Genomic DNA, 72,089 nt, shown 5'->3' with positions numbered 1-72,089 from the left:
GTAACCTAGTTCTAGGGTAGGTCTTGAATTCAAACCTTAGGGGTAATGATGGCAAGGTAGAGACGTGCACGTTGGTGAAAGAATGGATGGATAAGGTTGAGTAATGTTGGAGATTAGGCTTCTAAAAGGTCGTTAGCGTCGAACACATTTCTTCGGCCTCACGAAGAAGATGAACAAAACAACATCGCTTTGTTTAAATAAACGCACCATTTGCTTTCCGTCCATCGTTAGGCGTTCCGCCTACTGTTTGGGCGACTGGGCAAATAGGGTTAGCATCCCGTTATCTAATCCGGTATGAACCCAAGCGCGCGCATGCTTGGCTATAACCGGGTACGTGACGTCTTTCTAAGCGCATGATGAAAATTCAGTGCTGATTCGATGTATTTAATCCAGCTGCAATGAAGTCCTTTATTTTGGCCACACTAGATCATCGTTTTTATTTATAATATAAAGGTTATTTGAAATCCAAATTTTAACTCTTTCTTGCGTTTTTCTTCACCAAATTAATGCAAAAAATATTTTTTGACAACATGTTTATTAATTTTAATTTTGGGCATTTTGGGTATTTTGGGATATTTATTTAATTATTTTAAGCCATAAATTATACATAATTTATGTTAAAAATTATAATTAAATTATTTTAACTCATTTTTTGGTTTAATTTGGGTAAAATAAATAAAATATTTTAACCTTAAATAATTTTTAGTTTTTATTTAATTTTTCTAATTAGGACTTAATCATCACAATAATTAGCCCCAATTTGATGTTTTGGGTAATTTTGAATTAAAAAAAATCAAAATATTATTTTAATATTATTGTAAATTAATAATTTTATTATAAATTAGAGTATGTCAAATTTGCATGTTTACAAAGTATTGGATGAGGTATTAAAATTTTTCACTTTTAGATTACAGTTACTTTTCCACTATTCAGTATAACCTATGATTTTAAAACAACCTTCTTGTATATGATCTTCTGTTCTTCAATGTTTGCAATATAAAGAAGAACCTCAATTTGAAGCTTTGTATGTCTTGTTATTAGCTCCTCTACTTTTTGTATTTCTTACTGCATTTTCTTATTTCTACTATTTAGAATTATCTTTCATTCTATAGCAAAATTTTCACTCTAATCATTAAACAAAGATTGGACTTCTCTCTGTCTTTCTATACCCTGCAACATCGCATATGCCCTATTTATGTTAGGTTTAGAATCAATGAGTAATATTTGTTGTCTAGAATTATCATAATATTCATTTAATCCCATTAAAAACTAAGTAAGTTTATTGACTGTAACAAGTTGTATCGGTTTAATGATTTGATCGTTTTAAAAGAGAAAACCGTTCGGTGTTATCTGTCGAATCATTTATTTACCCTCTAAATTTATAAACACATATGTTTTATGAAATTATGCGATAAAAAACGTTTTGAGAAGCATAAGCTTCTCCCTGAATCCATGCGTGGTGTTGTTATGAAGCTAAATTTTAACACAAATATTTTTGAGAAGCATCGACTTCTCCCTCAATGCATGTCTAGTTTTATAAGAAAACATATGCAAAAAGAATCATTTTGAAGAATAGAAGGCTTCTCCCTAAATGCATGTTGTGTTTTTAGAAAAGTTTAATTAATGTCTGCAAGACCCAAAATATTTCTAAAGTAAGAAAACTTATTATCTTGGAGAATAGAATGGTTCTCCCTAAATGCATGCCATGTTTTTAGAAAATTTTAGTTAATGTCTGCAAGACCCAAAATGTTTTTAAAGTAAGAAAACTTAGTCTTTTAGAGTGACTTGGTAAAGATATCAGCCACTTGTTGATCTGTTGGGACATATTCCAACTAGATGTGCTTCTTCGTCACATGATCTCGGATGAAGTGGTGCCTAACTTCTATGTGCTTCGTTCTTGAGTGCAACAATGGATTGTATATTATTGTTATGGAGGCTGGTGTTGTCCAAAAGATTGGGGACTTCTGAGCCTGAATACCGAAATCTTTAAGTTGTTGTTAGATCCATAAAAGCTGAGCACATCAAGTTCCATCAGCAAGATACTCTACTTCAATCGTTGAAGTTTCTATGGAGGTCTGCTTCTTGCTATACCAGGAGACAAGTCGATCACCAAAAAATTGACATGTCATGCCGGTGCTTTTCCTGTCTACCTTACATCCTGCATAGTCTGTATCAGAGTAGCTTAACAAATTGAAATTGGAATCCTTCGGATACCATAGTCCCACATTTTGAGTGCCCATAAGATATTTCAAAATTCTTTTAGCAACTAAATAGTGAGATTGTAGGATTAACTTGGAATCTCCCACAAACACCAACAACGAAGAGAATGTCTGGTCTGTTTGTTGTTAAGTAGAGAGGAAAGCCGATAATTCCATGATAGGAAGTGATGTCAACACTTTGACCGTCTTCATCCTTATCAAGCTTGATTGATGAGCTCATTAGAGTTGAGGCAGCAGAACAACTCTCCATGCCGAACTTCTTTAGCAACTCCTTTGTGTACTTGGCTTGGTTGATGAAAGTTCCTCATTCAATTTGACAGACTTGAAGGCCTAAGAAGAAACTTAGCTCCCCATCATACTCATTTCAAACTTACCAGTCATCATGTTAGAAAATTTGTCACAAAGCTTGGGGTTAGTTGACCCAAATATAATATCATCAATATATATTTGAACAAGTAGAATATGAGAGTCTTTTTCAAATTTGAACAATGTTTTATCAACAGGTCCTATAGTGAAATCATGATCAAATAGGAACTTAGTAAGTGTATCATACCATGCTCCAAGAGCTTGTTTAAGGCCATAAAATGCTTTATCCAATCTAAAAACATGACTTATCAAGGCGGGGTTTTTAAAACTGGGAGGCTACTCGACATACACCTCCTTATTTATTATTCCGTTAAGAAAGGAACTCTTAACATCCCTTTGAAATACCTTGAAAATTTTGAAAGATGTAAATGCTAAAAATATTCGGACTGCCTCAAGTCTGGCAACAGGAGAAAATGACTCCTCGAAGTCAATGCCTTCCTCCTATCTATATCTTTGGGCCACTAGTCTAGAATTGTTCCTCGTGACCAAACCATCTTCACTTAATTTATTTCGAAAGACCCATCTTGTTCCAATGAAAGATTGATTGGCTGGTCTTGGAACTAGAAGCCACACTTTGTTCTTTCGAATTGGTTTAGTTCTTCTTTCATTGTAAGAATCCAATTTAGATCCTGTAGTGCTTCATCCACTTTCTTAGGTTCAATTTGAGATATGAAAGCCGAGTTTGTGAATTCATCTAATGATTGAAGTCTAGTCCTAAGAGGGGCAGATGGGTCACCTATAATTGTTGTTCCATTTAAAGTTTGGTCCCGAAACATTTTCTGACCGACCGGTTATTTGATCAAGATTTGATAAACCATTAGGATCTAACTGATTGGTTTCCTCAAAGTAGTCTAGGCTTTCAGTAGCCTATTGAGTTGCGGTCTGATCTTGTTGAGTTTCAACATTCTCAGCCGTCTAGTTGGAAACAATATTTCGAATGACTATGACTTCATCTTCGCTATCAGATTGGAGATTGACGTCCTCCATTCTGTTAGACAAATCAATGGATGTTGAAGTGTTACTTTCGACAGATTCATCAAACACAACATGGGATGATTCTTCAACAGTTAAAATCTTATTATTGTACACTCTATATGTTTTACTGACTTCAGAATATCCTAACATAATACCAACATCATATTTGACATCAAAAGTAGTCAAATAATTTTTGCCATTATTATGAATATAACACTTACAACCAAAAATCCTAAAATACCGGATATTAGGGACTTTTCCATGGTAAATCTCATAACGTGTTTTGTTAAATATTTTATTAATTATCGACCAATTTTGAGTATGACATGTTGTATTCATGGCCTCTGCCCAAAGCTTTTGAGCCACTCCATACTCAACTATCATAGATCTGGCCGCTTCTTTAAGGGTTCTGTTTCTCCTTTCAGCTAAGTCATATTTCTGAGGGGTTCTGGCACTAGACAACTCGTGTCTAATTCCAGATTCCTCAAGATAACATGAAAGAGTTCTATTAGTAAACTCAGTACCTCTATCACTTCTAATTCTATTAACACTTAATGATTTTTCATTTTGCATTCTTTTAAGCATTTTAATCAAGTTAGAAGCTAAGAAAATAATCCATGTAAACCTAGAATAGTCATCAATAATTACTAAAGTATATTCCATGCCTCCTAAATTAGTTACTTTAACCGGGCCAAAAAGGTCCATATGCAAAAGTTCTAAATACCTTTCAGATTGGATATTTCCTTTACTTTTAAACGTTAACTTGATCTGTTTACCCATTTGGCAAGCAGAGCAGACTTTATCTTTAGAAAACTTTAAATTAGGCATGCTTAGAACTAGCTCTTTTGTGCATATATAATTAATTGTTTTGAAATTTAAGGGATTTAGTCTCTTATGCCAAAGCCAATTTTGATCGTTCTTAACTATCATGCAAATGGACTTAGGTGATTTGTTTTTCTAGTTAACCTTATAAACATTACTTATCATATGCCCTGTCAACATGGTACTTCCCTGTTGATCCTTAACTAAGCATGCTTGCTTATGAAATTCAACAGTATATCATATATCACACATTTGGCTTATACTGAGCATATTATAACATAAATTTTCAACAAGTAGCACATTGTTTATGGTTAAATTTCCATGGAAAATTTTACCTTTGCCCACAGTCTTACCCTTGGAGTTATCACCGAATATGATATTTGATCCAGATTCCTTTATAAGGTTGGTGAGAAGCTTCCCATTTCCAATCATATGCTTGGAGCATCCACTATCCAAGTACCATTCTGAATCTTCCAGATATCTGACTTGTTTACCCTGCAAAATAAAATTATATACACCTTTTGATACCCACATTTAATTGGGTCCACGGTTAATCAGTCCTTTGGGGATCCATACTTGTATTATTTTGATGAACCTCCCAGTGTTAGTCTTAATAAGTCTGCTTACTTTAGGCTTGACATCTCTCTGTCTACCTTCAGATGAGTCATAATGTCTTGAGAGTGAGTTTTGATAATACATCTTTGACCGTTTATCGTGTTCATGTCTAGCCGATCGTCTGACTTTCCTTCTTTCAAGACTAAGCCACCGTGACTTGTCGGCTGACTCCACATATTTTATTTCCCTTTAAGTTACTAACTCGTCTGCATCATGACTTGCTTGAATGTTAGTTGAGGTACCCTTGACAAAATTTATAAGATGAAATTTGCCTTTCTTGGGTTTCAACTCTTTGCATGACTTTTATGGGTTACTGTTTTCATATCCTAATCCTAACTTACAGTTGGCAGGCCACTTATGACTCGTCATTTGGTTGACCGCATCCCCAGACTTAGTCCATGCAGTAATCACATAGTTTGTTCTTTCGTTTTCCTTTGTTAGCAGTTGAACTGTCTCCTTAAGTTTCTCGTTCTTACAGGATAGTTCATCTGTTTTCTAGATTGTGTTATCTAGATGAGTTGAGGCAAGGACGGACAGTTTCTTGTACTCAATGATCATGTGATCTGGATGAGTGCAATAACTAGGTTGTCTCGAATGAACTCTTCAGAAGCAAAGTCAAATACCTCTTTATCGTTGGCCATCAAACACCTAACTTCTTCATCATCACTATCTGAATCACTTTAAGCCCATTTTCTTTTGCTCTCTTCTACCACCATTGCTTTCTGATCTTTATTGTGCTTGGATAGTTGATGATCCTCCTTGGGTTTCTGATTGGCTGACTTCTTGTCGTCTCTCCTTGACTTTCGACATTCCGACATGTAATGACCTAGAGTATCACAATTAAAACAACGAATGTTAGCTTTGTAGTCATAGGATTGGTTGTTGTTTTTGTTGTAGGATGAGTTGGATTTCTTCATGAATTTGTCAAACTTCTTGACAAGTAAGGCCATTGCATCTTCGCTGAACTGCTCAACTGACTTGATAGGCTCATGAACTGTTGGTTCCACAGATGATAATAATGCCCTAGTTACGTTCGAGGATGATGACTCATCTTCATTTCTTGAGTTCATCTCGAATTAATAGACTTTTAGATCAGCTAACAATTCAAAGAGCTCCATCTTGTTGAGATCTTTAGACTCCCTCATTGTTATCGTTTTGATATCTCATTCCCTAGGTAGAGAACGCATGACTTTGATTGAAACCTCTCTATTGTTGTAGGCCTTTTCCAGAGCAGAAAGAGTAGTAATGATCTGGCTGAATCTCCCATCAAATTCAGTTATTGTTTCTTCGAGACGCATCTTAATGTTCAAACTATTGTGTGGCGACCATGAGCTTGTTTTCTTTGGTTTGCTCATTTCCCTCACAAAGTTGAGTCAGCCTCTCCCAGATTTCTTTGGCAAATTTGCATGATATGATGTAGTTTAACATGTTGTCATCCAAGGTCTTGTATAGAATATCTTTGGCCATGTTGTCGAGGTTGTTCTTTCTCTTATCATCACTGGTCCATTCAGATCTATCATTTTCAATCTTTATCGGACTTTCGGTGATAACAAACCACATGTCATCGTCTATGGCAGCGAGATGAGCTTGGACTCTTTCCTTCCATGCAACATAGTTTTCCTTTGAGAACATAGGAACCTTATTGGTGATAGCCATAGACATGATTCAGATTCTTGTAGATGCTTGAGAATAGAAACTAGCTGCTCTAATACCACTTGTTAGGATCAGGATCGACGATTTTATTGACAAACCGATTTCAATAAAATACCGAGAATTCTTCTTATATAACCGAAGTTATTTAATACCGGGAAATAAAAACCGGACACTTGCCTTTTCAAAATACCAATTTACAAAGAACTGGACGCGTGCTTTACAAAATACCGATTTGCAAAAATACTGGACGCGTGCTTTGTAAAATACCGATGTTAGATAAAACCGGTTACGCTTCACATAATACCGACTTCGTTAAAATACCGATGTTGGATAAAACCGGTTACGCTCTGATAAAATGCCGACTTTGTTAAAATACTGATTTTGGATAAAATCGATTACGCTCTAATTAAATGTCGACTTCGTTAAAATACCGATTTTGGATAAAATCGGTTATGCTCTAATAAAATGCTGACTTCGTTAAAATACCGATTTTTATAAAAACCGATTACGCTCACAGATTGCCGATCCTGTAATAATGCCGATTTCATGTAAAACCGAACTTTGATAAAAACACCGACTTAATAAAAGGCCGAGCAGCTTTTTCTTCCGATTTTTTTTAATCTACACAGAATTTAACACAATTAAATTCTTATTTAATAGATAATTAATACTACTAATTAATTATCTATTTTTACTTAACAAAACCCATTTTGAAATAAACATGCTTTTCTTAAAACAATAATATATATAGTTATAATAAAACTAAACTATAGTAGGAGTAGATTTCTTATCTTTAATCCAGCCAACCCTTAGATCTACCAACTCAATCAAACCTTAAGCTCTTTTTTTCCTGAATTTCTCTCATTTGCTCAAAACCTTCATTTTTCTTCTTCCACTCTCTCTACTTTCTCTATCCTTCACTTTCTATTTGCTAAAATAAAGAAAGAGAAATTTTTACCTATTTATATATATAAACTTAGGTACCTTGTGAGGTGTCACTCATGCACTTAGCCAAAAATATTTATATTATTATATTATTATTTTTAATTACAACTATTACACATATATTAACGCATTTCTTGATTCTATTGACTCTAACTATAGTCATGGAGCTAACTTTTCTAAAGCTGGTTTCACCATCCGTTCTCATATCAACACAACTTATAAGTATCAGGTTACAGTCCAGTTTTGTTAGATGTTTAGTATAATGAATTTTGATGGCTTCCATCGTCGTTCCCAAATTGCTCGCAGAAAAGGTAGAGACTAGAGTCTGTCTTTTTTGTTGTATGTTTAACCTGTTTGGAGTTTGGATTATCAATTCTTACTCATCTTGTTTAATACAATTATGTTGTTTTTGTTGTTTTTGAAGGAGGAATTTTCCCAAAATTTCAACTAAATAATGAGGTTTTCTCAAAGGCTTTGTACACTTTTGACATTAGACAGAATGATTTGTCAGTTGGATATTTCCTCAATGGATGGAGTTTTGATCAAGTTAAAGCCGAGATTCCCAATATGATAAGCCAATTCAAGGATATTATCAAGGTAAAGAATTCACCATACCAATTCAGATTATGTTTTTAAAATTCTCACAAGCATCATGTTAAATTTTTTATAATAATCATGTCAACTCAATTCATAAAGTGTTCTTGAGAAGAACAATAAATCTTCTCTCATGCTTATTTAACCAAGAACAAAGATGAAGAAGGAATACTCATCTTAGGTTCAAACCTTTCTAATGTTTATTTAGTTAAATGGTATAATACTTTGTAATAAGTCTTAGGTTCAAACCTTCCTAATGTATAATTTTTTTAGGGGCCCTTGATGGCTGCATTGGTTGCATTATCCTGGGGCCGCATATACAACATACATGTTCTTGAGCCATTATTCTCGAACAAGGACCAGCAATACGATTTAATTAAATTAAACTATTTTTTTTTCAAATTGGGAGTTTTAATCGGAGTTGAATTAATAAAAAACCTAGTTGAAGAGAAAGTTTTAAACACTTTTATATAATCAAAATACACAACCAATTTCAGAATTCAAAGCATTACAAACATGCAAAATCTTAGAAAATGCCCAGGCACAAATTTATTAATTGCTTACAAAAAAATTATGAATGATATGAAAATGAGTCATTATAGTGTTTATGGATCTCTTAAATAGTAGCTCTACCAAATTTCAAAGCAAATAGCTTAATTCTAGGTACCAATAAGACTTGATGTTTTCTTTAAAAAATCAAAACAAGAGTTCTAGTGAATCTGGGCGCATGTGCTTGCTATGGTAGCTAAACTAGGGCATTTATATGCTAACTTAAAATTTCAGTTGAAAATTCTAAGTATAGCACTCGAATTGCCGATTTTAGCTATAAATGACCACTAGTGCTTCCGCGTTAATTGGATATTTTATGTCTCTTTTTGTTAAAATTGCTGACATTTTTCAAAACTTAACTCAGGTTAAAAATTGAGGGTGATATGATCGTTCTAAGAAATCAAAAGAGCTCTCGAGGCTACCACGCTCAGTTGATGAACACCAAGAACATGACTTTGAAGATTGCTTATATTTTTGGGCCTGCCTAGGTTGGGAAGGAGATTGTATGGGATGCTGGACAGCTGACTTTATAAGCCTGGGACGATGGACTGCTTCCATGTGTCCTGGGCTCGGTTGACCCTCCCACCAGACCGTTGATCTGGCCTAATGAGTTCTATCGGTCGTCTGCTAGTGGTCCCGCTGGAGTCCTTAACGGTCAACAATTTTTAACTTCAATTATAAGTCTATCCAGTTATTTTATAACCATACCTCAACTAGTCAGATTGTAGTTGGCTAAAATGGTTCTTACTACGGCTACTAAGAAGAAAAGAGTTTGGACAATTCGAGTCCCCATCTGAAGGTGTTAAGTGTAACATTTTTTATATTTACCCCTCCCCCATAATCTTTTGTTTTCTTTTAACCCTTTCTAGGATAATAATAATAATAATATCTCCTCTTAGCATAGCGGCAATAATATATGATGACTCTTATGATCTTTCACATTAAGACTTCTTATTTCCATTAACCAAATTACTTATCTTTATTAGAAAGATTAAACAAAAAGTTTAGGGAGTTACTACAACCGTGAACATAATGATATGTTAAACATTCTCCTCCTACTTATTATGTAAGCTGACTTAGTATTCTATACATGTCATTGAAACTTAAAAATGAATTAAAAAAGAAAATGTCAATGGCTTCTTAATCTTTTCAGGATACAAAGAAGGTGCAAAGAAAGTGCTTGAATCTGGTGAAAATATGCATTTTCCTGATCTTTGTTTTGATCAAGATAATATGCCTTCTGCAGTGGTATGCTGGTGTTTGTTTTCCAAGTTAATTCATTCACTCTTCTTATGATGTTAAGAATCTTTCTTTATTCTATGCTATTTATTAATTCTTCTTATGATGTTAAGAATCTTTGCTTATTGTATGCTCTTTATGTAGTTTTTTTGGATGGACAACCAATCGGCCAATGAAACCACTCAATTGGATATGAATAGCAGTTTTGTTCCACTCTATGACCATGGGTGGATACTGTTAGAATTATCTTAATTAGATCATAATTTAATGTGTGAGAAATTAAAATCTGAATGGCGGAAGCGTACCTTAATTTAATGAATCATGAATCTTCTCTTTCTTAGACTTTGCATGGATTGAATGATTCTTTAATCTTCTCTTTCCTTAGACTTTCTTTATGTGGAATGAATCTTCCATTTGATGAGTACGACAATATGTTTTCTCTCTCTGTTGATGGGGACGCAAAAGAGAATTCTCCGTACTTCAAATAGGGACCATTACCGTTACATATAACCAACATTAAGTTAGTTATTATAATTAGGTCATTTTTAAATTAGCCTTGCACGTCTAACTACGTATCTGTTAGACTTGCACGTCTAACTACGTATCTATTAGACTAGCACGTCTAACTACGTATCTGTTAGACTAGCACGTCTAACTATGTATCTGTTAGACTAGCACGTCTAACTACGTATCTGTTAGACTAGCACGTCTAACTACGTATCTGTTAGACTTGTGCGTCTAACTACGTATCTGTTAGACTAGCGCGTCTAACTACGTATCTTTAGACTAGCGCGTCTAACTACGTATCTTTTAGACTAGCGCGTCTAACTACGTATCTGTTAGACTAGCGCGTCTAACTACGTATCTGTTAGACTAGCGCGTCTAACTACGTATCTGTTAGACTAGCGCGTCTAACTACGTATCTGTTAGACTAGCGCGTCTAACTACGTATCTGTTAGACTAGCGCGTCTAACTACGTATCTGTTAGACTTGCGCGTCTAACTACGTATCTGTTAGACTTGCGCGTCTAACTACGTATTTGTTAGACTTGCGCGTCTAACTACGTATCTGTTAGACTTGCGCGTCTAACTACGTATCTGTTAGACTTGCGCGTCTAACTACCTATCTGTTAGACTTGCGCGTCTAACTACCTATCTGTTAGACTTGCGCGTCTAACTACGTATTTGTTAGACTATCACGTTTAACTACGTATATGTTTGACTTGCGCGTCTAACTACGTATCTGTTAGACTTGCGCGTCTAACTACGTATCTGTTAGACTTGCGCGTCTAACTACGTATCTGTTAGACTTGCGCGTCTAACTACGTATTTGTTAGACTTGCGCGTCTAACTATGTATCTGTTAGACTTACGCGTCTAACTACGTATCTGTTAGACTTGCACTTCTAATTACATATCTGTTAAACTAGCATGTCTAACTAGCAACATGTCTAATTAGCTTGCTTAGACCACGTCTAAGTTAGCCAATTCTGAAGCACCTGCACAGAAACAATTAGACGACTTAGCTTCGTTTATTTAATCATAATTAAGTTTTAATCATATATCATCAAAATAAAGTTAGCATAGAATAGACTTATTCTCTTAATTATTTCAATCTAAATAATTTGACCCAACAGACTTAGCTTCGTTTATTTAATCATAATTAAGTTTTAATCACATATCATCAAAATAAAGTTGGCATAGAATAGACTTATTCTCTTAATTATTTCAATCAAAATAATTTGACCCAACAAAACAAATATCCATAAATCTAGGCTAAATCTTTATATATTTATATCAAGTTTATTTGAAATTATCACAAATTAATATATATATATATATTGCATGCATATACCAATTGTTAGAATTATCCTAATTAGATCATAATTTAATGTGTGAGAAATTAAATCTGAATGACGAAAGCGTACCTTAATTTTATGAATCTATTACGGTCCAAAAATAAAGTCTGCGGTCCAAATATAATTTCAACACCCTACATCGGTCCAATTCAACAATAGGGATTGAAGTTCTGTTTTTAGTTTAATGTTCTTTTTTTATTCTATTTTCTGTTATTTCTCAAACTGAATTCTGTTATGTTGTTACAACAATAATTTTGAATATTCTTGGGCAAATCAGCAAGTATATATTGTTGATCTCTCTTTCCCAAGGACCCATGAATGAATGAATATATGAAATCTCTTGTCATAGTTCTTCACCCCTATTTTATTTTATGTTTTGAACCTTTGTGTTGAACTATTTGGTATAGACTAGCAATATTCTTTTCTCATCATTGACTCTTCTTTTCCTCTCATCTCAAATTCTTCATTACAAAACCCTTCCGCTGCACTTTCATTATATATTTCTCACCCGATCCTAGAGATCAAGAACTCGATTCTTGAAATCAAGAATCTAAAACACTAAGTTACAAATTAAGTCGTAACAGAATCATGAATCTTCTCTTTATTAGACTTTGCATGGATGGTATGATTCTTTAATCTTCTCTTTCCTTAGACTTTCTTTATGTGAAATGGTTCTTCCATTTGCTGAGTACAACAATAGGTTTTCTCTCTTTGTTGATGGGGACGCAAAGGAGAATTGTTAGTACTTCAAATGAGGACCATTACCGTTACATATAACCAACATTAAGTTAGTTATTATAGTTAGGTAATTTCTAGTTTAGTCCCTTCATAAAATGTTAGGGTCTCCAAATTAATGCATCGGTCCTATAATAATTCCAGCACCCTCCATCGGTCATAGTGTGCACTTGGGCTAGATTTCTGTTTGTTGTTTTAATATTTTGTTTTGCTTTCCCTTTCTATTTTACAAACCGAATTCTGTTATTTTCTAAGTAGTTGTAACCGAATATTCTGGGGCAAGACATCACCTATATAATGCTGATCTCTCTTCCCTAAGGACCCATGAATGGAATAATGAATATATGAAATTACTTGTGAAAGTTCTTCACTTCTTCACCCCCCATTTGTCTATTATGTTTTGATTATTTATTTTGGACTGATTGGTATAGACCAACAGTATTTCTCTTCTCACCCTTGGTTCTTCTATCCCTCATACCAAATTCTCTATTACAAAACCTTTCGCTGCCCTTTGATTATATAGTTCCACCCGGTCCTAGAGATCAAGAACTTGATTCTTGAAATCAAGAACCCATAAACACACCTTACGAAACAATTCGTAACATTCTTTGTATCAGAGCAAGACGATCCTTCAATGAAAGAATCCCGATAGCAAACAAAGATGGATGCTCTTAAGACCCTACTCGAAGGCCTGACCCAACAATATGCCTCCATGCAAGCTTCCCTACAACAACACATGACCGAACTAGCTGCTGTGCACAATTCCTTTCAGCAAAATATGAACAGAAGGTTCAATGCCGCTGAAAAAAGTTTGACAGCCATTGAAAGTGATGCGTTTAATAATGGCCAAGATGCCTGCACCTGACCCTATGTTAATGCTTTTTGCTAGGGTCCTCCTCCGAACATGCCCTTCCAATATGGTCAACACTACCTTCCTCCAACCTGGCTCACAAATGTTAATATTCCTGAATTTTACGGGACTAATTTGAAGGGCTGGCTCATATTTGCCGAGCAAGTCTTTAGGGTGGGCAAAACGAATGATGCCACGAAATTGGACATTGTCCACACTCACTTTTCAAAAGAGGCAAGAACGTGGCATGACTCATATTTGTAGAACCGCAACCATATGGAAGTCTTGATGTGGGATTTATCCAAGAGAGATCTCTTGCTGCGATTCGGTCTTCCTATACACAACACCCCAATGAGACAACGCATGAACTTGAAACAGGTCAGTGCTGCCCAAGAAGCAACTTACGGGTCCCTAATGAGCAGCAGACCCTTGTACAGCGATGAACTGTCGCTGCTGCCCAAACCATGCAATGTTAACACGGCCTGGCCAAGCACAAACCGAACAACCGATCCCAAGGAAGACCTGTGTTATACTTGTAATGAAAAATAGGAGCCCAATCATAGGTGCAAATCCAAAATATTCATGGCCTTGGCTAATTAGCAAGAAGTCCAAGAAGTCCATGAACCCGTCCAAGAATCAGGTTTTTATGACCCACCTTTGCTGCTTGAGACAGGGGACGAACATTTCATTTCTTTGCACACATTCACGGTCCAGTAGGGTACCCCTCGGTCGTAGGTCAACATAATACAAGGCAACCAGCTAGAAAAGACCTTGGAAAATTATAATGTTGCTGCCACGGTACAAATAAAGAGTAAGAACGAATGCCAAATTGTTTCACTTATTTTGGAAGACACTCTTGAAAATTTCCAGCACATAATCAAATGGTTCAATCAGCTATTCCAACAACCCAACAATCGACCACCAGCCAGGAAGGTAATTAGAAGACATTGATATATTGTTGCACATGTGTTGCTGGTTCGGAAAAAGGACTAGGCTTGATTGTTTGAAGACACTCTAGAATATAATCGGAAGAAAATGGCCCTTTTGTTGCACTTGGCATGCTGGGCCGAAGGAAGGATTGGTTCTGGATTTTTGATAACAGCCTTGTGTTTGATCGGAGCTGGAAGAAATTATTTTTGCACTAGGTCCTGGAGACATTGCAGCAATAAAGGTCAGCTTTTAGCAACAAAAAAACTCGACTTTGGGTGCACACAAATTTCTCACATGGGCGAAGTGGAGATTGATGACCCGGCAAAGCTAACGAGCACAAGGTCCCAACTAGTTCCACTATTGAAAAGGTGTTACCGAATGCTTTTAAAGAAATGCGGTCCTACACTCCGACACCTGCTGGACCTGCTGAAAATTCGACCGGACAGTAAGAGAAAAGAGTTCTCTTTGAAGATAGGGGCATGCGCATTAGAGGTTAACCAAGCCACGGTCTTTTCGTCGAGGGCGACAAATTTTGAAGGGGGAGATATTAAGGTCTCCAAATTAATGCATCGGTCCTAGAATAATTCCAGCACCCTCTATCGGTCCTAGTGTGCACTTGGGCTAGATTTATGTTTGTTGTTTTAATATTTTGTTTTTCTTCCCCTTTCTATACAAACCGAATTCTGTTATTTTCTAAGTAGTTGTAACCGAATATTCTAGGGCAAGACATCACCTATATAAGGCTGATCCCTCTTCCCCAAGAACCCATGAATGGAATAATGAATATATGAAATTACTTGTAAAAGTTCTTCACTTCTTCACCCCCCATTTGTCTATTATGTTTTGATTATTTATTTTAGACTGTTTGGTATAGACCAACAATATTTCTCTTCTCACTCTTGGTTCTTCTATCCTCTCATTCCAAATTCTCTATTACAAAACCTTCCGCTTCCCCTTGATTATATATTTCCACACGGTCCTAGAGATCAAGAACTTGATTTTTGAAATCAAGAACCCATAAAAACACCTTACGAAACAATTTGTAGCATAAATTTAGAAATGTCACTAAGGTATCCTCACTTTATATTCATGACAAATACACCCTATGCATAAACATAATTTTACATTAGATCATATTATTTTGGTTTATATTAAATATGAAATTTGTACAATTATTTATTATATTAGTGACCTTATAAATTTCAACTAATACTCTTTTGGTTTGACTTCACGTGATGGTTGATGGTTATAGTGATATGGATAGGTTAATTTTTTGATGGAGCATTCTTTTCCTTTCACAATGAATAAAATTGGGTTATTATCTATTTTACTTCAAAATGTCAATTGTTGTGTGTATTGAGAAACTTTTTTGTAGTTTCACTAATTTATTGTCAAGTATTTTCCTGCCCATTATTCAATGTGCGACTTTTCTATTCACACAATTTTGTCATTGTTAGGCATTATAAAATATCGAACTTTTCGTGTTTCAATTGTGCTTGAAACCACCATTCCTTGAAGGATTGACCAAAGCCTTGTGACAGTGTTACAAACATTGCTGGTGAAAAGCACAATGGACGGACGAAGTAAAAGTGTAAGTTCACATAGCCTAACCCGTTACTGTCAGGATTCTCTTAGAGAGAAATATGACGGTTTAAAGCCAGGAATTCTTAATGTTGAAACACATAAACTTTTGGAGTGGTTTAGATTCTAAAATATCTAAGAATTTTAATTATTTTTTTATTTTGATAAGTTTTAAAAATATTGAATTTCAAATTCCTATTTCTCTAGGTTTTATTTCTCTTCAAATGTTATAGTTAAACATTCTATTATATTATATATATATATATATATATATATATATATATATATATATATATATATATATATATATATATATATATATATATATATATATATATATATATATATATATATTTAGAAATTATCCATATATTATGAAATGCATATGTTTAATTACTGTAGTTTGTTTTATCACATAATGAATCTATTCCTTTGACTTCTTGGTTACGATTAAACCATCTTAACACTTTTTTTCCATACATGTCTTCGATGTAAGCCAGATATTTACTTTCTTCTCCTGCCATAAAAACAAAAACAAAAGAGTTTACTTGCATTTAAGGGTTAGCTAACAAGTGGAACGGTTCTCAAAACTCGATTTCTATTTTATATTTATTTTTTTAATTTATAAAACTATCAAAACTTTCACATTCATAGGCCTGGCCCTCTTCAATTTAGAGCGTGGGAATCGAACCTGAAACTTTGTTTTTTTAAGTAAACTACATTAGTGGGTAATGGGTTCTCAAAACTCGAATTAAGAATGAGATATTCGAGAATTGTGCAAAGCCTTTTCGATAACATAACCCTAGAGATGGTTATGTTTATGAATAATAAACATTCAATTACCCAATTACACTTCAACTTCATTATAAGCGTTTAAGAAGGAAAGGGGCAAAATGAGAAAACAAAATAGAGAACATGGGTTTTACCAAACAAGATGAGATAACCCTAAATCATCTCATCATAAACCTTATTCAACCTGAGAATTAAGCATCCTATTACTACTCTCGTCCAAATAAACTAATGTGACTTGTTTATTTCAAGTCTTAACTTAAATAAGAAACAACCAAAAAATACACATTAGACTTACTCGTATGGTAATTCCATTTCGGAAAAAAGTTGGGTAATGCTTGAATTGTTTTCCACATGTCCACACAACTCCCGATCAAACAATATCCAAAGCATGCCCTTTCAAGTTCCTTCCTAGACGACCCTAAGAAAAACTAACATGAATTAGTAAATCTTTTTTGAAAAAGTGTGACAAAAGTAAATCATACTACCTAAATTTAATTTTTGTCGGTCCTTGTCAGCCCTAATATTTGTCTCCAAATCTACTTAAATAGGGTTGTGGTTGTTCCTAAAATGCATTTTTTTTTTTTTCTGTCAAGCAGCAGAAGTGCAACGCATATAGTCTAGGCGTTGCAAGTAAATCTCTATTTCCTAGCATAAACAAGAAGGGAACGGTGATGATAGAAAAGTTCAAGACCAGACGGATATGGAGGTCTATCAAGCTGCTGTTTGTTGCTGCTGCTACTCCATCCAAGGCTGGACCTTTCTATAGGAAAAGGAAACTGTGAAATACGGGTCACAATTGATAACAGGTGCAAAGAAGTTCGATTAGACAATAAGTTACAAATATAGGAAATAGAGGTTTACTTGCAACAACTCGACTATATGCGTGAGCAGTCAGTTCTTGTGCTGGAAGCATTGAAATCCAAGACAAACTAAGTAAATAGGTAAACATGTTGAAGACATATTGTTGATGGTTTCGATTTGGTTATGAATTTCTAGATTATTTTGTTGTCAACTAAGTGTTTTGCAGTCATGTTCCAGCAAAAATTGGATGATATAGGGATTAAGTGTAGGTTGTTTTAAACTCTATCTTTCTTATGTTTATTATCCCTTAGAATTTGAATGTTAATGAATGAATAAGTGTGGCTCTTAGGTGATTGGTTTGTATTGACAGGTTAGTTAGTATAGAATTAGGTTATAGTTTAGTATACAATTGATAGCAGGTGACTATGAAGATTTCTGTTTTTCTTGAATCCTTGCAGTGGGGAAATGCTGAGTATCCCAAGAGCCATTGGAAAACTTGAGGGCTTCTTCTGTAAATTAGAGCTTCAAGAAGCTGTGTGCATATTATTTAACTTTGTATAATGTGGTGGTTGGTCTGTTTTCAATCTGATTGCTTGCAATGATGATTCCTAATTATATAGTCATGCATTTGCTTGCTGAGTCTATTTCAGGTTATTATGTTAGATACAGTCGGTGCAGAATTGCTACCCATCAACTTCCCTGGATTGGATTGGCAAAGGTTGAGGAGGAACATTGTGTTCTGGAGTGATGTAGGGGTTAATCAGCATTGGTTGTGTTTTTACAGACAATGAAGAAGGGAGAGGAGACACCATCTTTGTTGGTCAGTACTTATTTACAGGCAGTTAATCTACTTCTGTTTGGCTAGAGGTAGTTTCTCTATCCCTTGATCATATCCATGTCTAGAAATATTAGTTTTTTTTTTGTGTGTACTGTATATTGTTTTCTATAAAAGAGTTGATTTCTTTATCATGAAACTAGAGCTGAGGTTTTATCTGAGTTGATGAGCTGGTAGGATGATAATTCCGTGGTTATTTATTCGTCTGATTAAGTGAAAGGGGAGGATGTGGTCTGTGTGATAAAGAACACTGCAACTTTAACTGGGTCACTGTTCACCTTACATGCCTCACAAGTTCACATCGATCTGCCTACACTCTCTGATAGGGATAAAGAGGTGAAAATGATTTGGATAGACAAAATGACTCCATTTTATAGATGTATTTGTTGATCACCTACAAATTGAATGGTGTGGGTAAGCTACAACTTCTTCTTGCTCATTGATTTCCTTCTATTCTAGTGTTTTCCTCTAACCCCTTTTGTTTCTCATTAAACTTCAATGTCGACGCAGTTTGTAGTTTCTCATTAAACTTCAACATTGACGCAGTTTGTAGATTTATGAACTTGAGATAGGAATCTTGTTATCAAACCTAATAATCGTGGATAGTTATTAAACTTTTTGTACATATATATATTTTTCTAATGGAATAGTTACTAGCATATAGCATGGACTTGTTTGGTTATGAGTTAGAATCACTTTTGATTGACTAACAGCTAGTTTTTATTGACATAAAAGAGGCTTGTAATTGATCATACACTCGACATGTAGAGGATGTTCTTGAAGTAATGAACTAATTTCAACTTTTCTTTCTTCATGCTATTGGTATAAGAATTGGTCAATAAATTTCTTTAATCTTCTTACAGGCTCGTGATTTCCTAGCAAAGCTAGGTGATCTTTCTCAAACTCAAATATTTGCAAAAATTGAGAATGTTGAGGTCAGTGTCCTTGCAGCATATCTCTATGCCTTAAGTTTATTGTTACATAGTTTAAATTGCAACTCTCAGAAAGATTGGTATGTATAAAACCATTTTTCTCCCTTTAGGGCTTAACCCATTTTGATGAGATCCTACAAGAGGTGGATGGAATTATTCTTTCTCCTGGCAATCTTGGAGTTGAGCTCCCACCTGAAATGGGAAAAGGTTTAAAGTTCACATAGGCTTTGTGTTCCTAGATAAGCAAAGACTCTTTTCATCTGCCTATGAACCATGCTTAGCATCATTTTGTCTCACATGATTCTTATACAGAAACTTGGGTTTTGTAAAGGAATGATTCTTAGATTTTATTAATATACTCTTAAGCCTTCTTCAAGAAGCTGCTTGGAATTCTTAATACTGAAACACATAAACTTCTTGGACTTAGGGTGAGATTAATTATTCTTTTCGTGTTAATTGATGTTTTTGTCAAGCTCGTTGAGTAACCTGTTTTCTATGCTTATCTACTTATTTGGTTTAACAGAATGCCAGAAATAGGATATCCACATCAAGAATGTAAAAGTTTATCAGAAAACAATATATCTAAAGTTTGAGATAAAATACAAGATAAAACAAGAAAAAAGAATTACCAAAAAGGGAACTGGAAGTGGAAGAACAGGCAGCTGGTATACCACCATAATGAAACTGCCTTTTATTTTGATTATTTGAAAAGGATTTTTGTTGGCTTCGTTGGGAGGCTCGCGTAGTTTGTTACGTCAGCTCTAAAAGGATAAATTGCGTTGGAATCAATACAGTTATGTGGAGTTTCTAATTGCATAAAAGGAGTCCACCTCTTGTTGGCATAAGATTGAATCAATAAAGTTATGTGGTGTTTCTAATTGCATAAAAGGAGTCCACCTCTTGTTGGCATAAGATTGAAGAGATAACGAGCTTAAGAATTTAAGAGATGAAGTGGGTTTAGAGATTTAAAAGCCGAAAAATTGATGATTTTAGTTAGTTTTACTAATTGTTCTGGTTGCACCAAGAATGTTTAGACCGAAATATTTGCATTAATTTTTGTATTGTTAATAATTCAAATGACATAAGTTGTATTTATAATTTTTATTTGAATTAAAACTTGCAAGACTTTGAAAATTAATTGAAAGTTCATAATAAACTAAAATTTTTAGTTAAACATGTTAACATGTTTTTATTAATAAATTAGTTAATTAATATTATAATTGAATTGTACTATTTATAATTAAAAATAAAAATTGTGGATATGAAAAATAAAAGGTCAATCTTTATGCATTTAATATTCTTTCTTGAGCCTCAAAATTTTGAAGGGATTTAGATTCTAAAATATCTAAGAATTTTAATTATTTTTATTTTTATTTTTGATAAGTTTTAAAGATTTTGAATTTCAAAATCCTATTTTTCTAGATTTTATTTCTCTTCAAATGTTAGAGTTAAATATTCTATTCTATTATTTATATTTAAATATATATATAAATTTAAAAATTATCCATATATTATGAGATGCATATGTTTAATTACTGGAGTTTATTTTATTTTAATTATTATTTTGTTTATGAAAAAAAAGTCAACCTAATATAAAGTCTTAACTTTCTTTGCTAATAAATAAATTGAAAAGGATTTTATAGGAAAAATGCCAAAACTCAAGGATCTTGTGGGCTAAAGCCCAAACATTTGTTGGACTTATCTCAAGATTCTAGTATATACTCTTTATCAAACTAATAATTTTGTTTTATCGTGTTGCATGTCGAGCCCAGTCCAAAGTACCAGGCCTAACCTCTCAAAAGCCCAAGCCTAAAGAGAAGGCCCGACTAGGAGTTTAGGAATGAAAAAAATAATAATCGAAAAGTCTAGGGTCTGATTAGGAAAAGAAGGAAAAGGTGGAGGACTATTTTGATTTTAGTTTAAAAGAGGTTGTTTGGGTTTGTTATTAAGGAGTTAGTAAGATCAGTTATTTCTTGGCCATCAAGAAAGAGAAAAGTTAGAGAGAGAGAAATTGAAAAGATTTCTGCCATTGTTGGTTGCCATAGATAGCTTCCAAGTATGATCTTCGTGTTCCAAGAACTGTAGGTGTTTCCTAAGTTCCTCCGTTAAGATAGGTGCTTCGCCAATCTATTGTAAGTTTAATTTTCTCCATTTGATTGTCTTTCTCTTGCTGATTTCTAGTATAATAATCGTGTTCCAAGAACTGTAGTTGTTTCCTAAGTTCCTCCGTTAAGATAGGTGCTTCGCCAATCTATTGTAAGTTTAATTTTCTCCATTTGATTGTCTTTCTCTTGCTGATTTCTAGTATAATAATCGTGTTCCAAGAACTGTAGTTGTTTCCTAAGTTCCTCCGTTAAGATAGGTGCTTCGCCAATCTATTGTAAGTTTTCTCCATTTGATTGTCTCTCTCTTGCTGATTTCTAGTATCATAATCGTTTGCATTTGCTTATTCTCGTTAGTATATATTGAGTGATTATCTAGTTGAATTTTGGTTAATTGGAATTTCGCAGAGACTTCCGATAGGTGTTGAGGATGGAAACCAATTTATGTGTTGATATAATACTTGAATTATATATAGGATAGAAATCGTAATGTGTTTGAGTACTCGATCGATCTACAGTTTAAATGATTAATATGTGGATATCATGTTAAAACTCAATTTGTTGATTCATCACGATGAATTATCAAGCCTAGGATCGTCAATAGTTGAAACTGAGTCGACGTCCGATCTTGCTAAGAACAATCAATCAAATGTTTGCATCTATATATATATATATACTAATTTATTGCTCATTATATATATATATGCAGTGCAAGTATAAACAAGAGAGATCACTCTCTATTGTTATTGTTGGACAATATATGATGAAAAAGAACCAAAACACTGGATTTGTAAGGGATGTGTTAAGGGATCACATGGAAATAATATCGAATTTCCATTCCCAAAGCGGAGCTAATCAAGACATTCAAGAAGATGAAGATTATGTAAGATCCGAGTTTACTTGTATAGTTTCTTGTTTATAACATGATAAAATATGATCTCAATTTGCAGTTGGTCCATTGCGATAATTGTAAGGGCTGACAACACCAAATATGTGCTCTTTGCAATAAAGAAAAAGATTGAAAAGGAAAAGCACAGTATATTTGTCCATGATGTCAATGGAGTTCGAAGAATTACGCAGCTAAAGATTTGTCGGATATGTTTTGACCATGGCGAGACTAGCGCTAATACAAAGAAATACCATTGTAATCTCCTCTTAACAATGTATTGATTCCTTACCTCAATCTATTTTGATCATGGCTAGACTAGCGCTAATATAAAAAAAAATATTCTTGTAATCTCCTCTTAACAAGAGAGTTCGTAATCTTCTCTTGACAACATAGTGATTCCTTTAACTGGATACCATCATGCTAGACTTGTGCTAATCTAAGAAAAACACATAACACATAATATAGGTTTATTTGAATAAAACTTTGATTATTTTAAAAATTGGTAATAATATATTATGACAAAAAATATTTAACAAAAATATATATTTTAATATTTTAGATAATAAATCTAGTGAATGGAATTAATATTTTAATAATATAAAAAATTAAAAAATGTAATTTTTTAATTTATATGAACATGAATAAATTTAGAAGTTAGATAAAAAGAATCAATTTCAAAGAATAATATAATATCTAAGATTTTCTTTAATAAGTTGTTAAAGAATTTTTCTTTTTAAATAAATTGAAATACTCATATAAAATAACAAATTAGACTTTATAATTAAATTTCATAAGTTACCTTCCTTCGAATCATATACGAGATTAATATACGAGATTAAGAATAAATGATAAATTTAACATTAGTCTCCATTTTAACTTTTACAATTTAAAAATAATCTCATGCCAAAGAAATTTCTATATAACTTTTTCTCACAAAATTAAGAAAAAATATATATTATGTAAACACACAAAAATCATAAATTTTATAAGGTGAGTTTGGTGCTTGGTTACGTGTGGGAATATAGATGCTATGTTCCACACGTTTCTCTAGAATATTTACTCTTATAAGACATGTAATATTAGACGGTATCTACTATTATAATTTTGGTTTTTAAAATATATTTTTACCTTTTATATTTTATGTGTTTTTTTATTACTTGGAGCGGATTTATGTAGGGACTCGACTCACCTTAATTTTTTTATGCTATATTTTTTTAAGGTTAAAATATGTCATTACCTATTTTTTTTTAAATTATATTTTAATATAATTCATTGTTTGTTTATTTTTTTTATTAAAATAATAATAAAATTTACCTTTATCTATTCGTTTTATTCAAAATTATTTTTGTAAAGACAATTTCAATTTTTTTTCATTCCACTCCAACTCTTAATCCTTAATCTGTCCCTGAATTTTAACACTAAAAATGATCTCAACATGATCGGTCAATCATTCGTGGAACTAGTACGGTAATACTTTACCAAAGAAATTTCATTTATGGACTATTGTGACAAATAAAATATATATAAATGAAATATACACCAAAATAGAAATATATATAAAAATAATAAAAATATCCCATGATAAAAATAACTATAGTAATAAAGAATAACAAATTCAAATATGAAGGATTCCTTAATATTGTACTTCATAACCATGATCAATAATAACTCCATGAAAAGTTCAAAGGAGGAAGAGATAATGTTTGATTAAATTCAGTTAAAAACAAAATAAACTTTGATTTATAAAAAACAAAAAAAATGAACAATTTTTTTTTTCCACCGTCAAAATCATAAAAACTAGTTTAATAATATTCAAAAGTTTTAACATTTGTTTAATATATAAACAATGATTAAGTTGTAAGTTCCATTTTTTATTATTTATTATCGGAAGAAGATCACATGTAAGATGTACTATTATTAATAATATCTGTTTCTCAATCATATATTACTTATTATATCCACAACTGAATAAAACCAAAACCCCAAACGAAAATGCATTGAATCTCTCTTCTCATGGAGATTCATCGAAGAAGAAGAAGATGTTTTCTCACTATACTCACTATACTTGTTCTTCAATTCTCTGGTTACATTCTGCTCGTCAATGGCGACTGTCAGTTTCCAGCTATATTCAATTTCGGCGACTCTAACTCTGATACCGGCGGTTTATCAGCCTTATTCGGTCAAGCAATCTCTCCCAACGGCGAATCTTTCTTTAACGGACCAGCCGGACGCTACTGCGATGGCCGTCTTATAATCGACTTCATTGGTAAATCTAAAATATCTGCAATGAAATACTCTACATTGATTTGCTCATGATTTAGTTAAAACATACTGAATTGTTTTCTAGCTAATGATTTAATATATTAGGGCTTTGAAGTTTTGTAATGACTATATCTATGTCTAGATAGTTTGATTCATGTAATTGAGTAAATGTTGTTGATTATGTTTCTCAGCTGAGGAGTTAGGGATTCCATATATCAATGCATTTCTTGATTCTATTGGCTCTAACTATAGCCATGGAGCTAACTTTGCCACAGCTGGTTCCACTATCCGTCCTCAGATCAATACTACTTATAAGGATTCAGGTTACAGTCCAGTTTCGTTAGATGTTCAGTATTTTGAGTTCGATGGTTTCCATCGTCGTTCCCAAATTGTTCGTAGAAAAGGTAGAGACTAGAGTCTGTCTTTGTTACTGTATGTTTAATCTGTTTGGAGTTTGGATTATTTATACAATTGTGTTGTTTTTGAAGGAGGAATTTTCCAAGAAATTCTGCCAAATAATGAGGTTTTCTCAAAGGCTTTGTATACTTTTGACATTGGACAGAATGATTTGTCAGCTGGGTATTTCCTCAATGGGTGGAATTTTGATCAAGTTAAAGCTGAAATACCCAATATGATAAGCCAATTCAAGGATATTGTCAAGGTAATGAATTCACCATACCAATTCAGATTATGTTTTTAAAATTCTCACAAGCATCCTGTTAAATTTCTTATAATAATCATGTCAACTCAATTCATAAAGTGTTCTTGAGAAGAACAATAAATCTCCTCTTATGCTTATTAAACCGAGAACAAAAAAGGAATACTCTGAAGATGAACAGAGCTTACAAAATCAATAGAGAAAAAACTAGATTTTATTAATTTGGGAATCCAACTTTGTAATGAAAAGCTTAACCATTTGGCATCACTTGTATTAACTCTAACCGATCCTATATGTAATAAAATGTCACGTTTTTTATGCAACAAGATAGTCTAGTGGTAAAAGTCGGCTTAAAAGACCAAAAAGTCATGGGTTCATTTCTATCGGGAGCGCTTTAATTTAAGCGGGGAGTCATGATAGTTCTCTCATTTAGTTCTAAAAAAAAGGTCCTCAAACAATTGTAAAATAACAAAGTCCACCCTTTATTTTATTCCTATATAATTTTGTCTAGAAACTAACTTTAGAAAATGTTAGTTAACCTCTCCCATTTTAGAATGATGAGATGTAATAATGTATGCCATAACTATTACTAATGTCTAATTAATAGTTTACTTTAACTGGTTTTAACAAACACATTTTTATAAAGGATGTGTATGAACTAGGAGGGAGATATTTCTGGATACACAACACAGCTCCGGCAGGATGTCTGACTTACCAATTGGACCGTTTGAAGATGATAACCGCCTCGGAAATCGACAAGGTAGGATGTTCTTCTCCGCTGAATGAGGTTGCACAACACTTCAACAATGGTCTAAAGGAGGCTGTAGACCAACTTAGAGAAAGTCTACACGAGGCTGCAATCACTTACGTTGACATCTACTCTGTCAAGTACTCTCTCATTAGCCATTTCAAGAACAATGGTACTATTCTCCAACCATTCTTATTATTTGTTTTTTTTTCATTGAGAATTGATCATCTGTTCGTTAGTCCATTATGGAAAATCCAAACCATAACAATACAACTCATGACATCAAACATTAGTCAATCAAAATGAGTGAATGAAAAATAAAAGGTAAAGTACAAGGCCTTGTTTTATCTTCGGTCTTTTGAATAACCAAATGGTTAAATATCTTTGTTTGATATATGTTATTGAAAATGGAGTTATTTGAGTTTAAAAAAAAAGTAGTGGTATTATAAATTTAATTTTCTAGGATATTTTAGTTGATGATGGGTATGTGTGATTGAATAATGAGTTATTTGAAATTAATCTCAAATAACCCACGTCAAATTAAAATTGCCATATCAAGATCCTCGAAAAGTCCAAAACATACAAGTCATGACATCAGTTTACATGAGTCAATTGAAGTAAACAAGCATAAAACTAGAAACATACAAGGTAAAGTACATTGTCTTGTTTGATCTTGGATTAAGTTATTGAAAATGCAGTTATTTGAGTTTAAAAAAAGATTATATATGAGTAAATTGTTGATTGAATAGGGAGTTATTTGAAATTAATCTCAATGTCCAAAACACTCAAACCGCAAAATCAAGATCCTCGAATGATTAACTCATGTCAACTTGACATGATCAGACCTTAACCCCTTTCTCCCCTCATAGTTGACACCATTGTATAGCATTTGTTTTTTTCTTTGTCTATATACTGAATGATTCGTTTCCAAACATGTTAGGGTTTGAGGACCCATTCCGAACTTGTTGTGGACATGGAGGAAGGTTCAACTACAACGTGTCTAACGGTTGTGGATATAAGGCAGTGATCAATGGAGAAGAAGTCTTGGTGGGGTCCTGCGATGATCCGGCTAGGGCAGTTAACTGGGATGGCTATCATTTCACACAGGCGGCTAACAAGTTCGTGTTTGACAAGATTGTCGACGGTTCATTCTCCGACCCTCCTATTCCATTGAAAATGGCCTGCAATAGATAACCGTATTACCCACCTACCCTATTTAAATTGTCGAAACTTACATGAATGTGATAAATTTGTTATTTAAAATCGGAAGTAATAAATAATGAATTTATACGTTAAAAGTAGAATGGAATGAAATGGAATGGGGTATGAGAATGACCAAACCAAACATGTGTCCGGTTATGAAAATAAGGTAGAAAAATGGTCTATTTCTGGTTGGTCCACTCTCCACCATTAAAACTTATTCTTATTCATCCCTATAAATAAGTTTGTGTTTGATTATTCATACCACTAATGACTAGCAATTCATCAACCTTCTAACAACAAACCAAAAAAAAAACAAAAAACAAATATCTTCTTCAACAACCTTATAAAAATGGCGCGACAACTTTTGATCATGACTCTCCTCTTCTTTTTCGCCATCATGGCCCTGGCTTCTGTCGTCCATGCCACCGCTCCGGCAGCTGCACCCTTAGATGATGACATCGGAAATACCGACGGAGACGCAGAAGATGCTGCTCCCGTCGGTGGTCCAGTTCCGGCAGGTGCGTTTCCGTCCACCCCTGGCGTGGCACCTTCCGGTAGCGTTTCTCTTGTACAATTCTCCATCTTGGGAGCAGCCGGGATTGTCCTTGTCACGGCTGCGGCTTCATTGGTCATTTAAATGACTAAATTAGTAAATAAATAAATAATTCATTGCCATTGGAGTTTGGTAATTTCAACCATAGATTAATTATTCAATTTTGATCTAAGTTATATTTATATATGTTGTATTAATATTTCATTCTTTTTCTTTCTTAATAGTGTGATTTCACTTTCTTTTATAAATAAATTATCTTAGTTCAGACAATTATTGTTAGTCTATGTTGAGTTTGTGGTTCTAATTCCATTATTTGTAATAGAATTAAAATAATATCATTTTTCTTCCCTCTCAAATCTCAATGTTTAAAATTACAATTACAATTACAACTCTATTTCAGTCCAACATGTTTTGAGATCAATTTTCCCTTTTCGTTAAGAGTCCGTGTTATTTTTTTAAACTAAAAAAAGAATCCATCAATTTGAACAACCATTATACATAGACAAATCTAAGAGTTGTAATAAGGCTTAAACAAAAATAAATAAATTATTACCGACCAAATATTTATATATTCCATTTTTTAAAAATAATAACAAATTTGTATTAATTGTCTAATTTATACCTATAATAGTTTCAACTAAATCTATAAATATGTCTTATTTAAATTAAATTAAGTATTTTTAATTTAAAAAACTACTGAGATCTTTCCTAGGTTAAACATTTAATGGATTAATCTGTAATCCAAATCGATCCTAATTAGAAATATTAATTTGAATTAGTTATTTCGGTGTGTATTGAAATCAGATTTGCAATGAAATTAAATTGGACTAAATTCGAATTTGATTAGAATAATGTAAACAAAATTATATTTCTTTAAATTAGTTATTTCGGTTTATATTGAAATCAGATTGTGATTAAAATTTTGAATTTGTTATAATTATTTTTCACTAGGTTACTCACTAAAATATATATATATATATATATATATATATATATTTTTTTTTTTCTACAGTCTTTTCACATCACCCAAACCATTTTTATTTGTTTATAGTAACTATCAAATTTTCTGTTTAATTAATTATATTACTTCTAGCAAAAATAAATTTATATTTATTATTGGACAAAATAAAAATAAATTTGTTAACTACATTATCCTATCATTATTATATATATAAAAAACTAACTATAACAAAAAGTTTTAAATTTAACAAAAAAAAATTAAAAAAATTGTTCAATAAGTGGTTTATAAAAATTATAAAAAGAAAGTGAAATAAATATTAGTTAAAAAAAATATATTAAGCGAAAAAATAATAAATAAATAAAATAAAATGTTAAATTAGATTATTTAATACATATTCAATCCAATATAAGTTTGAATTATGTAATGAATAAATATAATTTGAATTTAAGAATAATTTGAATTTAAGATTGAGTAAAACAGATCTATTCATTTGCTCACCCATATGATTATTCATAACCTCTAATTCTACTTAAGACATTTAGTAAAAATCAAATCCAATTTATAAAATAAGACTATTGACACCACCTGAGCTATACTCCTATTGAGTCCAACTATATTGTCAGATATGTAATGTTTATGCAACTACTCACTCAAACACTATGATTTGAGGTCTTACATGGACTTGGGACCGATCGTCCAACCCTTATATCGACCAAATCTGAACAGAATAACATTTGATATGCCGATTATAGGGTAACAGCTAATCCGATAGAAATGTTACAATCAAGAGCAAAACAACCTGGAAAACAAATATTCATGACAACCTTGAACCGCATCAAGCAAAGGTGCAACTTGACAAGCATCCTCAACCTCTTTCCCAGACCATCTTTCCATAGTTTGTTCAGCAACCATTGATATTTGATGCTGCAACATGGCTGCACCCAAAGGCCCTACTAAATTCAGCCTTGTTGCAGCTGAAATCACATCTCTCGTTATCACAAACAAGTAAGCCCTCTCAGTCGTCTTACAATCAAGACCAAGAAGCCCACAAACCAATCCAAATATGGGTGCGTGGTGAAAATTGACTACATTCTTTCCTATGCTCAAACTCCTCATAGTCTTCAAAGAAGGAACCTCTGTGAAAACCGCGGCTGCAACTCTCATGAGTGCCGACCCTTGTGAAATCGACGCCTTACGACTCACTTGGTTAGTAAGGGTGGCGTCTAGAATCCTGTCAAGCTTGTGCCATGTTTCCATTTCAGGGTGTTTAGTTGCAGCGTTTACGAATGGAAGAAGAAGGCTTCCTGTGTTCTCTAATAGGTGAATTACGTATGTTTGAAGATCTTCAGGGGTGGAAACTATTCGGGCTTGAACTGCTGCTTCTAACCCAGATGAATGCGCAAATCCACCTGTTGGAAGAATGGAATCAAGCAACTGCCATAGCTTCCATTGAAGAATTGAATCATTTGGTGTTCCCAACACTGATGTCTCCATACAGTTGAGATGCTACAGGTAAAGGTTTAGGGCTTAGGGTTTGAAATTGATAATTGACCGACCTGTCATGCAACTTTAATAGATAGAAATTCATGAGCAAAAATATAGAGATCAGATTCGTTTGCCCTAAAAGAACCCTAAAAGAACGCATCATTGACCTTGTTTGTCTCTAATCAACACTAAATCGAATGTAAAATGGGTAAAGAATCAGCTATTCTAATGATTAAACTCACCCTTATGAATCCAATTTAAGAGAAAGAAGATGATCCAATAAAACTTACGATGAAAGAAGGATGCACCACCGTCTAGACTTGAGAAGATGATTCAATCACAGGCCAGTTTCTACAGCTATATTCGCCATTCTTGACCTTCCATTTCCGACAGGAAGGAAGCAAGATTCAAGCTTTAAGAGTTTAGTTTAGGAGAGAAAAGATTTCAGATTTAGCATCGCTCCCCATTTCTCAATTGAGCATCACATCCATCCATCTAATCCATCATTTTATTAATTAAAAATAACATAAATTCCTTTTATTATAAGAATTAATTAAATAAGTTAAAATTTATAAAAATTAATTAATATATTAAATTAAAGAGTTAAACTATAGGAAATAACCATTATTATTAATACCAATCATTTATATTAGAATTTAAAAAAATATTTTAGAATTAATAATTACGATCATCTGTTTTTAGAATTAAATACAAAATTTTAATTAAATGGATTAATTTGATATGAATCTATTTAAAATTAGATAAAATTGAAATTGTGTTTAAATAAAAAAATGATATTAAATTTGTTAATATATATAATAAAAGCATATTCTATATACCATTATTTTAATTAAATTGAAACAAATTATTTTAAAAAAATAATTTATTGCTCAAAGTGAGATTATTTTCAAATAAAGTAAGAAAAAAATATTAAATAGACATTTAAATATGGTGCAATTGTAATGGTAAAACATATATGAAATGAGCAAATAATAAATATTTTAAAAACCAAATACTAACATTTTGCTACATCTTATTATCGACCAACATCTATCTTCACTTAGGATATTTTTCTCCAACTAATTCGTCACTATCGATCACATTATACCTCATTTTGTGCATTTGATTTAATTCGAACTACCATTCTCTTAATCTGGGTCAAATACCTAGATTATTTTAAAAGATTTTTGAAAATACATAGGAGCTTTTAGAAATTAATTATAAAAATAATTAACTTTATTCAAATTTTAATAATCTGGTCAAATAATAATTTAACCAAAATCCGATTTAAATTAATCAAACATAACTAATTTAAAAGATTATTTATTTGAAAACAGAGTCGCCAAATGGTTTTACAAAAATCAGTAAAAAAAAGTATATGTGTATACACGTATTTTATACCAGAGTTTCTATAAGGGGTTCGATTTTTGGTTATGCTCAGAAAGGCTTTCGCGCTATGTCATACACGCCCGTCGAATGACGGTTTTAAATTTAAAATAAATAAAGTCTAGCTATTCTAAGATTTATTATAACAATTATTTTCTTCAATTTGTAGTCCGGAGTCCTAAACAATGATATGTTTAGATTGCGTAAATAATTGTACAAAATTATTTCAAAGGGCGTACATGCGATTGCGTTGATATAATACTGAGTAAAAACCCTGAAAAATATCAGAAAAGTATTAGAATTTTAATAAATTCCAAATAGGGCCTTAGCTAAAATATTGTTTAGGAAATACCCTGAAAATATTTAAATATCATTTTCTGACATTTCGGGATTATTTGAAAATGTATTGGGGCCCCAAAATTACAAAAATAATTTTGTATTTTGAAAAGTGGAACCAAACAAGCCTTATGACTAGAGTCTTAGGGTTTTGGTCCGGTTTTGGTGATTTGAGCTAGGACGAGCTTGGTCTGGGTGGTCTAGACTAGGGCTCGGGAGCATGAGTCAAGAGATCGGAGGGCTTGATCCTGGGTTTGAGAGGCTCGGTCTCGAACTCGGACTACTCGGTCGAGGGACCGAAGGGCTCGGTCCTAGGGTTCAAGCAGCTCGGTCATAGGTTTGGGAGGTTCGGTCATAGGTCTAGTTTTGTCGGTCGTGGACCTAGGAGGTTCGGTCCCAAGTCAAACCTCTCGGTCCGAGATTAGAAACCTCGGTCGGATTCCTCGGTCCTTTCTCAAGAACATCGGTCTTAAGTCTCAGTCCTAACTCAAGAACATCGGTCATCGGTCTTGGTCCTAACTCAAGAACACCGGTTATTGGTCTCGGTCCGGACTAAAGATCCTCGGTCCTCTTTCTCAGTTCTGGTCCTATAAGACTCGGTCGTCGGGAACCGAGTGTTCTTGAATTGGTTAAGAATATCAGAAGCTATAACTTTGATACATATCATGGAATCATGATATATAAATTGGAGACGATTCATATTATCATGAAGAACAAAGCCCTAACCCTAACCCTAATCACGACCAATCGATCTTTATAAAGATCAATTTTAAAAAACTGTTTTTAGGACAAAATTTGGGATCTTTTGAATTAGGTCATTTCAATGTCTGATTTTTGTTCCATAAGTTTTGAAATGATGAACATATTTGAACACAACCAAAACAAGAACATCATAACAGCTCTGTAACAATTTTTGAAGATGAAATCCAAATTCAAAATTTTTAAAATCTCAGTTTGATCAAACATGACCGGGATGATGATCTGGAATTCATCCTAACATTTTTATAAACATGCTTAACAGCTATATGTAAAAAAAAAGCAAGATTAAAGCACAGAATATGTATTTTTAAAAATTCAGATTTTCAATTCAAATTTTCGTGTTTTTAGTTTAAAGTTGATTTGATCAAATATTTTTCAACAGAAAGTTCATATATCATATATGGATTGATTCTAAATAAAGAAATCATCCAATTAAACCCTAGAATAGATAAGATTTGATCAAACTTGGTAAAAACTAATTTTTAATCACTAATTAAATTACAAAGGTTCTGGATGCATACCAACGATTAGAGAACACTCCAAGGATGTGTTAGAAGCTTTCAAGAAGACTGGATCGAAGTTGTGATCACCGGAGAAGTTTAAACATAAAACCGTTCATGGTCGAAATTTGAATTCTTCGATTCTGTATGTAATATGTGTTGATTGTTTGATGGTTTGGTAGAGGATCAAATAAGGAGTATTGATAGTAGCTTTAGGTCGGTTGTGGTGATCAAATTCAAGTTCAATTCGTCGATTTGAAGTTCTATCCCTAAATCTTATCTTATTCGTGGCAGCCTAGTTCTAGGGAAAGGAAATATTAATAGGCTTATTAAGGATATTGTAGGCGAGGATAAGACGAGCAAGTGGGTGAAAAAACAGAGGATAAGGTCAAGAGATGAAGAAGCTAGAGCTTCTGGAAGATCGCCAGAGTTTGCCAAGGCTTGCAAGAATTTGCGAAGAAGACAATCAAAACGATGCCTTTTTGATCTATCCCAATTGCGTCGTTGGCGATCCGTTAGTGTTTCGTTGGCGCTGGGCGATCAGGACTAACGAGCTTGACGTCCCGTTAATTTCTTACGTGTGGACTGGGCGCGCGAGTGCTTCATTACAACGGGCTGATTCCTGGACGTGCTGATCCAATGACCCATGATCCTGTTGCAATTTAATTTCACATTTTCGGCCAAATCCGATTATCAGTTTTATTTTTAATAAAAGGGTTATTTGAATTTTAACCCCTTTCTTGCGTTTTTCTTCACCAAAAATTACACAAAAAATTATTTTATGAAATATAATAAAAATAATGTCCATTATTTTTATTTTGGGTATTTTTGGATATTTATTTAATCCATAAATTATACGTAATTTATGTTTAAAATCATAATTAAATAATTTCAACCTCTCTTGGGTTTAATTTGGGTAAAATAAATATATTATTTTAACTTAAAATTATTTTTTGATTTTGATTTAATTTTTCTAATAAGAGTTTAATTATCAAAATAATTAAGTTATTTTGAATTTTAATATTCAAAATATTATTATAAATAATAATGTTATTTATAAAATAGGGTATGTCAAATTTCCATTCTAACCGTTGTTATATATAATATTTAATATATAATTATATAAATTATAAAATTATTAACACAAGAAGACTTACACACCCGATTACTATATTCACCATGAATGAAAAAACTAAAGTAATATTATCTAAATATATTCATTATTTTGAGCTATTATTCAGAAATGACAAATAGAAAGATATTTAATCACTCACCAAACTTACCCTCATTTTAAACATTATACATTAACAAATTCGTTATTATTAGTCATATCTACCCTCACTTATTAATTCGTTATTATCGGTCACATTATACCCTGTCATCTTAGGTATTTTTATCGATCATTCACTTAATCCCTCAAATTCACACTCATGCATTAAACTCGAACCCTAGTCTCAAATTTGAAATGTGAACACTTTAACCAATACATGATTGTTGAAATTATTTTATAATTTTGTGTATGTATATAAAAGGAGAATTTATTTTTATTTAAATATACCACAAATTTATTTTTAAATATGTTGTTATATATATATATTTAATAATTAATATGTATTAGTTATTATTTTAAATATATAATTAAAAAAAGATATTTGGTATAACTTGTACCCACCCATTAACTTACGGTTGAGTTTATATTTAAATGTGTTAGGATCGGGATCAACGATAGAAACGGGGGTCTACTTACGTTGAACGCTTACACACATTTCGTTTGATAATAATCCTGTTAGAGATTAATATCCGTTTCTATTCTACGCAAGCCTTCACAAACTCTTGAACAACGTTCAAGTGCGGAATAGTTTGTTTGGACTTGAAGCAATATGTGAATGAGATTGAAAGGAAGAAAAGCACAATACGAGAAAGTTTATGGATGTTCTGAGTAAAACTTCTACGTCACCCCTTCTTCTCAAAGATGAGAAGGATATTCACTAGAAGATTTGCTTAAATACAACACTTGTACAAACCAAGTCGAACAACTATGACTTATTTTCTGCCTGTTTTTGAACTTCTAGCACACACACTCCGTTGAACAGAAACAAACTATGTCAACTTAAAATGCTAACCAACTCACACAGAATAGGTAGTATGTAATACAGTTGTAACACTCTAGAAAACTTGAAAGTTGTATGGACTTTGAGAACTTGAGAAAGCTTGTGAAAGTAGTTGATTGTTTAGGGATTCGTAAAACTTGCTTTCTAACTCGTGAAATGTGTCAAACAAATTATCCTCTGTCTTCTTAAGTAGGCAGATGTCAACGGACATATTTGCTGCTCAACGAATATATCTACTTCATAAGACATCTGTCTTAATCTGATTGGTTGAGCTCCAAAATAGTATATAAGGGAGGATCCTTTTTGATCTTGTCTGTACTTGGATGATAACAAGCCAAAATATTCATTAATGTGATTGTATTGATCGAGGATGTGCTGCATTTAGGTAGTGCCAAATTATCTTTTATGAGATGTGGTAAATGAGGAGCGTACACCTTATGTAGTTTGAGACACATAAGAACTTTGTCAATGTATGCTCGGTTTAACAGTCCTCTGTTGTTGAAACAGACTGCCAAAAGTTCTTCATAAGTCTTTGCACCGAAAAGGAAACAAAAGTTGGAGATGTATAAAGTTGTCTTCTAATAATACCGGAAGCGTCCTAATGTAGCACATAAATGGTAAAATGCCGGACGCGCTCCAATTTGATGTAAAACTGAAGTCATAAGACAACTTGACATTTATTATATAAAACCGATTATATAATACCGGACGCGTGTTTATATAAAACTGATTATATAAACTATCAGAAGATAAAACCAGACGCGTCCCAGTTAGATATAAAATGGAAGTTATAAACTACCGGATAGTTTTGTAAAATGCCGAACTGATATAAAACCGAATACGTGCACAAACTGCTGGAAGCACCTATTATATAAAACCAATTATATAATACCGGACGCGTATTTATATAAAACCGATTATATAAACTACCAGACGCGTCTTCACAAAATGTCGATCTTGTAAAATACCGGACACGCCCCTTATAAAACCGATGCATAAATAACTGGCTACGCTTCAATATAATACCGGAGAGTAGATAGGTCAGGTGTGCTTTATAAAATACCAACATTTTATAAAATACCGGATACGTGTTTATAAAAAGTCGATCATACAAACTACCGGTTACATTTCATGTAAAAAGCCGATTTGTAAAATAATACCGTAAGCCTTTTTGCATAATACCGAACTTTGATCAAAGACCGACTTTAATCAAATGCCAGACATATTTTCCTTTCCGGTTTTCTTTAATCTGCACATGATTAAATTAACACAATTAAGTTCTTATTTAATACCTAATTAATACTAATAATTAATTAACTATTTTTACTTAACAATTTCTCATTTTTTGATTATTTAAACTAAATATTCAAAACATGATAATTTTATAATCACTGGCTAATTGTTTTAAGTTAATTAGCTACTTTAATCTAACAATTTCCCCTCTTTGATTGTTTAGAATAAATTATCAAAGCCCGTTATCTACTTCTTTAGCAATTTCTTCCTTTTTGATTGTTTTATTCTAAAACTATCAAAACCAGTAAATGACCAAAACATCAGTAACATGCATCATTTTGACTTTTTCTGTTTGATAACCGAAATAAGTAATACAGTTAGTCAAAAACCAAATGTTTAACAGAAGTATCTTAATGAATTCAAAATTGAAAGACATAGAAAATAAAGACATAAATGAAAAAAGAGTTTTAACGTCTCCCTTTTGAAGTTCTCTTGATGATGTCCTCTCTCAGCCCGACCATAAAAGTGTTGCTTGGTTGACCTCCGTTGTTACGCCCACAACCCCTTCCTCTTGATGGTGATGGAGCAGGGACATCGTCAATAGTAGAGCCATCGCTTCGTCGTAGCCTACGTGTGGAGCGAGCGTTGCGTGAAATTTCTAGTTGTTGTGCCATCTATTCAATGGTCAGGTTGTCTTCACCAGCCTTAGTTCGTTTAGCAGCCTCAATAGCCGCATTTTCTTCATATTGAAACCGTTGAGCTACTGCTTCTTATTCTCTTAGTCTTTCTGCATCAGCAACATTGTGAGACTTGGCCATTTCCATTATTTGTGACGTGAGAACTTCAATGACAAACTTGGTTTCGTTATGGAGGTGGAAGGATTTGTTGTGAAGGTTGAAGGATTTGTTGAAGAGATGCTCCACCTTGCTATGCTCCCGTCGCATTTCATTTAGTTCTTGTTTATGAGCGTTTGAAGAGGATTCTTGCGAGTCCTCCATTCGGTCCAGACGTGTCTTGAAAGATTGGAGAATTTCTTTCCAAGGGGCCAAAACCTCCATGCCAATTTTTCGGATATCTGTCGGTCTTCGTGTTTCATCTTAGGAATTGGATCGAGTGTACATATGGGATCCAAGAGGAATAACTCGAATAGGTTGAGCACGGTGGGAACTAACTTGAATTGACCTCTCTGGCTGATCGGTTCTTTAGGATTCTTATCCCTAGTACTGTGAGTACTTTTGGAGACCTCTTTGAATTTAAAAGACTTACCCGAAATGGATTGAGTAGGGGTTGGTTGCTTCGGGTTCTGAACTTCAGTTTGATCTAGAGGAGGAAGTTCATTACCGATCGGTTTAGGATTTTTGACTTGATGAGAAGAGGAAGGACCCTTGTCGGCTGTAAACGATGTTTAGAATGAGATATATCTTGCCCATCCTCGTTCTCATTTCCTTCAGACTCTGACCCGAGAAGACTTGAGTCTGTTACGTCATCAAATGTAATTTCCTGATTTTTTCCGAATGCGCTCCAAATCTGGCTTTGGGATACAATACTACTCTTTGATGCAAGGTCCTCTTACCTGATATCCATCAAACAATTCTCGTTCTTATGCGGAGGTCCACCCCTTATCGTTCAGATGTTTCTTTGATGTATTAGTTTTTTTATTGACAACCTGTGCGGTTTTGATAGTTTGAATTTCACCTTGAGGGGGAGATATTGCTTCAATCAAATCCAAGGACTCATTCCCGTCGTCATGATTTAGGTCAGTTCGAGGAGAAGGAATCCCATATTCTTCTGAATTAGAACATTTGCCACAGTCTACATACCTCAAAGTAGTGGAAATATACTCCTCCAATAGCCCATTTAAGTGGTTAATCACCTCCGCGTCTGTTTTTGCGGTGTCAACAATCAGATCAAAATTCAACTGACATCTTTTGTAGAAAGGAAAAATCGCACGACCCCTTGCATAAGCTTCCATGAACTCACTTCGTTTGAGGGCCTTAGTGACAGATTTAGTTTTAGTGATGGAGAAAATTTCCTCTTCCAAGTTCAGTAGTTTCGACCACTTCTCATCTTCTTCCACATCTAGGAACACCTCACTAAAACTCATTCCCAATCTGAGGCTCACCCAAGAGTTGAACAAATCGATTTTTATCTTGGCATCAGCTTCAACTTGTTCAAGTATCAGTTGAATGAATGTATGTGCCTCTAGAGTAACATCAAGTAGTGATTCAGGAGTTGGAGTATCCACATCTTTTCTTGACCCAACAACTTCAGCTCTTTTAGGTTCTGGAACTAGTTCTCTAAACTCAAGTTTTCTTGTTGTTCTCATTGCAGCAAAGGAGGAAAAGCTCCTTGGGAGTGTTTCAACCGGAACCCTGGTTATAGCATTTTCATTTGTATTAGGCACAATATATAAGATTCCCTATGGAAATGTTGGAGTTGGAATATATTCTTTATTGGCAGCTACTGTAACCGTCTTATCACCACTAGTGGAGGAGGCCACAACTGGAGTTGGAATCTCCTTTTGAATAACTTGAGCGGTGTTGGTCTGACCGGTTGTAGCAAATTCTGGCTGGTATGTTTGAGAGGCAACAAGCCAATCGGTTTGAGAAGTAAATAACCGATCGGTTTGGGGACTTTCATCTAACCGGTCGGTTTGAGGGACTTTAAACCGATCGGTTTCTAGAATATTAGACCGATCGGTAATAGCAGGATCCACAATCTTGGTTGAAACATCAATAACTACCGATTGAGCCTCTAAAGCCACAGGCTCAATCGAAGTAACAGGAGGTGCAAAACCTTGCTCTTGAACTGGAATACTCGTTGGCATATGAACAACATTAAAGAGAGGATGAGTAAGGATGTTTACCTTAGGTCGGTTTTTCTTTCGAGATGAGATGATTTCACCAGTTTCTCGAGGTCCGGTTCTCGCAACGCTGTTGGTACTTGTAGTGGAATCAACTCCGGATTTGAGTCTTTTACTAGAGGCATCACGAGTAGATGTGTTTATACGTTTCAAGCCGCCCATCGACTTTCACCTGCCGATTTCGCACCGGCAGTTTTTCCGCCACTTGGTTCTTGGTCGGAAGCTTCGGAGTTAACACTCCTTGACTTTATTTGTCCTAGTAATGTATTGGGCAATAATAACAATAGACATAATCTTGTGAGGGTTTAACAAAGTTCCTAGACCGGTAGGCACATATAGATGCCTTAGTATCCATCCTATCTACACTGAAAACCGAGACTTCTTTTGGTGTAGGGAGACACCATTTGGCTGAGAGTATTAAACAGAACGAATCCCTAGTTAATGCTATCGCCCTTGATAATAGCACTCATCATGTTGAACTTAGATTGGGTGATTGTATTGTAGTTCTCACCTCTTCCCTAGAGTGCTTTAACAACAATGTCACAGAGAATGCGATATTCGCATTTTAGGTCTTTCTTCTTTCCGCTGCAACTGACAAGGACGTCGCTATTGGAGAGGATGTATTGCATATGAGATACTACACTAGAAGACATTGTCTCAAAGAAATCCCGGCCCCTTGTCGGAAGCTGTATTATCTTGGCAAACATCGCTTCAGTAATGGTGAACTCCACACCATTCACCTTGGCATGTATATCGTCATCGACTATCTTTGTTGAGTCGAAAAACTCCCGAACCGCTTCATCTTAGCAAATAAAAGGACCTTCTAGGAAATTTCTTAGGTCAGAGTCTTCGACAGATCCAAACATCGATCTCATCTCCGGTGTTCTAGATTTAAAGATGGACTCAAAGTCAACATGCATAATGTTCTTAGAGAATGCATTATTCTTAGCCATATCGGTAGTTTTAGAATAACCGAAGAAGATGAAGAATATTTGTTAGAGATAAGGCATAGTAAAGAATAAATTTAGGATTGGTAAGAAAACGTGATAAAATATCGGCATGCACTCCATTTTTAAAGGGATCTTACCAAACGTGTTTCAAACTTTCCAAAATTAAAAGATTGAAACGTCAATTTCACATAGCGAGTGCTATCAAAAACTATTAAAAATGAAAAATGGCACCATTTTGAAAAGATGCATTTTCAAGAAAAATTCATTATGATTTTTAATCATAAATATTTTATAACGGTTATAAATTAAAGACATAACTTAGAATAATATTTATAATATTTAATGAATGCAAATATTACTTAATAACCCATAATTCCATTAATAGAGATTTAAGTAACTGGTTCATAACTCAAAATAATCGGTTCATAGAGATTTAACATCAAGATCATTTTCCCAATCCTTACTTGACAACATTAAAGGGATTAACACTAAATTTAGTGACTTGGAGACCATATGAGCATTTCTTTCTTAGCCTTTGCCGTTTATATCCTAGTGATGTAGGCATAGAATTTTTCATTATTCAGGATTTGGGAGGCTTTTGGACCGGGTCCTATTTCTATATGAGCATCGATATAGAAGAAGAAGATGCCAAGTTAAGAGACATAACCGATCAGCCTTCTTGGGGACGATATCATTTTCTTTAAATTGTCGAAAATGACCTTCAACCAGTTGATTGGAATGCCTCTGGTTATGGAGAACATTATTTTGAAGATTTTCTTGGAGTAGATGTGTGTAAAATCTTTTTCTATAATAGATTTGGCAATGATATCGTTTTAGATTTGGAATTCTATTTTCAGGGAAGATTTAACTCCATGAGTGTCAACGCAAGTGGAGGAATCTAAGAAAAGTAGTGACATTTCATAAGTGATGTCACTTGGAGACTGAGGGAATTCAGAGAACCCTTCCGTAGGAAGGTCGAAGGAGTTAGCAAAATCTTCTCCAGAAAAGGAAAATTCTTTTCCTTCTATTTTTGATGCAATAATTGAGTCATTGATTACTCTTGCGTTTTCAAAGAATTCGAAAATGGAATCTTCGAGGATCATAAAATAGCCTTCGAGAAATTTTCTCAAACCTGAGTTTTCGAGGGATTTGAACATGGAAACTATTTATTCATCCCTGATGGACAAGACAAAGTCGAAATCAATGATCAGAGTATTACGAGCAAAAGCCGAATCCATTTATTTGATTTCGAGGATGAGATAGAAGTTTTTAGAGGGAAAGATATAGATCGATAGAGGATAAAGACTTAGATTTATTTGAAAGAGTTTAGAGATGCTTCATATGGATAAGTTATTTTCAATAAACACATCATTAAATAGGGAAAAGTTCATTTAAAATTTATCCTAAAGTTTATTGGGCAAAGGAAAATGATAGTTACAAGTATGTTAGTCATCCTTTTGAACGTTGAGAGACACAAGTCTTCACATTTTTTAAAGTGTGTCTGTTTAATTTTTGAGAGGGAATATATTCAGGCAGATAATGATAAAACTTGATAGTTGTCCCATTTTGATTTGAAGATGAAACTACCAAAATTTTTATGTAGATAACCAAAGTGATTGTCTGCAATTCCTGTATGTAATGAATAAGTTATTTAAGTTTGAAGAAAAACCGCTTTCGCTTAAAGCGGAAATTTAACCGAACGGTATTTGTTCAATCTTATAAATAACCGATCGACTTATTTCTAGTTTGCTTAAGCTGTTCGATTTTATCTACAGTTATTTCGGTAGAGTGATCTGATCGGTTTTAAAAGGAGAAAGTCGTCCGGTTTTATTTGTCTAGATAAATCATCAATTTATTTACCTTCTAAATTTATGCAAACAAGCATTTTATGAAATCATGTAATGAAAAATATTTTTGAGAAGCAACAACTTCTCCCTAAATTTATACATGGTATTTTTATGAAAATAATTTCAACATCAAATGTTTTTGAGAAGCGATGACTTCTCCCTCAATGCATGCCCGATTTTGTATGAAAATATGTGCCATAAGAATATTTTTGAAAAAGAGAGAGGTTCTCCCTAAGTGCATGCCGCATTTAAGAAAAGTTTAGTTAATGTCTACAACACCTAAAATATTTCTAAAATAAGAAAACTTAGTCTCTTGGAGTGGCTTGGTGAAAATATCAGCCACTTGTTGATCGGTTGAGACATATTCTAGCCGGATATGCTTCTGTGCCACATGATATCGGATGAAATGGTGTATGATGTCTACGTGATTGGTCCTCGAGTGCAACACTAGATTGTAGGTTATGGCAATCGCGCTGGTGTTGTCGCAGAAGATTGGGGACTCCTCAATTTAGATACCAAAATCTTTTAATTGTTGTTGGATCCACAATAGCTGAGCACAACAACTTCCATCGGCAAGATACTCTACTTCATCCGTAGATGTTGCTATTGAGGTTTGCTTCTTGCTATACCAAGAGACAAGTCGATCACCAAAGAATTGACATGTTCCATTGGTGCTCTTTCTGTCCACTTTACAGCTTGCATAATCTACATTAGAGTAGCTGATCAAATTGAAACTGGAATCCTTTGGATACCACATTTCCACATTTTGAGTGCCTTTAAGATATTTCATAATTCTTTTAGAAACTACATAATGAGATTGTTTAGGATTAGCCTAGAATCTCCCACAAACACCAACATCGAAGAGAATGTCTAGCCTACTTGCTGTTAGATAGATCAAAGAGCCGACGATCCCACGATAAGCAGTTATGTCCACACTTTGACCAACTTCATCCTTATCAAGATTGATTGATAAGTTCATTGGAGTTGAGGCAGTAGAGCAACTCTCCATGCCGAACTTTTTTAGCATATCCTTTGTGTACTTTGCTTGGTTAATGAAGGTGTCTCCTTCTAGTTGGCAAACTTGAAGGCCTAAGAAGAAGCTTAACTCCCCCATCATGCTCATCTCAAACTTATCTGTCATCATCTTAAAGAATTTCTCACATAGTTTGGAGTTAGTTGAACCAAAGATAATATCATCAACATATATTTGTACTAGTAAGATGTGAGTGTCTTTCTCAAATTTAAACAATGTCTTATCAGCATATCCTATAGTAAAATTATGATCAAATAAAAATTTAGTAAGAGTGTCATACCATAGTCTAGGAGCTTGCTTAAGACCATATAATGCTTTGTCTAATCTAAAAACATGATTTATCAAGGCAGGATTTTAAAACCGGAAGGCTGCTCAACACATACCTCCTCATTGATTATTTCGTTAAGAAATGCACTATTAACGTCCATTTGAAAAACTTTGAAGTTTTTAAAAGCAGCAAACGCTAAAAAAATTGAATAGCCTCAAGTCTAGAAATATGAGCAAATGACTCATAGAAGTCAATGCATTCCTTCTCTCTGTATCCTTGGGCCACTAATCTAGCCTTGTTCCTCGTGACCAAACCATCTTCACTAGTTTGTTGCGAAAGACCCATCTGGTTCTAATGACAAATTGATTAGCTAGTCTTGGAACTAAATGCCATACTTTGTTTCTTTCGAACTGGTTTAGTTCCTCTTGCATCGCAGTAATCCAATTTGGATCAAGTAGTGCTTCGTCAACCTTCTTAGGTTCAATTAGCGGGATTAAAACTAAGTTTGCGAATTCCTCTAATGTTTAATGTCTGGTTCTAAGAGGTGTAGAGGGGTCACCTATTATTTGCTCTTGAGGATGATTTTTGTTCCATTTGAAATTTAGTCCCAAAATTCTTTTTGAACGACCGACTATTTGGTCAAGATTTGATTCACTGGTTGGTTGATCATGATTTGACCGACCGGTTTGCTCAGAGTTATCCAGACTTTCAGCAGTCTATTGAGATGCGGTCTGATCTTGTTGAATTTTAACATTCTCAACCGTCTGGTCAGAAGCAATATTTTATAATACTTGGACTTCATCTTTGTTATCAGATTGGAGATTGACATTCTCTATTCTGTTAGAAAAATCAATGGATATAGAGGTGTTACTTTTGACAGATTCATCAAACACAACATGGGATGATTCTTCAACAGTTAGAGTTCGATTATTGTATACTCTATAAGCTTTACTAACTGCAGAATATCCTAACATAATATCAATATCAGATTTGGAATCAAAAGCGGTCAAATAATTATTGACATTGTTATGAATATAACACTTACAACCAAAAATTCTAAAATATTTAACATTAGGAGCTTTGCCATGGTAAATTTCATAAGGCGTTTTGTTAAATCTTTTATTAATTATTGACCGGTTTTGAGTGTAACATGCTGTGTTAATAGCCTCTGCTCAAAGTTTTTGAGCCACTTTGGAGTCAACTATCATTGATCTAACTGCCTCCTTAAGGGTTCTGTTTCTTTTTTTAGCCAAACCGTTGTGCTGTGGAGTTCTGGAACCGGACTCCTCAAGGTAAGAAGATAGAGTCCTATTAGTGAACTCAGTACCCCTATCACTTCTAATTTTATTAACACTTACTGATTTTTCATTTTGTACTCTTTTAAGCATCTTGATTAAATTAGGTGTAGCCTGGTCTCTAGACGCTAAGAAAATAACCCAAGTAAACCTAGAGCAGTCATCAATTATTACTAATGTATATTTCATGCCTCCTAAACTAGTTACCTTAACTGAACCGAAGAGATCCATATGCAAGAGTTCTAAACATCTTTCAGATTGAATGTTACCTTTACTTTTGAAAGTTGATTTGATCTATTTGCCTATCTGGCAATCATAACAAGCTTTATCTTTGAAAAATTTAATTTAGGAATACCTTCAACTAGCTCTTTAAAACAAATAGAGTTAATAATTTTGAAGTTTAAATGATTTAGTCTCTTATGCCAAACCCAGTTTTGATCAATCTTACTATCATGCAAATAGGATTAGGTAATTTATTTTTCCATTTAACCTTATAAACATTACCTATCCTATGCCCTGTCAACAATGTACTTCCCTGTTGATTCTTAACTAAACATGTTTGCTTATGAAATTCAATAATATATCATATGTCACACATTTGACTTATACTAAGTAGGTTATAACACAAATTTTCAACAAGTAGCACTTTGTTTATAGTGAGGTTACCATGGACAATCTTACTCTTTCCCACAGTCTTACCCTTAGAGTTATCACCGAACGTGATCCTTGATTCGGATTCCTTCACAATGTCGGTAAGGAGCTTGCTATTTCCAGTCATGTGCCTTTAGCATCCACTATCCAAATACCATTATGCGTCCTCTAAGTATTTGACTTGTTTACCCTACAAAATAAAACTATTTACACCTTTTGGTACCCACATTTAATTGGGTCCACAGTTGAACAGTCCTTTGGGGATCAATACTTGTGTTATCTTAATAAATCTCCCTATGCTAGTCTTAATAATTCTTCTTACATTAGACTTGACATCTCTTTGTCTGCCTTCAGATGAGTCATAATGTTTTGAGGATGAGTTTTGATGATACCTCTTTGAATGCTTTTCATGTTCATGTCCAGCCGACCGACTGACTTTCCTTCTCTCAGGACTAAGTCACCGTGACTTGTTGGTTGACACCACATATTTTAGTTCCTTTTTAATTGTTGACTCATCTGCATCGTGACTTGATTGAATGTTAGTTGTGGTACCCTTAACAAAATTTATGGAAGGAAATTTGTCTTTATTGGGTTTCAACTCCTTGCATGACTTGTCTGGGTTGCTGTTGTCGTATCCTAGCCCAAACTTGCAGTTGGTAGGCCATTGATGACTCGTCATCTAGTTAACCGCATCCCCAGACTTAGTCCATGCAATAATCACGTAGTTTGTACTCTCGTTTTCCTTGGTTAACAGTTGAACTTTCTTCTTGAGCTTCTCGTTCTTAGAGGATAGTTCATATGTTCCCCGGATTGTGTTATCTAGTTGAGTTGAAACGAAGACGGACAATTTCTTGTTGCAGTAATCAAATCGTCTTGAGTGAACTCATCAGAGGCAAAGTCAAATATCTCTTCATCATTGGCCATGAAACACTTGACTTCTTCATCATCATCAGAGTCACTTTGAGCCCATTTGCTTTTGTTCTCTTCTGCCACCATCGCCTTATGATCCTTATTGTGCTTGGATTGTTGATAGTCCTCCCTATGTTTCTGATCAGTTGGCTTCTTGTCATCTCTTCTTGGCTTACGACATTCAGACTTGTAGTGACCTAAACTATCATAGTTAAAACATCAAATGTTAGCCTTGTAGTCATTAGAGTTGTTGTGGTGGTAAGACGAATTGGATTGATTTTTCTTTATGAATCTGCCAAACTTCTTCACGAGTAAGGCCATTGCATCTTCGCTGAACTTCCCAGCTGACTTGATAGGTTCAGGGACTGTTGGTTCCATAGATGACATCAATGCCCTGGTTACATTCGAGGATGATGATTCATCTTCATTCTATGAGTTCATCTCGAACTCATAGGCTTTCAAATCGTCGAATAAGTCATGCAGATGCATCTTATGGAGGTTTCTTGATTCCCTCAGCACGGTTGTCTTAACCTCACATGCACTTGGAAGAGCCCTCAACGCCTTGACTATGATTTCCTTGTTCCCATAGACCTTTCCCAAGATAACAAGTTCATTTCTGAGGCTAGTGAAACGTTCGTCAAATTCGTCCACCGTTTCTCCGGGGCGCATTTTGATGTTGTCAAACTTTTGAGTGGCCACCATGATTTTATTCTCTTTGGTTTGTTCGTTGCCCTCATTGAGTTGGATTATCTTCTCTCATACTTCCTTGGTAGTAGTATATGCCCTGATTTTTGCAAAAGTGTTTTTATCTAGAATACCGTATATAGTGTTTCTCACCAAGTTATCAAGATTGTTCTTCCTTCTATCATCATTGGTCCAATCTCATCTTTTCTTCTCAATCTTGATCGGCCGTTAGTGATGACATACCACATGTCATCATCTAGTGAGACCAGATATACGTTCATACGTAGCTTCCAATCAATGAAGTCTTCACTTTTGAACATGGGGGCTTGGTGAAAGAAGTCATGATGATATTCAAATGCTTGAGAATAGAAACTGACTTCTCTAATACTACTTGTTAGGATCGGGATTAACGATAGAGACAGGGGTTTGCTTACGTTGAACGCTTACACACATTTCATTTGATAATAACCCTATTAGAGGTCAATATTCGTTTCTATTCTACGCAAGTCTTCACAAACTCTTGAACGATGTTCAATTGCGGAATAGTTTGTTTGGAATTGAAGTAATATGTGAATGAGATTGAAAGGAAGAAAAGAGCAACACGAGAAAGTTTATGGATGTTCAGAGTAAAACTCCTACGTCACCCCTTCTTCTCAAAGATGAGAAAGATATTCGCTAGAAGATTTGGTTAAATACAACACTTGTACAAACCCAGCCGAACAACTAGAACTTAGTTTTTGTCTATTTTCGAACTCCTAGCACACATACTTTGTTGAACAGAAACAAATTATGTCAACTTATAATGCTAACCAACTCACAAAAAATAGGTAGTATGTAATACAATTGTAACACTCTAGAAAACTTGAAAGTTTTAAGGACTTTGAGAGCTTGAGAGAGCTTGTGAAAGTAGTTGATCATTCAGGGATTCATAAAGCTTGCTTTCTGACTCGTGTATATGTGTCAAACAAATTATTCTTCGTCTTCTTAAGTAGGCAGATGTCAACGGACATATTTGTTCCTCAACGGATATATCTTCTTCATAAGATATCTTATCTTAATCTTGATTGGTTGAGCTCTAGAATAGTACATTAGGGAGGATCCTCTTTATTCTTGTGTGTACTTGGATGATAATAAACCAAGATATTCATTAATGTGATTGTATTGATCGAGGATGTGCTGAATGTAGGTAGTGCCAAAAATATCTTTTATGGGATGTGGTAAACGAGGAGTGTACACCTTATGTAGTTTGAGACACCTAGGAGCTTTGTCAATGTGTGCTCGATTTAGCAGTCCTCTACTGTTGAAACAGACTGCCAAAAGTTCTTCATTAGTCTTTGCACCAAAAAGGAAAAAAAAGCTAGAGATGTATAAAGTTGTCTTCTGATAATACCGGAAGAGTCCTAATGTAGCACCGAAATGGGAAAATGGTAAAATGCCGGACGCGCTCCAATTTGATGTAAAACCGAAGTCATAAGACAACATGACACTTATTATATAAAACCGATTATATAATACATGACGCGTGTTTATATAAAACCAATTATATAAACTAACGGAAGAAAAAACCGGACGCGATCCAGTTAGATAAAAAACCGAAAGTTATAAACTACCTAATAGTTTTGTAAAATGCCGAGCTGATATAAAACCAAATATGTGCACAAACTGCGGAAGCGCCTATTATATAAAACCAATTATATAATACCGGACGCATGTTTATATAAAACCGATTATATAAACTACCGAACGCGTCTTCACAAAATACCGATCTTGTAAAATGCTGGACACGTCACTTATAAAACTGATGCATAAATAACCGGCTACGCTTCAATATAATACCGTAGAGCAGATAGGTCGGGCGTGCTTTAGAAAATATCGATCTTTTATAGAATACCGAATAAGTATTTGTAAAAAGCCGGTCATACAAACTACCAGTTACGTGTCTCGTAAAAAGTCGATTTGTAAAATAATACTGAAAGCCTTTTTGCATAATACCGACCTTTGATCAAAAACCAACTTTAATCAAATGTCGAGCATCTTTTTCTTTCCGATTTTATTTAATCTGCACAAGATTAAATTAACACAATTAAGTTCTTATTTAATAGCTAATTAATACTAATAATTAATTAACTATTTTTACTTAACAAAATGAATCAACCCGGTTCATTTTGTCTAACATAAATATCCAAATCACTCACATAGCCGACCATTTTAAAATCCACACACGCTTATATCACATTTTAAAATCAGTATCTAGGACTTGAATCATAGTCTTAATTTGAAATATGAACATTTTAATTACTATACCACTGGTAATTGTTGAAATTATTTTATAATTAAATATATATATATATATTCTATATAAAGAGAGAATTTAACTTTATTTAATAATAATATTTCCTCTCTTAATATATCTCTTATATATATATTTATATTTACGCATATTTTTTTTTATAAAAAAACTTATAAAAATTAATTATAAATAAATATTTTAAAAATTAATATTAAACGTTTCCTCTAAAATCTATAAATATTATTTTTTCCTTTCTAATTGAGTTTTTTCTTTCTTATTCTATATAATATATATATATATATATATATATATATATATATATATATATATATATATATATAAAATTTAAAAAAATAAATTTAAAATATTTTTTAAATATGTTGTTATATATATTTAATAAATAATTATATAAATTACAAAATAATTAATTCTAATTTATATTTTATTTTCTCTATTATCATATATATATATATATATATATATTTAAATATATATATATATATATATTTAAATATATATATATATATATTTAAATATATATATATATATTTTTTATTTTTAATAATTAATTTATTTTTTATTTTCTCACTTCTCATTTATATATATTTTTCATATACTCTTACACATAATTTTTTATAAAACAAAAGATTATATATATTTTAATATATTTAAAAATAAATATTTTAAAAATTAATATTAAACTTTTCTTACTTCTAAAAAATATATATTAATTTTTCCTTCTTAAGTTTTTTTTATTTTTTTTCTTATCCTATATGTGTATATAAATTTTATATCTCTAATAATTAATTTATATTTTATTTTTTCTCTAATTATATATATATATATATATTTTGTATATAAAAAAATTATTTGTATTTAATTATATCACAAGTTAATTTTTAAATATATATATATATATATATATATATATATATATTTAACATATAATTATATAAATTATAAAATATTTAATTCAAAATTTTATTTTATTTCATCTCTTATTATATATATATATATAAAGAATTTATTTTTATTTAATAATAATATTCCTTCACCTATTTATAATATATCTTTATATATGTATTTATAATTTTGTATTTCTAATAACTAATTTAATTTTTATATTCTTATATGTATATATATATATATATATTTCATATTTTTTTACACAAATTTTTTATAATTTTTTAATAAAATAAAAAATTATACATATTTTAATTTATTAAAAAATTAATATTTAGAGTTTCTCTCCTCTAATATATATATATATATATATATATATATATATATATATATATATATATTAAATTTTCCTACTAATTAATTTTTTTTTTATTTTCTTTCTTATATATATATATATATTTTAATAATTATTTTATTTTTTATTTTCTCTAATTATATTTATATTTTTTTTTATATAAAGAGAGAATTTATTTTTATTTAAATATTTCAAAAATTAATTTTTAAATATGTTGTTATATATATTTAATATATAATTATATAGATTATAAAATAATTAATTCAAATTTATATTTTATTTTCAATAAATATTTTGACAATCTGAGTAATTCAGGAAAAATATAAGAAAATTAATATTTTGTCAAGATAACCATTATAATTATTAATCACTTTTATTTTTAATATTGTTTTTGTAAAATATGAAATATATTATTTAATAATGATATTTTAAAAAAATGTATTTCTTTTTCCATATTTATTTAATCATTATTGATTGATTTTGCTAGTTTTTATTTTTGAATAATAAGACTATTAGAAATATTATAAAGGCTTCTAAGATGAAAAAGTTAATTTAAGTGAACTTTTTGTTTAAGGATAAATTTTGTTTTTAAAGAGGTGATGAAGTATTTTCTCTAATAATAATCTACAAACAACCGAAAACATGCCTATACTATAGGAACTTAATACAACTGAATACTCAAACATACAATACATATACTCGTTAAAATAGTTCTTTTTTCATTTCAATAATTAGTTCATTAATTAAAGAAAAATAGGAATATTAACAATTCTCACAAATTTAATACAATCATACGAAAAAACAGAATATGTTCTCAACTATCTCTAATAGATAATCTAAAACATTCGGAAAAAGTAAAAATCTTTATTCTCGTCTCCTTTTTTTGGGCAAGTAATAGTCTATGTTACAAGATTAGCTATGTTCTGCATGCGACGATGTGATTTTAGTTCCAACTCTAGGTCATTTTGCAAATTTGTAACGATAAAAACATTGGATAACTTCGTCATTGAGTTTATCAGCTAAACTAATACAACTCAGCCCTTCGTTGTCTAAGGCGTAAACATCTACCATTAAACAACGTTGCAATTTCCTTTATTAATAGCAACATGAAGTAGTATGACTCTATTTTTGTCATGGAGCGTAAGATCCCCACCATAGTATACAACCTTACTTAGGATTTGCCAATTATCACTTTGAACTGCAACAAAAACAAAACCGGCCATATCCCCTTAACATAAATCTATACAATTCATTTCTAGTGTTTTAATACACTCACATGATGTATTCATTGTATTTCAAAACGGGATAGTTAACATCAACATCTATAACAAACATTAATAAAGAATTTGATATAATTGGTACATCTAGAGTTAAGATAGATATTATATTAATTTTTTTTATCATAAATAATTTGGTTATAATATGTACTTGGAGTTAGGATGATGGTTGTATTTTAAATATTTTTAATAAAAAAATTTAATTCATAGCAACATTTTAAAATTATCAACCTAAATACAAATCAAAAATATATTTAGGTTTAATGGGATAACATAAGAGGCAGCTACATATTAAATTAGACGGTGCAAATATTGACATTAATTATCTCTAGAACTAATATTGTTATTTATTCTTATTAATTTTCTAAACTCTTCTCATCACAAATTTTATAAATCATTAAATTTTTCAAAATCTCTCTATAGAAAAAGAGATAAATTATAATTTAATTAAAAAAATATAAATAATAATTTAGGTATTATTTTTTATATCATGTTTTTATCCTAAAAATAGAATGAATAATTTGTACATAAATAGAATAAAAATTAGTTATAACTTCATTTTTTTTTATCATAAAACATTGATTAGATTAGTAAATAAAATATTATTAAATAAATTTTAAAATAATATAAAAAATCATCATTTTAAAAAACTCATTTGATTGAAAGACAAGTTGACAATGAATATTAATTTTAAGTAATAATGCAAGAAAATTTGATTTTATTTACCTAGGCAAAAGAAAAATATGTAATAATTTAGATTGATTTATTAGGAATTAGGATTGTTGTTTTTTTTTTATATATTTTAAATTATTTTTTAATTAAGAAATTTCTAATTAATACAAGGATGTAATATTATTAATTATACTTACCCATATTTTTTTAGTTATGAAGTTCATACCATCCGTGAAAATGTATTCATCTCTTGTTCTGTGAAACACCACCAACCAAAACAAAAACAAAATATTTAGTGTAAAACTAATTATTTATAAATATATAAATTTCTCTGCTAATCTAAAGTAATCTCATTAAGAAGAGGTTGAAATGATATGGAAAGATTGGTTGGGCGGCTGGATAGAAGAGGTTGCTTCATTAAGAAGAGAATTCGAGATTGTTTGAAGTTGTTTTGAATGAGAAAGAAAAACAAATATATATATATAATAATTAAGGAAGGTAGCGTGTTCCTCGTGGTCCGAAGCTAGATTTTAATATCTATCCGGGCTAATTTTTTTATACAAAATCTACCCGGGCTAGATTATAATAATATTAAGTTTTAATGTGAATATTATCCTTCAACGACGAGAAACTGGTCAATAACGACATGAAAATACCGTCGTTATTGTGAAAATACATAAAAAAAAAAAAAAAAAAAAAGTATTTTAAACTACCCGGGCTAAAGCCCTGGTAGCTTTATATATGGATCGCCCCTGCTTGCGGTTATGGACATGCTTAAAGCATGCCTTTATTTTAGTTAGGGTTAGTTTGATTTAACTTATTTTAGCCATCTTGTTTATGGTTTGATTTTTTTTTTTTTTTTATAGAAATCTAAAATCAAACAATTCATTAGGGTGAGATGTTTGGCAGCATGGTGCAGCTTTTCTTGGGTGACAATTTGAGGATGGAGTGTGAGTAGGTAAAGAGTGCTTTTATCATTATCAAATAATTTTATATTTAAAAAAATATATTTAAAATTTTATATTTCGAAGAAAATTATTTAAATCTTATCATCAAAAACTTTTCAAGCATATCTGAAATAAATTTAAGAGTGATAAATTAGTAAAGGGATTGTCTTATATAAAAAATAGATTGGTGTTGTTTATAATTTTTTTAATTATTAAAATATCTTTTATATTTATGATCTTTATTATATTATGATAATTCAAATAATACAAACGAATAAATATTTATTTATACACCAATGGTTCAATATCAAAGTTTATTTAAACACCAACAGTGTTTCCTGCTCTATTCTAACAATATCAAAGGTTTATTTTAAATGATAAACAAGTTATAAATGAATACAAGCTTCTAAATGTAATGCGAAATAATTACTATTTAAAATATTAATAACTTAACTAAAATTTATTAAAACTAGAGCACTTACCAAAATTAATTTAAAAAATCAAGCGCATAAATAATTATACTTGCAGTGTTAACACAAATATATTTAAAATAATAATAATTTTTTTACAAAGAGTTTAGCTAATAAATAAAATTGAACACATAATAATTATATTTGTAGTTTTTGTCATCCTAAAATATTGATAAAATATATAGCTGCAATAAATAAATAAATATATATATATAAACGTTTAAAATATAACTTCTCAAACCAATTGAAATTCAATTTCTTAATTTATATCTTCAATTTTTAGAAATTTGGAAATGTTCTTCCCAACTCCGATTAATGAAACTAAAAAATTCTTCAAATTGTATTTGATTAAACTCAGATATTGTAGATATTTTCTCATTTCTTGAGCTTTTTTAAATTTGGAACCATGCATAGCACTAAATAGGGAGCCGCCGAAAATCTATTGGTTCGAGAACTAAAAATAACATGATGAAACCATTTCTTTCGACTATTTTTCAAATTCGATAAATATAGGTTGATTAGATATTTCATTATAGTTTTATAGAATATTTGATAAAAGAATTGGATCTTTTGAACAACCTAATTTCAGGTTTCTAAATTATTTTATCTCTACTATAATATAATATAATATAATATAATATAATATAATATATATATATATATATATATATTAATTTCTTAATTAAAATTTTTTTCCTTTAATATATATATAATAAATTTGAATTAATTATTTTATAATTTATATAATTTATATAATTTATATAATTATATTATATTTATATATATGTAACATCATATTTAAAAATTAATTTATGGTATATTTAAATAAAAATAAATTCTATCTTTATACAATATATATTTTTGATGAAATAGTTATTTAAAATTGAATTTTTAATATTTTCTTGTGTTTTTCTTCACCAAATAAATACACAAAAATATTTTTCACAACATAATAAAAATTATGATAATTTATTTTATGTTTAGGTATTTATTTAATTATTTTAAACCATAAATTATATATAATTTATGTTTAAAATTATAATTAAATAATTTCAACCCTATATTGGTTAGTTTGGGTAAATAAATATAATATTTTAACCTCAAATTAATTTTGGATTTTTATTTAATTTTTCTAATCGGTATCACAATTAATCTTTTTTAATCAATTTTGGGTTATTTTGAATTTGGAATTTAAAAATTCAAAATTATATATTATTATTATTATAATTTAATAATATTATTATAAATTGGGGTATGCTATATTTTCATGCTTATAAAATGTCCCTCTCGAATTTAATTTAAATAAAACAAACTTCGTTTTTGGAAGCGACCATTCAAAGATGCCTTAGACAAAGCAAGTGAATGATTATGTTTAGATTTTTGCTTTTGGGTACCGACGTACCCTAAACCCATTTTATTATTTTGACCCCATAAAGAAATAGGGGTCTTACTACCCGTCCCATATGGGCCTAAACCCATACCGGGAAAGTAGTTCATCTTATACATCATGTTTAAAATGGGTGGCCCAAAAATGCGATAATCTAGTTCAGGTAAAAAGGTACCTGAATCCTCGATCACGTTAACCTGAAACCCATTGAGTTCCACTTCTTGAGTTATATGCGACGAAGTCATTCCGACGGTTGTGCAGTTCTCCTCATTCACCACAACGGTTTGCCCCTGATGCATGAATTTCAGTTTTTGATGCAACGTTGAAGCAACAGCCTTGGCCTGGTGCAACCAAGGCCTTCCGAGGATCAGATTGTAAGAGGGTTGTATATTAAGCACCACAAACTCTATCTCGAACGGGATATTAGCTACTTTGATGATAGTTTTGAGGTTTCCCATGACTTCACGCTCAGAGCTATCAAAGCCTCGCACGCACAAGTCAGAGGGAAGAAGACGATCCTTTGTGACTCCAATCCTTGCTAGGGTGCGCCATGGGCAAATATTCAGGGCCGACCCATTATCAATCAAAGACATAAGTACAACATTCCCTTCAAGATAGATGGAAATGTATAGGGCTTTAACATGACTAGGGCCCCAACATGGGAGATCAGTCATCAAAAGTGATAGTGTAGCATGACGCATGCGTAGACATCATAGCAACAACTTCCGCAGGGGTGGTATCGAAGGATACAGATTTCTTGCTTAATTCGTATAACAACGCCTGTCGATGATTTATATAATACTTCAACAACTCCCAAAGAGAGATGTTAGCATTGGTTTTCTTGAGCTGAGCTAAGATGCTGTTGGGGGGAGGGACTTGTGCAGTCGCATTTGTTGGCCTTCGGACGTCTTCTTCCTTTTTGCTTCTTTCTGTTTGTTAGCATCCATGGCTTTCATGAAAGGAGCACTGTAATCAACGCTAGACTTGGTGAGGTTGACACTTACATCCTCTTTCGACAAGTTGTTATTCGTTGATAGAATCACCCAAGGACGGACAATTTTATCAGATCGGATGGGCTGTTTTTCAAATAGAGGAAACAAGGGTGAAGTAATAGCATCAGGGGCATTAGACAATTTTGGCACCACTTCCCATGCACGGGGCCCTACCGTTGCAGAGATGACCGGGGTAGTTTTCTCAGCGGCGTAATCCCATGGGACAACACTTGTGGCACTAACCTTCTTCTTCTTTTGCTTAGCATCAGATGACACCATCGCAACGGTTGGTGTTTAATCCGGTTAGAGATTAACACCGGGTTTCAATACTACACAAACTGTCACAAACCCTTGAACTTAGTTCAAGTGCGGAAGTGGTTTGTTTCAGGTTGAAGCAGCACACACACAGGATGGATAAAGCTGGATTTGGAAAAGTAGGTTTGGAGTTTGGTGGGTCGGTTTGGGATCCAGTAAGTCGGTTTAAGTAAGATCGGTTAGAATGTAAGGCCGGTAGAAAGTAAATAACAAGACTGGTTTTTATGGATGTTCGGAGATAAAACTCCTACGTCACCCTTCCTCTCAAAACCGCGAGAAGGATATTCACTAAGGAATACACAAACACAATCCGATCGAGACTTATTTGCTGCTCGATAACACTCGTACAATTCTCACGAAATTGTAATCTCACTTCAAATGAACACTTGAGCTCTAAATCTTGTAGAGAGATAAACTTGTAATTAATAATTCTTAGAGCTTGTAGTTAGTAGAACTGGTTGCTCTTGTAACTTGGGTTGTTGAAACTCTTAGAACTGCATTTACTCCTCTTCAGCTCCTTCTTTTATAGGTGAAATGTGCCAACGGTCACATTTCTTCTCATTGAATCTGATTGGTTGAGCAGAGGTTCAGTGATTCAGACCTGGCGGTTTAGGCTTCCAGTGTATAGGTCAAACCGGCTAGGTTTGTCTTTTACTTAATATGGCAAGTGTCGATTGGACAGTTGCCTGCACCTGGAGGGTTGCGCCTCTGATTTATCCCAGAGTGGGAAGATCTTGTCGGACGATCTTCTACAGCCTGCAGATTGTCCTCAGACTTGTATGAATATGGTAATATTATGGGCTGTCCCTTTGGTATCATCTTCAACAGATACTTAAAGTATCTGTTTGCACCGATCGATTGTTTAGGTTAACCGGATGACTTCGGTTTTTCATGGCTTTAGGTTAACTGGATGACTTCTGGTTTTGGCCTTGTCTTCTGACCGGTCTTATCTTCCTGATCGATCTTGTCTCCCTGATCGGTTGAATTCTTAACTGGTTGGATTACTTAACCGATCCTGGTTCTTTAACCGTTCTCCTACACAGGAAGTTTATTTTGTTAAGTTCTTATTTTTTAACTAGTCTAATTTATCTAACACATAGGGTCAGCATAGATGAGGGAAAGAATGAAATCAGTAGAGAATGAGTCTTCAAAAGTGTCGATGATATTGATCCCGTGATTAGGAAGGGGTTCTTGACAACGTTAGGCTTAGCCATGATCCCTACATCGATTAAGTCTTGCAATTTAGCTCTCAGGGCATAACAATGGTTTGTTTCGTGACCGTGAGCTTGATAGTATTCACAAAAGTCTTTCGGGTGTTTTCCAGCTATTTTCCTTCCGGGCCGAGGAGTCAACGGGGTTGTTCGCTGTTGTACACGTCATTTAGGTTTTCAAGCATGAGGTCGATCTGGGCCTGTTCCGAAGGCAGGGTGTCAATGTCGGACACTGCTGCCCTCCACCTATTGAGGAATGATTGAAACGTCTCCTTCTCGCCTTGCTTGATGTACTTTAGATCCCTTTCTGTGATCTCTTGAGAAATATACATCTTGTACCTTTCCGCAAAGGCGTCCCCCAGCTCTTTGACAGGTGTGCAGCGTGAGATTCGGTTCCGTAGGTACCACCTCAATGCCTTCCCAGTCAAATATCGAGAGAATAGACGAAGTAGGGTTGGCGTGTCTAAGTGTAGAGGACCCATTGCATCAATGTAATTATCGAAGAACAGGGTTGGGTCTTCGGTCCCAATAAATTTCCTAATATCCGGCAGTAGTAAGTCATGGGGAACGGTCCCCTTCTCGGCCTCGCAGAAACCTTTCTCCCAGTCGTGAACAATCTTTTGGGCACCCCCTTGAGAAATCTGATTCAGTTGCGCCTGCATCTTTTCCTGGGCGTCGGCGAGATTAGACATCACATCGTGGTAGTCTGGCGGGTATTGAAAAGCTGCGGTATGATTCACAGCAGGAGCAACTCGAGTTGGTTTTTTACGGCAAGAGGAACTCTCTTTGTTGGTGGATAGCGAGGTACGACTACGGTTGTCAGTGTCTTCATCCTCAGTGTCACCGTACCATGATGATCCTTCTTCTTTTTCCTCCTCAGAATGGGAACCATAACCTACAACGGAGGGATGACGAACACGATTCGTTGCTCGTGTGTTGTCGTGATGCATACCTTGGGGTTGCTCTTCCAGCGGGATTAGATTCGTGGTAGGAACGTCTCGCCGTGCACCCGGAGGTGAAGGAGCGACGGGCTGGGCTACCGTGGCTGAAGTAGGATCAGCTGTGGTTTTTAGCAAGTTAGCGCTGATGACGTCAACATTTTCAGAAAGTCGGGTGACCACCAACATCATGTTCTTCATCATATCACGCATGTCCTGCGACTCCGCATCAGTAAGAGGTTGGGGACCCGAATAGGGAGTTTCAACCATTTGGGGAATTGGGCTTGTAGACTTGGTGAACCGTCCAGTTGAAGGGTCTCTTCGAGGTGCCGTGGTGAATGAATAGAAGATCCTGAATGAATCAGCGCTCATTTAAATTGCTTGTTCATGTTAGAAGTTCTATTTTGAAATAGATTCATATTTACATACAAACACAAACGTCATTTTTCATTTTTTTCTTCTACATAATTATATCAATATCATGCAAACATGCTCCTAATGAATGAACGTTTGATTACGAAAGAGTCAATAAGTTTCTATAATCAAGGCTAACCATCTTATCATCAGAGTCTTAGAGTAGCATAAAAGGCATACAACCATATCGAAACTTGCGCACAGGAAAGTAAGAGATGACATGATAAACGCGAATTAAAGAATAAAAGTCTAGTCGAAAGCCTCCTCGGGGTCTGACTCATACTCCGAGTCAGACGCGCAGCTAGGGTCCCCCTCTGAATCACCAATGGGAGACTCCTCTGGATCCTCCTCCCACTCCCACTCTGACGGGCTCGTGGGATCCCCGTCTAATGCTGGTAAGGGGACTTCCTCTGGCTCCTCCTGCTCCGACGGTCTCGTAGGATCCTCGTCTAAATCACCTATCTCCTGCATCGCGCCGGGCTCGTGAATTGGCGAAAACCTCCAAGGTCCTTCTTCATTGTCGAACACATCATCGCCGAGGTCCGGATCTACAGAACCCTCAGAGCTGCTCGAGGATGAGCTATCAGAGATGCCACTGAACGGCAAAGTGCGCCTCATGTCCTCCTTAATGAGTCTGTCCCAATACTCTGGAAATGGTTTGTAGTGCACAACGTGGGTGAGATGGATGTACTGGGTGAGAAGGCCGGCAGTGATAAGCCCTTCGTCGATGGGTCGAGCGTCTTCTAACGGAAAAGGGGGCCACTGACCGAACTGAAGGTACAATAGGTGAGTACAATATGAGGTGATCTCCTCGAGGCCGACAAGCATCACAAAGGGAGAGAATGCCATACCAATCATCATACTGCGGCAATGGCAAGCTGTAGACACAAAACGTATAATGTGGTCCTCCTCAATAGAATGAGCGATCTAAGCGGAGCGCAACCAACGCACTAATCTAGAAATAGGAGAGATGATTAGTCTGAGGTCCGGGCGAGGGAGGAAACGCAGCTTCTCAAGGAACCACAAGTAGAGGACCAGAGGGGACCCACGCTGAGACATAACGGGGGGGAGAAGAGGGGGAGCAGTCTACACCCATCATGGTCTCAGCCAGAATGCAGCTGGTGAGGTCAGCCCTCTCGCCTATGCTGAGGACAATCTGAAGGATGCGGGCTGAAGGACGGTAGGACCCCTCTGGCCTGAACAAAAGTTGGGCTAGGAGGATAACTAGCAGTTTGCATTGGGCCATTGGAACATCATCGAGATGAGCGTCGCGCACTCTGAGATCCTGCCACATGCGTAAATTTATGCACCCATTTCTTACCAAGAAACGGGAAGTATGGTCGTCATGGCCAAAAAAGTTAGTAAGGATATCGGCGGAAGGTGAGACCTCCTCAGGTGCGAGAAGAGTACGAAGGTTGGCAACAGGGCTACATAGGATGGCGCGGAACTCCTCTACAGTAGGTGCAATGTGACGAGTGCCAATACGATAATTGCGAGTACAGCGGTCCCAGCGCTGCTGCATATGGAGCATCAACGATGTGTCGATCTTTATATGCGGGAGCGTGAAGAAATCCCTAAGCACATGATCGGAGTAAGACTCTCCGACAGCATGGTACTCCTCCATGCATGCGTCAAAGACCTCTCGTGGCAACAAAGCCATGATCTGAAAGATAATTTTGGAGATAGTTAGTTAGATTTCCCTTTTTTCCAACGTTCATTCTCTAAAATGAATGCATCCAAATAACTCGATTATCATTAACATAAATAGAAAGGAAACAGACAAATATATTTTGCACAATTGTGGTGACGACCCGTGCCATCGCTCACACAATAACAAACACGTCATAACTCACAAAATGAGTAAAGATAAACCCCATGATGCATCATCTAATATGACGCGATAGTTTAATACAATATGAACCAACATTCATGTACACAAACCTCTTTGCACACATAACGTGGTAGTAAGAATAATAGGGTGTGGATGAAATACAAATGAAAATTCTTAAAGTAAAAGACTAGTCCTCTGAAATGAAAATCCTCTCATCCGACTATCTAAACGCCAAGCAAGGCCCACCAGGCTCCCCGTCTTCCTTGTTGTTGGAGTCGATGCCGATAATCCCTTCAAAGGCAAGATGATAGAGTGAGCGCGCGTGGAAAATAACATTGGCCTGCTCCGCGAGAATGGAGATGGATGCGACGGTTTCCCATACATACAAGTAAGTGCTAAAGGCCTCCAGGGGCCATGTCGAATTGGAGAAATAAATGGGCGATGCCGTAGATGGTGATCTCTTCCAACTCTAGAATCATGATAAATAGGCGACCATTCATCCATAACCTCACGACATTGAAGTGATACTACAAGAAGATGAAAAGGATAGGATGGTCATCTAAGATACTGGTGACCATCATGGTCTTAGTAAGTCTTGCCCACTGTATGGGGCGAATATAGGGTAAGGACAGAGTGGGGAGTCGAGCAAAAATTGCATATCCATCAATGGGAGACCCCCGCTGAGAATAATGAGATAGTCCCGAAGAGAACTCCTGGGGACCCTGAAGGGTCTCAACCAAGATGAGATCGGATAGGCTCTAAGTGTGGGTTGCCACGGAATGGACGATCCCAATAAGGCAAAAGGATAGGAATATCCCCTAAGAGGGACGCAACAAGAAATAGGCTACCAATATAAGTATGTCCTACATACGATGGACTGTGCAAGCGCGAGTACACCTAGAGAAATTAAGAAGTAAGTGTCTCTCCATGTAATCGGGTGAGGGGGATCAACTACAATAACTCCTTAAACGTGGCCCGATGAATGTTTTGGAAGTCCTCCATGGTAGAGCATATGTGTGCCCCACCGATGATGAATGCCTAGGCCGTCGTGCCCCAACGCCCTTGCATGTGTGCCATAAACCGCTCGTCTATCCTAGTGCTAATCCAATGTAAAATTTCATCCACATTGAAAGGTGTAAATGCGAGGGCGTTGTCTTCAAACAACCCTATAAAACTCCTCAGTCTCTCTTCCTATACGACCATGATGCCCTCGAAAACGAAAGTTTATTAAACTCCTCACATTTTAACACCTCCTTCCCTTTTTATTTTTAGCTTAGCTCTAGCATGCTAAGCATGAGATTGACATACGACATGAAAAATGTCATAATCAAGAAGAAACTAGATGAGATAGACCGATGTATCTCAATGTTTCATTGATACATTATGGGGCAAGCAACCTGCCGGCGTAGTTAACATCCTTTAGATACCTTTTGACTACACGACTTTGAAATATTATTTGAGCATTTGAGCTCGTTCGTGGGCAAACAATGTTTATAAAAACGCTTCTGTTTGCACACCCCTTCAATCAAAAGCGTCGAGCTTCATCGAGTTTTCCTCTCATGTAGTTTGAGCAAGCAAGCAATCAAGAAAATGTGAGCACAGAGTTTACATTGTTCATGGATTCTCACTCTAAAGCAAAAAATGTTGTGAAATTTATAAATGTAACATCCTTCGGAAATTTTTGGGTAGTTTGGTCAACTACATGTTTTGAGCTAAACATCTTAAGTAATCCCCAACAGAGCAATTTTTTGTATCTATTTTTAAACAAAAATATTATACTCTAAATTCCAGATTTCTCGGTTATTCTAAAAGTACAAAGGGACTCGGGACTTGAGCATTTTTGAAATTCGTCATTTGATCATCGTTTTTAGGCTTTCCTAGGTCGGTTTTCAAAAGATATATTTATTTTTTATCAGTCCAATAACAAACATTAGTATTGTATTAGACCGGATTTTTTTTATTGCATATCTAAGGTGTAAAAATAGGATGTCTACAAATGTTATTTATTCTTAATAATTTTCTAAACTCTTCTCATCACAAATTTTATAAATCATTAAATTTCTCAAAATCTCTCTATAGAAAAAGAGAGAAATTATAATTTAATTAAAAAAACATAAATAATAATTTAGGTATTATTTTTTATATCATGCTTTTATCTTAAAAATAGAATGAATAATCTATACATAAAATAGAATAAAAATTAGTTATAACTTCATTTTTTATCATAAAACATTGATTAATATACTTACCAATATTTTGTATTTTTGAAGTTCATATCATCCGTGAAAACGTATCAATCTCTTGTTCTGTGAAACACCATAAACGAAAACAAAAACAAAATATTTAGTGTAAAACTAATTATATATATAAATTTCTCTAGCTAATCTCACCGTTGAAATGGTCTGGAAAGATTGGTTGGGCGACTGGACAGAAGTGGTTGCTTCATTAAGAAGAGAAGAGATTGTTTGAGGTTGTTTTGAATGAGAAAGAAAAACAAATATATATATATATATAATAATTAAGGAAGGTAGCATGTTTCTCGTGGTAATAGACATGCGTAAAGCATTCCTTTATTTTTATTAGGATGAGTTTGATTTAACTTATTTTAGCCCTCTTGTTTATGGTTTGATTTATTTTTTTACAGAAATCCAAAATCAAACAAGCCATTAGGGTGAGATGCTTTTAGCAGCAAAGAAGTAAATATGTAGGAGTTCTTAATTTATTTATTTTACATTAAGATGTAAACATTACTATTTAGTTATTAAAAAAATTTCAATAAAATTCATTATTTTATTTATTTAAATATTAAAAAATAATAAAAACTTACATTTATTTACTCATTTTATTCAAAATTTTCTAATCAAATATTTTTTAAGCCTATCCTATCCTGGATCCATTCTTATTTGGCAACTTTTGTATGATGTAGTGTGAGTAGGTAAAGACTTCTATTATTATTATCAAATAATTTTAAATTTTATATTGAAAAAGATTATTAAAAATTTTTATATTTAGAAGGAAAATATTTAAATCTTATTATCATACAATTTTTAAGCATATCTGAAATAAATTTAAGAGTGATAAATTAGTTTTGGGGATTGTCTTATATAAAAAAAAATAGATTAGTGTTGTTTATAATTTTTTTAATTATTAAAATATTTTTTATATTTATAATTTTTAGTTATGATTATTCAAATAATACCCAAACAAACAAATGTTTATTTATACACCAATTGTTCAATATGAAAGTTTATTTAAACACCAACAGTGTTTCCAACTCCATTGTAACAATATCAAAGTTTATTTATACACTGAAATGATGAATTTTATAACCAAACTTTTTCCTAAAAAATAGTTATGTATAATTCGATACATGTAATAGGCAACAAGTTATAAATAAATACAAACTTCTAAATGTAATGCAATAAAATTATTATTTAAAATAATAATAACATAAATAAAATTTATTAAAACAAAAACACTTATACAAATTATTTTTTAAAATATTTTGTTATATATATATATTTAATATATAATTATATAAATTATAAAAAAATTAATTCAAATTTATTATATATATATATATATATATTCTAATTTATTTAAATTAAAAAATAAAAATAATATTAAGCATTTTCCCTCCTAAAATCTCTCTGTCTATATCTTAATTATTCCATATACGTTCTTTTTTTATTTTATTTTTTATATATATTTATATAATTTATTTTTATTTAAATAAAATATAAATTAATTTTTAAATATTTTAATATATATATATAATATATAATTATATAGATTATGAAATAATTATTTCAAATTCATATATAAATCTTTAATAATTAATTTATATTTTATTTTTTCTCTTCTCATTTATATATATTATTAATATTGTATTACTCATAATTTTTATAATTTTTTTAATAAAATAAAATAATATATATATATATATTAATTTATTTAAATATAAATATTTTAAAAATTAATAATAATCGTTTCACTACTTAAATATTTAATTTTAATAAAAAATAATATTAATATTTGTAACCCCGGAAATGATTCCCCGTAGCTTAGCACGTGTTTGGACGACACATGACAATAAGGAGGAGAATTGTGGGATGGCTCGAGATTCGATGCGTTTCAACATTGGTTTGCGTACCATGCATCTTTTTAAACTAAATTATTATTTTTAAAATTTTTGAAAATACCTGGGAGTTTTAGAAATTAATCATATAAAAATAATTAATTTTATTCAAGTTTAATAATATGGGGATCAAATGATAATTTATTAAATCCCGATTTAAATAAATTAAACATAATTAATTTAAAAGATTATTTATTTAAAAAAAAAACAGTAAAATATACGTGTATAATCGTATTTATACTAGAGTTTTTATAAAAAGTTTAATTTTTGGTTACGCTTGAAAAAGAGTTTTTGTGCTATAAAGAGAGTTTATATATATATATATATATATATCAAAATTACCATCTACTTAAAAATTTAATTTTAATAAAAAATAATACTAATATTTGTAACCCCGGAAATGGTTCCCCCGCAGCTTAGCACGTGTTTGGACGACACATGGCAATAAGGAGGAGAATTGCACGGTGGCTCGAAGTTTGATGCGTTTCAACCTTGGTTTGAATTCCATGGATCTTTTTAAAATGAAATATTATTTTCAAAGATTTTAAAAATACCTCGGAGTTTTAGAAATTAATCATATAAAAACAATTAATTTTATTCAAATTTTAACATGGGATCAAATGATAATTTTATTAAAGCCCGATTTAAATTAATTAAACATAATTAATTTAAAATATTATTTATTTTAGAAAAATCAGTAAAAGGTATGTGTATAATCGTATTTAGACCAGAGTTTTTATAAAGAGTTCGTTTTTTGGTTATGCTTGAAAAAGAACTTTCGCGCTATAAAGAGTTTATATATATATACCAAAATTAACATCTACTTAAATATTTAATTTTAATAAAAATTAATATTAATATTTGTAACCCCCGGGAATGATTACCCCGCAGCTTAACACGAGTTTGGAAGACACGTGGCAATAGGGTGGAGAATCGAGGGTGACTCGAAGTTCGATGCGTTTCTACCTTGGTTTTTGTGCCATGCATTTTAAAATGAAATATTATTTTTAAAGATTTTGAAAATACTTGGGAGTCTTAGAAATTAATCATATAAAAATAATTAATTTTATTAAATTTTAACAATATAGGGATCAAATGATAATTTTATTAAAGCCCGATTTAAATTAATTAAACATAATTAATTTAAAAGATTATTTATTTTAGAAAAATTTGTAAAAGATACGTGTATAAACGTATTTATACCATAGTTTCTATAAAGAGTTTGTGTTTTGGTTACGCATGGAAAAGAGCTTTCACGTTATGTCCTCCTTGCCCGTCAAAGGATGATTTTTTATTTCTAAAGTAAAAGTTTGGCTATCAAAATTTTTATTTATAACATTTATTTCTTTTAGTTAGTAGTCTGGGGGACTTAAACAATGATAAGTTTAGACTACTTATATAATTGTACAAAATTATTTAGAAGGGAGTACATGCGATTGCGTTGATATAAGTTTGAGTAAAAACCCTGAAAAAATATCAAAAAAATGTTAGATTAAAAATAAATTCCAAACGAGGACTTAGTAAAAATATTTGTTTTGGAAATATCCCAAAAATATTTAAAATTATTTTTCTAACGTTTCAGGATTATTTGAAAATGAATTGGGGTTCCAAAATAAAAAAATAATTTTGGATTTTGAAAAGTGGAACCAAACATGCCTTAGGATAAGAGTCCTAGGGCTCAGTCCAGATCTTCTGCTACTGATTGCCGTGTTCCCCTGTGGCGGACCAATCAGATTGCAGCATTATTATTTTAATAATAAATCAATCTGGGTAGGAGACGGAGGGAGGGAGTATCCGGAATCCGGGTTTCGGCCCGGGTTCACACAAGACGCCATTAACGGCAGCGCCTGTTAACGCCAGGAAATTATATAATATTATATGACACCCAGATAAGTTATCTTCGCTCAGGGCACCGTGTCAGAGGGAAGGGTGAGATGCGATGGGAGCGAAGATCTACACGCCCGTTGCCATGACCCTCATGTAAACCCCCCATACCCACCCATGAGAAGACCGCTTGCCGTTCATGAAAATACACTTACACGTCTATGTAAAGACAAAATTGACAGGGATTTTATATTTACGTTTATTAAATATTAATTTAATTATTGAAAATCGAATGCAGCGATATAATATTCGCTTGAATTAATTCAATCTTTATTTTTTTCATTTAATTTTTTTGGCCTTCAGACACTCGAGAGCGAAGATATATTTGCTTCAATTAATTTGAATAAAAACCTCATGTAAACCCCCCAACCCATCCCTGAGAAGACCGCCTGCCTTCGATGAAAATACAATTACCCGTGCATGTAAAGACCAAAATGACATGGATTTTATATTTCCGATTATTAAATATTAATGTAATTTATTAAAAATCACCTTCCGCAACCGAACAAATCTTCGCCTCAATTACTTGGCTATTTTTTTTTGTTAATTTTAAATTTCCGTTTATTAATAAATGTAAATTCAATTAATATAAAATGACATGCAGTAAACGACCAAATATTCGCTTTAATTTTGTTTTTCGAGGAGACGATTGAAAGCGAAGATTTCTTTTTTTCAATTATTTTTAGCCTGATGTTCATGTAAAACACTCACCCCTCCCATGAGAAGCCAACTTGCCTGTCATGTAAATTCACTTACCCGTGCATTTACATCCCGCGAATAAATCTTCGCTTCGAATAACAATTTTTATTTTCAATTTTATTTTTGCATTTTTTTAAGAAGTTACGACATCGAACGAATATTTATTCGCTTCCATTACTAGTTGATATAATTTCAATTTCCCGCTACAATCCCACTCTCCATCATTTTCATTTTCATAAGCAACTGTTCATATTCTTCTCTCTCTATCTCCCGGCGATAATCCAAACAATCCACGTCGAAACCCTAGATATTTCTTTTATTCTACAAGGATTTCTTCTGAACATGTCGGGGAACCAAGGCAACAACATGGAAGTGGATCCCATCGACTCCCGAGAGGTCGTCTTGCAAGTTTGTAGGAGCATAAATGAAAACGAAACTGCCCCCACTCCGGCGTCCAACGTCGATCCCAGCAATAAACCAGAGAGGTATGTTAATCTTATTGTGTTTATACTAATTTGACACATGTTTATTCAATTTATTTCGTATAATACTGATTTATGCTATCCCACCAAAATTAATGACTTCGAGGTTTAATACCTTTACATATGAAAGGAAGAGGAAGAGAAATCCGAAGACGAATACTAAGTCGTCATCGACTGCTGAATCAGTTTCCACAGTTGCTGTCGAAGCTACTGATGTTGCTGCAGGTACTGATGAGATTTTACCACCACCTTTTCCCCTAAAAAAAAACCCAATGTTATTCCTACCTCCACTCCAACAGTCGATGAAGAGTTACCAGAACCACCCCAGAAACCACTAATATTTCTCCGTCTACTACCCCATTCGATGAAGAGTTTCCCCCATCTCCCCAAAAAACCAAAACCATCAAGAAACGTAAACTGACATTTCTAACCAGATCATCACCTCATGGCCTCGCTCAACTCATTCCTAAATTGAGCGTAGAACAGAGGGAAGCCGTGAAGGAAATCGGGTTTGGTTCTCTTCTTACAATGGGCGTCTCCAAGTGCCTGGCTCATTTTTCCAGACACGTAATCCAATGTTTTGACCCGGATAAGAGTTCTCTGGTATTGTCCAACGGTGATGAGATCCGTATCGATGAAGATCTCGTACAGCTCGTGATGAACCTCCCTAGAGGGGCAATGAACGTAGTCGAGTCCGTTGGGTTGGACAAGACTAAGGACCCTGATTATTTTAATTTCTTGAGGGATTGGAAGACCAGATGGACCGGGGAAGACTCAAAAGCTCCCGAAACACTTTCTATGATCCCCAAGATATTAAGTAACACAAGTGCAGACAACGATTTCAAAATAGACTTCGTTGTCTTTGTTGTCTCAAGTTTTTTATGTCCAGTTCAAAATTTACGAGCCAGGTAAACATGTATTCAAACCTATTATATATCTAATTGTATTTGTGAATACTGACAAATGTATTTTTTTTCATTTCAGGTTCAAAATTCTCAAATCCTTAATGGAGGTTGATAACATAAAGGAACTGAACTGGTGCCACTTTACACTACAACGATTGGTTGACAGTGTAAGAAGTTGGAAAGAAAAAGCAAGTAAAGATAAAAATTCATATTTCGATGGACCTATAACCCTTTTATCGGTAAGTATTGTTGCCTCTCTTATATATGATTTATAGATATGTAATATTTTCTAACATGTTTCCCACTCCTTTACTCCAGATTTGCTACCTAGATGGTGTTTTTGTGGAAGGTGAACGTATCCCCTACGAAAGAAAATTTCCAATAATCTCGTGTTGGGATGACGTCACCGTGTTAGAGTTTACCAACTTAGAAGTTCGTGCCGGTGGTTTTGGGCTGGGCAGGGCAAGGGCGCGCCTAGCAGTTAAACAACCCGAGAATCCAGTTGACTCGGTTGAAGTAAAAGAAGACGATAATGAGGTATGTGGAAACAATAAATTGACTCTCATTGTTCTTTATTATCCTGTTTTCAAGATTAATGAAATCTGTTTTTCATAATGTACAGATGTTGACATCCAAAATCCTGCAAACTTTTAAAGATACAGCCCAACAGCTGAATTACCTATCAGGGGAGTTGGGGAAACGCAACATCGATCCGAATCCTTTTTTTGAGGCCGGTTTCCTGAACCTCAGAGAGTCTGAAGGGTTCATGAAACACTTGAAGGTGGTGAACGATGGTGCGGTTCATGTAGGTGTGGAAGATCCTACAAGGGAGGCACTTGGGGACACTTTACAGTGTGCGGGCTTGAAAGTCAATAGTCCCCGGGTTGATTACACATGTGAGACTACAGTGGAGGACCATGAAGACAATCCACCAGCACTAACTGAACTGAATGATTTTGAGGATGCAGTGATGTCAAATCAAGAAAATCCATCAGATCACGTTGAACAGAATGATCTCGATGTTGCCGTTCTGCCCAATGAAGCTCCGTCACCCCCTGTTCAACCGAAATCTGTTGAGGATGTAGGTGAGGACATTGAAGATGAATCACTCCTTCTTGAACAGGAAGATGTAGAAGCTGTATTTCAGCACAGTCAAGCCAAGTCACCCCCTCCTCAGCAGGACGAACATGAGGATTCATTTCTGCCCAACAAAGATGACTCACCCATTGTTGAACCAACTGATCATGAGGGTGAAGGGAAGGAACCGGATGGGGCACACAAAGTGCAGACAACCACTGTTGAAGACGATGATCAGGGTGAAGGGAAGGAACAGGTTGATGAACCAAAATCTCCGCATGTTGAACCAAATGATCAGGGTGCAGGGAAGGAAAATGTTGAGGAACCCCAAGCTCAGTCTGTTGCACCAAGTGATCAGGGTGAAGGCAAGGAACAGGTTGAGGAACCCAAATCTCAGCATTTTGAATTAAATGATCATGGTGCAGGGAAGGAAAATGTTGAGGAACCCCAAGCTCAGTCTGTTGCACCAAGTGATCAGGGTGAAGGCAAGCAACAGGTTGAGGCTTCTAAGGCCGTTGAATCTTCTGAAGATGAAGATGAAGGTGATGGGGGGGACGCATCAACATTAAAGAATATCCTAAGAGGAAGATCTCAAAAATTCCTGTGCACCTTCGATCCCCTTACATGCACAGGTTGCGGATATGTTGGACCACAAAATAACCAACAGGAACAGAGATTAGCCGATTTTGTGTTTGATGAAGACCTGCCTCCATTGTAAGTTAGTTCGCATTGTTTTAGAAATTTGAAAAATGAAATTAGTTAGTTATGGTCTTCTAAATGAATGTATTTTGCAGTGACGTTCTGTACGAAGGTGCACCTGGTAATATCACCCGTCAATTACTTCGTTCAATGAAAATGGGTCAAGAAATTTCGAGCGAAGTGATTGACGTTTGGTCCATAATTGTGCACTTCAAATGCCGTAGGTTGCCAAGGCATGAACCAAGAATAATTTGTTTCTCATCATGTTCACATGTAAGTGCATCTCTTTTTTTTTGCTATGTATCCTTCAATGTTCATGACTTTGATGCTCTGCCCTTATTTTGCAGGTTAATATGCAGCATGATGCCACCTTATTTTCCCAATCCATTGAAGAAGACATGAGAAACTACCAGTCACAAAAGAAGACCTCATCTTCGCTGACGTGGTCTGTACATATCCCTCAATTCCAAGTAACGAATATGCAATAAAGTAATAAATGTTTGTGTTCTTTTTGCAGATACTCCTACCGTTGTCTTTGCCCGACATTTCTTCCTTGTTTGTGTGAATATTAAGACTCCAAAATCAGTTGTACTTGACAACTCCGGCCGTCCTCATGAATGAAAATTATGGACAAGTATGTCACTTTGAGTAAACAACTCGATTGTTTTGTGAAATTCTTGTTAAGTCAAGGCATGGAAAAGAATGGCTGCAAAGGTTAAAAAATACAGGATAACGGCCCCAAAAGCTGGACTGGCAAGACAAAACAAACAAGAAAGACTGTGGTGTATATTTAATGAGACATATGGAAACATATAGAGGAACGGCGGAAGGATTGGTCTATTGACATCAACGAAAATAATGTAAGTGTTATACCATATTTTAGTATAGACATTGAACAATTTTAGATGTTCTTATACTTTCTCTTGTTCTTTTGAAGGCCGGAAGAAGCTTTGAGTACGTTGAGGATAAATATTTATACAGAATTCTTTATGTCTGAGCACAATGTCAATAGGTTCAAGTTAAAGACTGCAATTAGATCAAGATTAGAGATTTGTATGTGTTATACGGAATTATACTTGTACAGTAATTCTTATGTTTACACAGGTCAATTGACATATTTTAATGTATTGATGTTTGATATGGAATTAATAACTTATAATGTATTGATGTTTGATATGTCTTCTTGTACCCATATTTTTAAAATCATAAACGAGGTTATTTTCGTAA

The 72,089-nt window shown here is 33.5% G+C and overlaps 2 protein-coding genes and 2 long non-coding RNA genes across 9 annotated transcripts; 3 read left to right on the top strand and 1 right to left on the bottom strand.

The window, feature by feature from the left end:
* The first annotated feature begins 17,368 nt into the window (after positions 1–17,368).
* On the top strand, positions 17,369–19,691 carry LOC124912462. 3 transcript variants are annotated; one of them, XR_007096669.1, is made up of 4 exons: positions 17,369–18,095; positions 18,174–19,140; positions 19,222–19,293; positions 19,401–19,691. It is a non-coding gene; the product is annotated as an uncharacterized LOC124912462 (long non-coding RNA). The 3 variants fall into 3 exon arrangements; XR_007096668.1 differs by having other exon boundaries at positions 17,369–18,772; XR_007096667.1 differs by having other exon boundaries at positions 17,369–19,140.
* Positions 19,692–21,280: 1,589 nt separating this feature from the next.
* Positions 21,281–22,621, top strand: LOC124911170. Of its 2 annotated transcripts, none has more exons than XR_007096587.1 (3): positions 21,281–21,422; positions 22,102–22,275; positions 22,343–22,621. It is a non-coding gene; the product is annotated as an uncharacterized LOC124911170 (long non-coding RNA). The 2 variants fall into 2 exon arrangements; XR_007096588.1 differs by lacking the exon at positions 21,281–21,422 and adding an exon at positions 21,596–21,670.
* Positions 22,622–24,240: 1,619 nt separating this feature from the next.
* LOC124911543 (alpha-L-fucosidase 3-like) lies at positions 24,241–27,405 on the top strand. The gene is made up of 5 exons (XM_047452044.1): positions 24,241–24,547; positions 24,735–24,947; positions 25,032–25,204; positions 25,848–26,121; positions 26,890–27,405. Exons 1-5 carry the CDS (start codon positions 24,295–24,297, stop codon positions 27,141–27,143), a joined length of 1,167 nt encoding a protein of 388 aa, XP_047308000.1. The 5' UTR covers positions 24,241–24,294; the 3' UTR covers positions 27,144–27,405.
* Positions 27,406–29,224: 1,819 nt separating this feature from the next.
* LOC124912000 (urease accessory protein F) lies at positions 29,225–30,636 on the bottom strand. Of its 3 annotated transcripts, none has more exons than XM_047452550.1 (2): positions 30,442–30,636; positions 29,225–30,233 (listed from the first exon to the last, which is right to left on the bottom strand). In XM_047452550.1, the coding sequence occupies exon 2, from the start codon at positions 30,158–30,160 to the stop codon at positions 29,450–29,452; it is 711 nt and encodes a 236-aa protein (XP_047308506.1). In that variant the 5' UTR covers positions 30,161–30,233; positions 30,442–30,636; the 3' UTR covers positions 29,225–29,449. The 3 variants fall into 3 exon arrangements, with proteins under 3 accessions (XP_047308506.1, XP_047308507.1, XP_047308508.1); XM_047452551.1 differs by having other exon boundaries at positions 29,225–30,222; XM_047452552.1 differs by having other exon boundaries at positions 29,225–30,172.
* Between the last annotated feature and the right edge of the window lie 41,453 nt (positions 30,637–72,089).

The sequence above is a fragment of the Impatiens glandulifera genome, chromosome 8, assembly GCF_907164915.1.
Source record: "Impatiens glandulifera chromosome 8, dImpGla2.1, whole genome shotgun sequence".
Taxonomy (NCBI): Eukaryota; Viridiplantae; Streptophyta; class Magnoliopsida; order Ericales; family Balsaminaceae; genus Impatiens; species Impatiens glandulifera.
The sequence above is the reverse complement of the archived record's forward strand: the minus strand, read 5'-3'. Positions and strand labels throughout refer to the sequence as shown.

Excerpts from the sequence above, each read along its gene's own strand:
- LOC124911543 (XM_047452044.1), top strand. The coding sequence starts at position 24,295 with ATGGAGATTCATCGAAGAAGAAGAAGATGTTTTCTCACTATACTCACT. Across the intron at positions 24,548-24,734 it reads TCTTATAATCGACTTCATTG|CTGAGGAGTTAGGGATTCCA; the intron begins GTAAATCTAAAA and ends TATGTTTCTCAG. Across the intron at positions 26,122-26,889 it reads TAGCCATTTCAAGAACAATG|GGTTTGAGGACCCATTCCGA; the intron begins GTACTATTCTCC and ends CAAACATGTTAG.
- LOC124912000 (XM_047452550.1), bottom strand. The coding sequence starts at position 30,160 with ATGGAGACATCAGTGTTGGGAACACCAAATGATTCAATTCTTCAATGG.